The following is a 72,089-nucleotide window of genomic DNA, read 5'->3' as shown; positions in this document are numbered from 1 at the left end:
CTGCACCTTTCTCCCCTTTCCATTGTGTACTTTTGATTGAGGTATACTGTATGTAATGCACTTTGTCTTTGTTTTAATAATGTATGCATATTTGTGGTGATTCAGTGTTCCATATCTGTCTCTGAGTGTCTGTACTTTGTACTTTAGTGTCTGCTGCCAGCAAACCAAATCCCCCCTCAGGAGATCATTAAAGTATATTAATTAATTGTTAATTTATTGATCCCTGTTAAATGATTTGTAGAATGTTTGGAAGCACTACAGTGTAATGGAGATCTTGCTAACCAATGACACTGAATAGCAGAGTGGAATATGAAGGAATAGTAGCCACTTACTATTCCAGAATTAACACCAGCTGGTGCTTGGTCTCAAAGGCATCATAGAGCTGGAGGATGTTGGGATGACTCAGCTGGTTCATTGCCTGCACCTCGTTATTTGCCCTTTCCTGAGAGAACAACACAGGCAAATGTGTATGTGAACATAAAAATATGTACCTCACTCACTCACTCACTCACCTTTTCTTTAGCAGTTCGTGTGTTGATTATCTTAGCTGCGAGCTTTAGTCCAGAGGATTTTTCAGTGCATTTGTGCACCTTGCCAAAGCGTCCGCTGAGGGAAAAATATGTTTTTCTTAACTCATTAACACACAAACCCAATAGCTATTAGATAACATCTGGGAGATTACTAGTTCTACCACTATTCCAGACCAGTAGGCTACAGATGTCAGTTTACCTCCCCAGCACCTCTCTGGTGTGGATGACGAAGGTGTCAGATGGGGGGTTGGATCGCAACGACACACAGCGGTGAAGGAAAGGAGCTGGCTGGGGGGGAACGTCATCTGAGAGATAGATAGAGAGAGAGAGATTGGGAGGGCAACACTCATTAGCGCAATGTCAGTACACGTTTCTGTATAATAGCATACTAATCCCAAAATTCTCAAACACACTAAGGCTTTTTGTGCACGGAAGTCAACATTCACCTATGACCTTATGGCAAGTTTTGGTATGGGACTTGGGCCGGGTCCTTTCTGCTGTAGTAGGGACTACTATGATCTGTATTCCACTGGCTGCAACTGGACTAGCCCCTCCCAACACACTGCAGGTCTTCGCAACAGCCGGTCCACGGGCAGGGCAGACATACTGGGGCTTGGGCCTTGAGCTCTGGAGCCTGAACCAGAAAGAAGGCCAGCACAATCAGAGCAGAGCAGAGTAGCATTTATAATTTGTATGGTGGAAAGCAATGTGATTCAAATTGGTGGTGGATGTGTTGAGTTTTTCACATGTAGATATGATATCCAATCATTTATCATTTTTATTAGTATGTATGTTAGATGATGAGTAAGCGCCTTTACCTCTGCAAGGACTCTGGACAGCTGTGCACTTGTCTAAGGGAGGAGCTCTCCACGGTTGGCATAAGGACAGCCAACCCAGACGGCTTTTGTGGTGCGGGGGCGGGACTTGATGGAGCAGCTGCTTGGTTCTCCGTCACTGTGGTCCTCGTCTCAGTCTTTGGAGTGTCCGCCATTAATGGGACAACCGCTACAGCTGGAACCTCTCTCATCCCACCCCTTTCAGTTTCACTCTGTCTGTGGGAATCTGCTGCCATTGGTTGACCTCTGACCCCCTGCTGGTTCCCTCCAATCCACTGCTCTCCAACACATTCTCTTTGCTCTGCTCCCATACCAGCAGACACCTCTTAATTAAGTTATAGTTATAGTCTGAAGTTTACATACACTTAGGTTGGAGTCATTAAAACTCATTTTTCAACCACTCCACATTTTCTTGTTAACAAACTATAGTTTTGGCAAGTCGGTTAGGACATCTACTTTGTGCATGACACAAATATTTTTTCCAACATTTGTTTACAGACAGATTATTTCACTTATAATTCACTGTATCACAATTCCAGTGGGTCAAAAGTTTACATACACTAAGTTGACTGTGCCTTTAAACAGCTTGGAAAATTCCAGAAAATTATGTCATGGCTTTAGAAGCTTCTGATAGACAAATTTACATCATTTGAGTCAATTGGTGGTGTACCTGGGGATGAATTTCAAGGCCTACATTCAAACTCAGTGCCTCCTTGCTTGACATCATGGGAAAATCAAAAGAAGTCAGCCAAGAACTCAGAAAACAAATTGTAGACCTCCACAAGTCTGGTTCATCCTTGGGAGCAATTTCCAAACGCCTGAAGGTACCACGTTCATCTGTACAAACAAAATTACGCAAGTATAAACACCATGGGACCACGCGATCTGTCTCCTCGAGATGAACGTACTTTGGTGCGAAAAGTGCAAATCAATCCCAGAACAACAGCGAAGGACCTTGTGAAGATGCTGAAGGAAACGGTTACAAAGTATCTATATCCACAGTAAAATGAGTCCTATATCGACATAAGCTGAAAGGCTGCTCAGCAAGGAAGAAGCCACTGCTCCAAAACCACCATAAAAAAGCCAGACTACGGTTTGCAACTGCACATGGGGACAAAGATCATACTTTTTGGAGAAATGTTTTCTGGTCTGATGAAACAAAAATAGAACAATTTGGCCATAATGACCATCGTTATGGTTGGAGGAAAAAGCGGTATGCTTGCAAGCTGAAGAACACCCTCCCAACCGTGAAGCACAGGGGTGGCAGCATCATGTTGTGGGGGTGCTTTGCTGCAGGAGGGACTGGGGCACTTCAAAAAATAAATGGCATCATGAGGGAGGAAAATTATGTGGATATATTGAAGCAACATCTCAAGACATCAGTCAGGAAGTTAAAGCTTGGTCGCAAATGGGTCTTCCAAATAGACAATGACCCCAAGCATACTTCCAAAGTTGTTGCAAAATGGCTTAAGGACAACAAAGTCAAGGTATTGGAGTGGCCATCACAAAGCCCTGACCTCAATCCCATAGAAAATTTGTGGGCAGAACTGAAAAAGCTCTGTCAGGAGGAATGGGACAAAATTCACCCAACTTATTGTGGGAAGCTTGTGGAAGGCTACTCGAAATGTTTGACCCAAGTTAAACAATTTAATGGCAATGCTACCAAATATTAATTGAGTGTATGTAAACTTCCGACCCACTGGGAATGTGATGAAAGAAATAAAAGCTGAAATAAATCATTCTCTCTACTATTATTCTGACATTTCACATTCTTAAAATAAAGTGGTGATCCTAACTGACCTAAAACAGGGAATTTTTACTAGGATTAAATGTCAGGAATTGTGAAAAACTGAGTTTAAATGTATTTGGCTAAGGTGGCTTAAGGTAAACTTCCGACTTCAACTGTATGTCTATCCATTCATCTGGCAATGCTTTCTCTGTGTTCCTATCTATCATATAACTCATAAACACAAATCAAATCCATGAATGTTGGTCAGCTCAATCTAGCCAAATGTAGGTCTTGAGCTCACAGAGTATGACATGACTATAGTCATACCACTAAAATGGAAGTGAGTTACCTTTCTTTGCAGGAGCGATAGGAGTCTGTTGCTTTGTTTCCTGGTGTCTGTTCGTCTCAAACTGATTCTGGGTCTCAGCCTGAGCATGAGAGAAACAGAGGCAGCTTGAGCATCTCACAAGGTGTGCCACTGACCAATCATCAACTAAAAGGCTTGTTTTATGTTTTGCCAATTAGAGATATGGAGTAGACACATATCCATGCAATGTATACACAAAACCACTCACACAATGAAGAAACATATTATAAGAGTACCTTTTCAGTGCTTAATGAATCACTGACTGGCAGAGATGCTGTCCTAAGTGACGCCTCGATGGATGTCACCACTTGGTTCTTCGTCACTGTGGTCCTTGTTTGAGTCAAAATCTTTTGAGTGTGCGCCATTGATGGGAAAACTGCTACTGCCAGCCGTGTCAATGTTTTCTTTGCATCTGTCTCTATCAAATAACACACCAATTGAATCCACCCTGGATTATGGTCACCTACATTTGGTCTAGAGCTCATTGAGTATGAATTGTTACCTTTCTTTGCTGGGGTGGTAGGAGTGTGTTGTGTCTTATCCTGCTGTCTGTTTGTCTCCAACTGATCCGGGATCTCATCCTGACCATGAGAGAACATAGCACCAGACAGACTAAAACGGTTGCTTTATGTTTTGTCATTTAGATATACATGTTTACCATGTTGACATGTATCAACATGGAAAAAGACAATGCAGTGTATACACAACCATTCACACAATGAGGAAACAGACTCAAAGTACCTTAGAAGTGACTAGTGAGGTCCTGGCTGGCAGATATACTGTCCTAGGTGATGGCTCAATGGGTGGGGCTGGGGAAGCTTCCTGGCAGGGGTGGGGGTTCCTTTGCTCCAGACCTCATTTACAAGACAAAACAGAATTATCCTCAAAGGAAATTGGACACAATTCCTACAAGCCTTTGTCATCTTCACAGTAGCATGGACGTTGTTGTAACATCAACATTGTGTGAGCAAAATCATTGTAATTCATGTCCACTTCACAGTTATTCATCTCCTTTGAAATGCAGTTTGAAACTTTAATGCAGATACACAGTATTGGTTGAGACATTGAAACACTAAACCATGGGTCAATCCTGTAGTGAGCTCAGTCAAACTTAGCTTGTCAAAAACAATACAATCCTTCCGTGTGTCATTTCAGACCGATTGAACGTTACCTTTGGCCAGGGCATCTAAGGTCCTCTGCATCTCACCGATCTTCCTCTCAAAGTTCTCTAGCAGCCTGGACTGGGCCACAAGCTGCCTTTCTGTTGCCTCTGGCTGGCCGCTGTGCAGACTGCAGGTGGAGCAGACGGAGCAGGAACCTATTTGTCTGGAGAGGAGCTCATCCAACTTGTGAGTCAAGTTATCTACTTTGGCCTCTAGGACAGGTAGGTTTGTGGGGAGTGGGACAGGTGGTGTACACCGCACAGAACCCATGATGAACAGTGGTCCTCAATAGGCCTCCGCAAAACACAAGCCTCTAGACTAGAAGACATAGGCAGAGTTATCCTCAAGAAATGAAAAGGCTGGTTACAGATTATAAAAAAGTCAGGACAGTTGGTTACAGATCCCTCCAAAAATATAAAGGTTGGCACTCTTCAGGCCTCCTCTCAGAGCTCTTAAATTGTACCTACCTCTTAGATCAATGAAAGCGGTAGAAGGCAGAGTAGGAAGAATCTCGGATCAAGAAAGACCAGTATTGGTGAGAGTCAGACAGTAGGGGTTGGTCCTGTCCAGAGAGCAGAATGCCGCAGTGAGCTGGTTTGCTCCGTTATCTCTTCCAGTGACAGCCTCATTGTCCAGAAATAGGCAAGTGAGGGGCAAGGGCGCTGAGGGTTGGGAAACAGTAGCAGATAATGAAGGTATGCATGTCAGGCCAGACAGACGTCAAGAGGACATACGCAGTTCCTCTGATGAAGGAGAGCATGTGCACACAATATTTTTTTTATTTGGGCATAGAAGGCAGTGATTCAAATGTCTGGGTCTTGGCTAATCAAGTTACAACCAATCCTTTCCAGGCTTGGACCAGACTCCTAATTTGCATATTTATTGGTGTGTTAATAGTCTCACTAAACTATCAGATACGGTTCCCTCATAATACTATTCTCAATGAGCTGACTACTGAAATGACACAGTTTGGCCTCCATCCAACCAGTGTCTCAACCTCTGGTCCCCAAGATGGTTAGTCTACACCAGTGGTTCCCAAACTTTTTATAGTCCTGTACCCCTTCAAACATTCAACCTCCAGCTGCTAGCACCATTGTAAGCCTGCCACACACACACTATACAATACATTTATTAAACATAAGAATGAGTGTGAGTTTTTGTCACAACCCGGCTCGTGGGAAGTGAGAGAGCTCTTATCGGACCAGGGCACAAATAATAATATAATAATAATCAATAATTTTTCTCTTTATTTAGGCATCTTACATATAAAACCTTATTTGTTCATCAAAAATTGTGGGTGTGCTTGAAAGGATGCACATAAATCATTTTCCACACACAGTCTGTCCACTCTCACATAGGTACGTGGTTGCAAAGGGCATCAGTGTCTTAACAGCGCGATTTTCCAAGGCAAGAAACTCTGAGCTCAGCCCTATCCAGAAATGATTCAATTCAATTTTCACAGAACCGCTTGTTGCAATTTCGATGAGGCTCTCTTGTTCAGATATCAGTAAGTGGACTGGAGGCAGGGCATGAAAGGGATAACGAATCCAGTTGTTTGTGTTGTCCGATTTGGGAAAGTACCTGCGTAATTGAGCACCCAGCTCACTCAGGTGCTTCGCTATATCACATTGACTTTGTCTGTAAGCTTAAGTTAATTTGCACACAAAAAATCATATAATGATGGAAAGACCTGCGTGTTGTCCTTGTTAATACAGACAGAAAAGAGCTCCAACTTCTTAATCACAGCATCAATTTTGGCACGTACATTGAATATAGTTGCGGAGAGTCCCTGTAATCCAAGATTCAGATCATTCAGGCAAGTAAAAACATCACCCAGACAGGCCAGTCGTGTGAGAAACTCGTCATCATGCAAGCGGTCAGACAAGTGAAAATTATGGTCAGTAAAGAAAACTCTAAGCTCGTCTCTCAATTTAAAAAAACGTGTCAATACTTTGCCCCTTGATAACCAGTGCACTTCTGTATGTTGTAAAAGTGTTACATGGTCGCTGCCCATATCATTGCATAATGCAGAAAATACACGAGAGTTCAGGGGTCTTGCTATAACAAAGTTAACCATTTTCACTGGTGTCCAACACGTCTTTCAAGCTGTCAGGCATTCCCTTGGCAGCAAGAGCCTCTCGGTGGATGCTGCAGTGTACCCAAGTGGCGTCGGATGCAACTGCTTCCACACACGTTACCACTCCACTATGTCTCCCTGTCATGGCTTTTGTGCCATCAGTACAGATACCAACAGATCTTGACCACCAAAGCCCATTTGATGTCACAAAGCTGTCCTGTACTTTAAAAATGTCCTCTCAGGTTGTCCTGGTTTCCAGAAGAGGAAGTCTTCCTTAACCCTTGTGTTGTCTTAAGGGTAAAAAATGATCTGCCACTATGTTTAACAGCAGAAAGAAAACACTAAATTATATTTTTTCAACTTGAAATTTGATTACTTTTCCTAGAGTGACCCCAACATTAGAAAAAGTGAAACATCGCCTTTGTTCATATTTCCATGAAAGCTGTGCACCACCATGGTACAAAGATTGTTTTAGGGTCATTTTTGACCCGGCAGTTATAAAATAATTTACACGCCACAAAAACCACAAAGACACACAAGCACAATGAGAAATTTAGATTATGAGTGCTACTGATTGAACTCAGACAAAACTAAAACTTTATTGTGCATGTGCAGCATCTCCCCTCCATGACCCCACACATGACTCAAGTTCACATACAAAATAAACAACATTTCAGTCAAAATGAACAACATTTCTGACAAAATAAATATTTCTTGAACGCATCGTTTACTAATGGGGAATGCAGTCAGAGGCTATAAATGTGCTACAGATGACAGTCCCCCAGTTCTCTCTTTGCTGAAGCCATGAGTGCACGTTTCAGTGCCCAACGGGTTGTAGATCTGATTTTTTTGTCCAGGAGGAACAAGAGAACAATGATTTAGAAGAGGAGGAGGTATCTGAAGAAGAAGATGGGGAAGAATACAACCCAGGGCACGATGCATCATCTTCAGATGAAGAAGAAATCCCCCAAGCTGAGAGACATTTTTGTCAAAGAACAGCAAAATAAAATGGTCCTTGTCACCACATGACAACCAGGGCAGGATGGCAGCACAAAATGTCTTAAGGATGACCCCAGGGCCCACAAGACATGCAGTTGCCCATGCCCAGGACATCGCCTCAACATTCTACATTTTCATCACACCAGCCATCAAAAAAATCATCCTGGAGATGACAGATTTGGAGGGTTTCTGTAAATATGGAGACAACTGGAAAAGGATGGATGAGATTGACCTGCGTGCCTACATAGGGCTGCTAATCTTAGCGGATGTGTATAGGTCCCGAGGCAAAGCTACATGTAGTCTCTGGGATGCAGAGAGTGGAAGGGCGATTTTCTGTGCCACGATTCCACTGAAAGTCTTTCACACTTTCTCAAGAATGCTACGATTTGATAACTGTGAGACAAGACCTGCAAGACGTGKGAGAGATAAACTGGCGGCCATAAGAGAGGTCTGGGAGAAGTGGGTGGAGCGTCTACCATACCTCTACAACCCTGAAGTAACAGTGGATGAGCAACTAGTTCCATTTAGAGGTACATTTTTATATCTGTAGTGTAAGTGATTTTCACTGTTAATTGTATTATGTATTGCTGTAATATTATTGATTTATGTGATTGTTTTCGGTGACACTGATACTAATTACTGATAGTAATCTCTTTTGTCAAAAGGTCGCTGTCCTTTCCAGCAGTATATGCCCAGCAAGCCAGCAAAGTATGGCATCAAGATATGGGTGGCCTGTGACGCGCAATCCAGGTACACTTGGAAGATGCAAGTCTACACAGGGTAGCCGACCAGTGGAGGCCCAAAGAACCAGGGGATGCAGGTTGTGCTTGATGTGACAGATGGACTGAGGGGGCACAATGTCACATGTGACAATTTCTTCACCTCTTATGAACTCAGCCAGCAGCTCCTGAAGATACAACTCTCCTTCCGTGGCCTCCAACTCCAACTTGCTCTTAAATACAAGTAAAACTAAATGCATGCTCTTCAACCGATCACTGCCTGCACCTGCCCGCCCGTCCAGCATCACTACTCTGGACGGTTCTGACTTAGAATAYGTGGACAACTACAAATACCTAGGTGTCTGGTTAGACTGTAAACTCTCCTTCCAGACTCACATCAAACATCTCCAATCCAAAGTTAAATCTAGAATTGGCTTCCTATTTCGCAACAAAGCATCCTTCACTCATGCTGCCAAACATACCCTCGTAAAAATGACCATCCTACCGATCCTCGACTTCGGCAATGTAATTTACAAAATAGCCTCCAATACCCTACTCAATAAATTGGATGCAGTCTATCACAGTGCCATCCGTTTTGTCACCAAAGCCCCATATACTACCCACCACTGCGACCTGTACGCTCTCGTTGGATGGCCCTCACTTCATACTCGTCGCCAAACCCACTGGCTCCAGGTCATCTACAAGACCCTGCTAGGTAAAGTCCCTCCTTATCTCAGCTCGCTGGTCACCATAGCAGCACCCACCTGTAGCATGCGCTCCAGCAGGTATATCTCTCTGGTCACACCCAAAGCCAATTCCTCCTTCGGCCGCCTCTCCTTCCAGTTCTCTGCTGCCAATGACTGGAACGAACTACAAAAATCTCTGAAACTGGAAACACTTATCTCCCTCACTAGCTTTAAGCACCAGCTGTCAGAGCAGCTCACAGATTACTGCACCTGTACATAGCCCAAACTACCACTTCCCCTACTGTATTTATTTAGCTCCTTTGCACCCCATTATTTACATTTCTACTTTGCACATTCTTCCACTGCAAATCTACCATTCCAGTGTTTTACTTGCTACATTGTATTTACCTCGCCACCATGGCCTTTTTTTTTGCCTTTACCTCCCTTATCTCACCTCATTTGCTCACATTGTATACAGATTTCTTTTTCTACTGTATTATTGACTGTATGTTTGTTTTATTCCATGTGTAACTGTGTTGTTGTGTGTCGAACTGCTTTGCTTTATCTTGGCCAGGTCGCAATTGTAAATGAGAACTTGTTCTCAACTTGCCTACCTGGTTAAATAAAGGTGAAATTAAAAAAAGAGAAAGATCACCATGGTTGGCACAGTTAGAAAGAACAAGCCTGACCTCCCCCCTTCACTCCTCGCAACAATGCTTCGTGAGAGATCTTTTCATCAAAGTTAGCCTTCACCCCCACCACTCTAGTTTCTTACCTCCCAAAGAGGAACAAGAATGTGGTCTTCCTTAGCACACTGCACAAAACGGCTGAAATCAGTGATCGTGAGGACAGGAAGCCAGCCATCATCCTGGACTACAACAAAGGAGGCGTGGACAACCTGGACAAGGTGATTGGAACTTACAGCTGCAGGAGGATGACTGCCCGCTGGCCACTGGTCATCTTCCATAACATCATTGATGTGTCCTCATACAATGCCTTCGTGATATGAAACAAGACCAACACTACCTGGATGCCTGATAAGCGGAACAAGAGGGTGTCCCTGGAGCAGCTGTGCACGGTCCTGGTAACCCCACACATTCAAAAAAGGGAGCGCCTCCCTCGCACAGCAGCCTCTGCAGCGTTTGTGAAAGCTGTTCAGGGGGCTAAATCTTGTCCTGGTCCACCTGAGGCTGCAGCCAATTCTGCCCCCCAAAGGACTGTGAAACAAATACTATATGCTGCAGAAATACATCTGCTAAGTCCATGCACATGTAACAGATGTGAAATGGCTAGCTAGTTAGCGGTGGTGCGCGCTAATAGCCTTTCAATCGGTGACGTCACTTGCTCTGAGACCTTGAAGTAGTGGTTCCCCTTGCCCTGCAAGGGCCGCGGCTTTTGTGGAGCGATGGGTAACAATGCTTTGTGGGTGACTGTTGTTGATGTGCGCAGAGGGTCCCTGGATTGCGCCCGGTTCGGGGCGAGGGGACGGACTAAAGTTAAACTGTTACATTGATGCTGTTGACCCGGATCACTGGTTGCTGCGGGAAAGGAGGTCGAAAGGGGGGTGAGTATAACGGATGTGAAATGGCTAGCTAGTTAGCAGTGGTGCGCGCTAATAGCCTTTCAATCGGTGACGTCACTTGCTCTGAGACCTTGAAGTGGTGGTTCCCCTTGCTCTGCAAGGGCCGCGGTTTTGTGGAGCGATGGGTAACGATGCTTCGTGGGTGACTGTTGTTGATGTGTGCAGAGGGTCCCTGGTTCGCGCCCGGGGCGAGGGGACGGACTAAAGTTATACTGTTACACACACACACACTTCCATACCTGTCTCTTATACACATCTAGATGTGTATAAGAGACAGCACTTCCATACTGTCCTACATGTGCTAATTAGAGATGATTGATTTATGTTCTTCACGTTTTTGTTTTGTATCTATTATCTTATTCTTATTGTTTATACTGCTTGTGGGTGGGGCAATGGTAAAAAAAAATGGAAGACTAGTATTTTGTAGTTGAATTCCTCATTGTACAGTATATAAGAATATATCACTGTTGGCAAAAAAGTTCAACACTGTTGTTTCCCTTCAATAAAATGTTTTCAAAACGACTTTGTAGCACGTCTGCTACTTTCTTAGGCTATACAAGTGCTATCTTTTTTTACACCTATGCAGTACCTTTAGGAATAATAATAATCCTCTACTTTAGTAAAGAAAACAATGACAGGTGTGTTGTAATAAAAACGAGTGGTGTCCACTGATTAAACCCAGATAAATCACAAAGTTAGATTTGGGGTTAAAAATTCAATTAAGCTGTTATATTTTAGGGGTTTAGTGAAGGCAGGTCATTTTTGACCCATAGGACAAGGGGAGTATACAGAATGTTTAGACTATACAAGGGTTAATTGACCCCCCCCATAAACATAACGGACATATACCAGGAGCTGTGCCAGGTCGGCCACGTCCGTTGACTCATCCAGCTGTAATGCTTATAATTCACTGGCTTGTATGTGAAGCAGTAATTGTTTCAAAACTTCTTCTGCCATGTCACTGAAGCGTCATGAAAGTGTTTGATGAAGGCAGTCTGTATAGTTTTTTGGGGCCTTTCCCCCCCCAGCCATATCCGCAGCAGCAGGAAGAATTAAGTCCGCCACAATAGTATGGGGCTTGCCTGTCCCAGCCACTCGGTAACTCACCCTGTAAGACACTTCTAGCCCCTTCATATTAATGGTATCTGTTGTTTATGACATGTCTGCAGTTTTGCCACAACACAATTCCACAGACATCTCATTTTGTAAGAATGCAACTGGCATACTGACTGCAGGAATGGCCACCAGATCCGCTGCCAATTGAATTTCTCTACCATAAGTCGCTGTCATTTTAGAGAAGTTGGCTGTACGTCCAACCGGCCTCAACCGCAGATCACGTCTATGGCGTCATGTGGGCGAGTGGTTTGCTGATGTCATCCTTGGGGACAGTGCCCCATGGTGGAGGTGGGGTTATGGTATGGGCAAGCATAAGCTACAGACACAATTGCATTAGTGATGGCAAAGTCAACACACAAAAATACCGTGACAAGATCCCGAGGCCCATTTCTTTTAATGCACTGTATATCTGTGACCAGATGCATATCTGTATTCCCAGTCATGTGAAATCTATAAATTAGGGCCTAGTGAATACATTTCATTTGACTGATTTGCTCATGAACTGTAACTCAGTAAAAGAAAAAAGACTATTTTTTTTTTTGCTTTTTAGAATCTGGTTCAGTATGCAGATATCACTTCAAAAGATAGTAAGGCTGTCAATTCTGGTGTATGAACTAAATCTTTACTATATTAAAAGTAAAAACTTTATTATACATAATTGAAATCGGACAGTAAATCAGAACAAACAAAAAGTACAGGCCAAGTACAATTAAGATGGGAATGAGAAGTTAGAACGTTTTATAGGATTAGAAGTAGTTACTTAGCTATACAATAACACATAGGTTTGTGAATTGTCCCATAATAGCATTACACTTTGGCTAGTAGAAAGGGGTCAGAAGCTAATTTTCCAACGAACCTGTTCTTGACGATACATTACTTCCAAATTGAGCACAAAAGTATCTTATGTTCAGTTGCAGGTGGTTCTTCAAAAGCAAGCGAATATTCAGAAAGATTACAGCGCATGTATTTTACATCGTTCTACACGAGGCATTACTCGCGCAGAACGACGTGGGCACGTCGCATAGAAATGTGTAGTTCCATCAGAGGTTGGGAAATGCGTGTCTGGCAGCTAAAATGGCAAAGACACTCCCCACTAAGGGCAAAACGCAGGATTTCACCAGCTCTTGGGAATATTATTTTTTCTTAAGAACCACCTGCAAATGTGTCAAATGTACTTTTCTGAATCAAGGACGATGAAAGTATAGACCCTTTCTACCAGTCAAGGTATAATACTACAGTGGACGAATTCACAACCGCAGTTAATGTACAGCTACAAACTAATAAAAAAGGCAGACATACATACACACACACACGAAACCTTTCCCTCAGCCATCACATGCGGAAACGGTCAGAAAAGTTGGGGGACTGGGGCACAGTTAGTGTGACGTCGCTCTTCTTCAGCTCCAGCAGTTTGTAGCGTCTGATGGGCTGGGCTTTGTGGACCTGAGGGACAGAGGGGACATTAAGACGCAGTTCAAACACCCACACACCCATTCACACCAAGGTTCAAGCAGGGCTTCTGTTCCAACAATTCAAACATTAACACCTAATTCAACTATATCAAAAGGCCCAAAAAAATCTGTTGTATCAGGTGTGTTGGTACTGGAGCACACACATCTTAAGTAGGGTAAACATTTAGTAACAGACAAATGTTTCATGAAGAAGTTCAGGTAGTCACTCCTAGATTATACCCTAGTTTGTACCCAAGGAATAATACCCAGGAGTGTGTGTGCTGGAACAAAAGCCAGCACCCCATGTAGAGAAAATGGTTCATTTCAATAGCTCTGGTTTATAATGGTCTATGGACACCAAGTGCTACCACACTGCAACAATTTTTTCTTTCTGTTTGGATTCACATTAGCCATTTTACTGTAAGTTTGACTCGTAACCGGAAGATTGCAAGATCAAATCCCCGAGCTGACAAGGTAAAAATCTGTCGTCCTGCCCCTGAACAAGGCAGTTAACCCACTCTTCCTAGGCCGTCAAAGAAAATAAGAATTTGTTCTTCACTGACTTGCCTAGTTAAATAAATGTAAAATAAAAGTTATTATAAGTGCGTAAACAAAATTTMTTTTTTTTGGGGGGGGGGCTGGTCTAAGGTTTGCATGGTTACCTGCTCTTGGCGTAGCCTGGCCATTTTCTCCTTCTCGCACTCCTCCAACTCCATCCGCTGCGCCTCCTCCACGTGAGCCCTCAGCGCCTCCTTTTCGCTCACCGCCCGCTCAAACTCCAGCCGCTCCTTGGCGCGGCGCTCTGTGGATAGCTGGAAGACCTCTGGAACTACGGAATTATTAATGTCTTCTAAAAGAGTGCCAAGGAAAAGGGGTTGGAAGAGAAAGAGGGTGGGGGTGAAAAGGGTTTGGGTGGGGAGGTGTTCTCAAAGGTGGGAGGAAAATTGGAAAGTAAAAGGTGGGAAGCAAAAAGAAAAGGGTTAGGGGTGCAGAAGCCAAGCTCAGTGTTTCCCAAACAAAGCCCATGTAAAGGAGTAGGCAAGCCCATGTAAAGGAGTAGGAGACTTAAGAAAAACAAGACAGTCATTCGTAGTGGGGGAAGAAATATGCTCCAGTTCGACTGATACATCCTTCCCCTGGAGATGGGTAATGATCCAACAGAACTGCTCAGGGTGACATGTTGGAAATCCTTAAATAAAAATGGTGGAAACATTTCAGGGGTTGAATAAAGAAGTCTAACAGGTTCAGGACCAGGGTTGTCCATGGCCACCATAGTGCAGAAAGCAGAGGTGAGCGAGGCAGTTGTGGTCATACGTACCCAGGACTGAGCGGTTCTCTTTCTTGGGCATGAACGGCTCTTTGTGAATTGCCGTGTTTGGGCGAGCTTTGAAGGTGGCTGCCTCCGCCTGGTGCTTCTGTTCCTCCTTCATCTGAGAACAAAACGGAGGAAATACCGTATGGGTGGCAGGGAATAGGATTTTGTACCATTTGTTGTAAACATGCATGAAGACTGACATACTCTGGCACCAGAATCAAACAATTAGTTATTCCTTGTACTGTATATGGTCAAAGTATGAAAGCAACAGGGCATGAATTCATTAAAGGTTTGTCTTACCATCTGCTCCCAGCGGTCATTCTTGGCGGCTCCCCGCTCGTCGAGGAGCAGCTTGAAGGGCTCAGGCTTGGTGGGCTCAGCCACCTTCTTCTCTGGCAGGACCACCGCATGGAAGTCTGGCAGTGGCTGGGCCTTGAACGTTGGCGCCTGAGGGGTTAAGAACATTAAATAAGTAACAGACAACCATTTAGGCTATATTGTCAGACCAACACCTAGTTAGGACAACATTTCCTAGCTCTACAACTTGCAGCAAAAGGCTATCATTCTTAATCCCAAACAAATGTTGATTCTTAAGTCTTACAAAGTGTCCAAAAATAAAAACCTTTCTCTCCGCCATCTAATGACAGGCAACTGCATCTGTAATGCCATTAGTGGCATCATTCATCAGGTCTACCCATATTGATAGAATGTAAGGCAAATGATACACGAGGAGAAATCTGAACAATTTTAAGGCAGTTAGTGGGGCTACCTCTTCGTGCCTCAGCTCCTCCAGCCTCTTCTCTTTCAGCACCCGCCTCTCGCGCTCCCGTTCTTCAAAGGAGAAGGGGCACACCTCCACCTGGGTCTTGTCCTGGAGCTTTGGCAGAAAGGGCAGGCCAAAGTGGGGCACAGCATGGGCCTTGAGCGGGGCTGGGGGTTTCACCTCCTCCACTTTTCTGTCCATGCACATCCTCTTCAGGGCCCATGCAGGGGACTCTGGAACAGTGGGACACTGCACCTTCTTTTCCGGGACACCCTGTGAACCAAAAGGTGTGGGTAGACCATTAATAACGGAGCCTTCACATCTTATATACAGTCAGTGTTATACCAGTGCTAGAATGCCTTGAATAGATAGTATGGAGGTAAAAAAAACTAAAAGCCTCATACTACTAGCCTGGGTGCCCATCTTCTTCGGTTCTCCTTTGCTTAAGGAGCAGACAAGAAACAAACTGTACAACCAATTCAGTGTAAAAATTGATGACAATCCAGTAAAAACATGTTGGTCGTGTAGCACTCACCACCACCTCCTCCAGGATCCTGACCGGCAGCGGGCGGGAGCGGAAGGTGTGCTGCTCCTCAGGCTCATCTGGCTTCTTGCTGGCTTGCCGCTCCGCAAGTCTCCTGTCCATATGCATATGGAATACCTCTGGGTGCGTGGACTCCTTCACAGTGGGCTTTTTGGGGTTCAGTGCCCCCTCCAGGATCTTTCTGTTCAGCTCCAGGGCCTTGAACTTAAACCTGGAATATACAGGACAGGGGTGGATTAATTTATTAAATGACAAAGTGTTCTGAACATTGCAAATAGCAATAGAATAAGTAGACACAATTCCCTCGTCGAACAATCATATTGGTTCTACACAATGTATTACTATCTGCAAGTTCTGTCCTTCTGAACAGGCCTCCGGCTGAAGGTTGTTGGACTATGGATGAGCTGGAGCAACAGTAAACGTTTTGGCTTTGTTCAAGTCTCATTGGGAGTACACACGGGTAAAAGTAACCCAACAGTCTAATAACTACTATGCAGAGGGTAGAAGGATAGAGTGTGAAGAAGCCATAAGTGTGGATTCACTGTTGGAGTTTCTGGAGCTCCTCGGCCTCCAGCTCAGCGCTGCTCTTGACCGCCGTGGGACGGCTCCTCTGTCGGGTCATCAGTTGAGGGGTGTGAGGGTGGGTGATCTTAAGCTGCTCACTCTTCACAGGCGATGGGCCTGAAAGAGATGACATCATATTGTAATTTGCTGCCACCCCCCTCGTCACACATCTCATGAATCCCAGCCATGCATACAGTGAGCACATCCCAGGGTATGCTATGTGACTGCCACTCAGCTGTAATGTACAACAATGACAAAGCTAACATACGCACCCCTCTCCTGGCTCTGTCGACTACGAAGGTGGTAGCGGGTCGGAGTCCGTTTCTGGAACAGCTCGATCTGTTGGGCCATGGGCATGAAGGGGACAGGGTCCRCCACCTTCCTCTTGCTGCCAGTTGATAGGTTGAAGGGCTTGGGAACAGTGGCACCCTTCGGCGCCTTGGTCTGAGATGGAAATAATTCAGGAGATGAATTAAAAGAAACAAGTAATCAAAAATATGTCTGGTGAATTGGCAACCTAGGTAAGTGGAAAATCATATATTTGTTTGTGTGAACCATCCTTTTAACAGCCATAGCAGCGATGTGGCCAAACAGAAAGCTAGCTACTTACGGGGGAGGACGGGTGCTTGCGGAGCTGAGCAGTGAAGTCCACCTCCATGTGGGTTGATGCAGTGCCTGCCTTGACGCGTCCATCTGTGCTGAAGTTGAACTCTTTGGGTACGGTGGTGGCAAGAGCCAGCTTCTTAGGGAGCTGACCTGAGTGACAAGATGAAATCCCTCTTAAGTCAGGAAGACTTGCAACGCTTCACTCGTAGAAAGGAAGGGGTACTTACTGCCTGCCAAGGCAGCCTTGTAGCTGGCCTCGTTCTTCTTCCGCTTGTCAGCCACCTCCGTCTGAAGAGTCTTGATGTGCACCATCTCCTGATGCTCAGAGCTCTTATTCCTGGGTGAACACACAATCTAGGGATATTAACCTTCAAAGGCAGTGTTCTACAATCCTGGTCCTAGAGAAGCACTGGTTGTGGAGGCTTTTGTCCTAGCCATGTGCAAACACTTGGTTAGTTGCATAAGGTATTACTGCTATGGCTATAAGACTGTTGGACGTGCCCAGGGAAATGTAAACACTCAAATTCCTTAACGTAGCCATGGACGAAAGGACTGACAGGCTTGTCGGCAACAATATCAGGTCATGGTGCCTCCTTGACTAATTGCTGAATCCATTAGTGATAGAATGCCTTACTGTGTGGTGCTCGCGGCTGCTGCAGCGGGCCGGGCCTGGTTGGCTGCTCTGGGGTTGAGTCGCACGCTAGTACGGACACTACCACTGCGTCTAGGGGGTAGTGATAAGCTCCTGGGAAACAGACAAACCAAGACAGTCTGGTTACTTTTCTCCACAAGACAATTGGTCAAGGTTAATTATTAAACATCAGTCCTTACACTAAAAGCGTATGCCATGCAAAGGTGACAAAACTATATCTGCATGTGAAAAAGTAATACAGTGGGGCAAAAAAGTATTTAGTCAGCCACCAATTGTGCAAGTTCTCCCACTTAAAAAGACGAGAGAGGCCTGTATTTTCATCATAGGTACACTTCAACTATGACAGTCAAAATGAGAGAAAAAAATATCCAGAAAATCACATTGTAGGATTTTTAATGAATTTATTTGCAAATTATGGTGGAAAATAAGTATTTGGTCAATAACAAAAGTTTCTCAATACTTTGTTATATACCCTTTTTTGGCAATGACAGAGGTCAAACGTTTTCTGTAAGTCTTCACAAGGTTCACACACTGTTGCTGGTATTTTGGCCCATTCCTCCATGCAGATCTCCTCTAGAGCAGTGATGTTTTGGGGCTGTGCTGGGCAACACGGACTTTCAACTCCCTCCAAAGATTTTCTATGGGGTTGAGATCTGGAGACTGGCTAGGCCACTCCAGGACCTTGAAATGCTTCTTACGAAGCCACTCCTTCGTTACCCGGGCAGTGTGTTTGGGATCATTGTCATGCTGAAAGACCCAGCTACATTTCATCTTCAATGCCCTTGCTGATGGAAGGGGTTTTCACTCAAAATCTCACGATACATGGCCATTCATTCTTTCCTTTACACGGATCAGCGTCCTGGTCCCTTTGCAGAAAAAACAGCCCCAAAGCATGATGTTTCCACCTCCATGCTTCACAGTAGGTATGGTGTTCTTTGGATGCAACTCAGCATTCTTTGTCCTCCAAACATGACAAGTTGAGTTTTTACCAAAAAGTTCTATTTTGGTTTCATCTGACATTCTCCCAATCTTCTTCTGGATCATCCAAATGCTCTCTAGCAACTTCAGACGGACCTGGACATGTAATGGCTTAAGCAGGGGGACACGTCTTGCACTGCAGGATTTGAGTCCCTGGCGGCGTAGTGTGTTACTGATGGTAGGCTTTGTTACTTTGGTCCCAGCTCTCTGCAGGTCATTCACTAGGTCCCCCGTGTGTTCTGGGATTTTTGCTCACTGTTCTTGTGATCATTTTGACCCCACGGGGTGAGATCTTGCGTGGAGCCCCAGATCGAGGGAGATTATCAGTGGTCTTGTATGTCTTCCATTTCCTAATAATTGCTCCCACAGTTGATTTCTTCAAACCAAGCTGCTTACCTTGCAGATTCAGTCTTCTCAGCCTGGTGCAGGTCTACATTTTGTTTCTGGGTCCTTTGACAGTTCTTTGGTCTTGGCCATAGTGGAGTTGGAGTGTGACTGTTTGAGGTTGTGGACAGGTGTCTTTTATACTGATAACAAGTTCAAAAGGTGGCATTAATACAGGTAACGAGTGGAGGACAGAGGAGCTCTTAAAGAAAAGTTACAGGTCTGTGAGAGCCAGAAATCTTGCTTGTTTGTAGGTGACCAAATACTTATTTTCCACCATAATTTGCAAATAAATTCATAAAAAATTCTACAATGTGATTTTCTGGATTTTTCTCTCCTCATTTTGTCTGTCATAGTTGAAGTGTACCTATGATGAAAATTACAGGCCTCGCTCATCTTTTTAAGTGGGAGAACTTGCACAATTGGTGGCTGACTAAATACTTTTTTGCCCCACTGTGCATTGGCACAGTCACTAATGACCAACAGCCAATGTTTGTTTATAATTCCAATCCCAAAAATGAAGAGTTTTGACCATGCCGAAATAGCCCCCTCTAAACATTTTCACCATGGTGGGAAGGGGGAAGACCCTCCAGTTGTTTACCTTCTACGTGGGCGAAAGGTTCTTACAGCAGTTGGGTTTGAGCTGTAAACAGTTAGACTGATGACTACCATGATTACATCCAGGGCTGGATTTAATAATCCTAGGCACAAAGCTGCTCATAACAATAGACAGGTGGCAGAGGGCAGGATAGTGGAAATGTTTACAGACCTCCTCAGCTTCTTAACAGGTGGTGCAGCTTCAGGGGCTGTGTGCTGTCCTTCATTGCTGGCTGCATCTTTGCGTTTTGACACCCTTCAGTGAAGAAACAGGATTGCCACTTGGAAGCATACAGTTGGTTCATCTAATGCTGACTAGTTAGGTCAAAGACAACTGGAACTTCATTTACTCCTGGACTGGTCTACAGCTAAACAGGCAGAAGCTTGTTTTGGAACAGAGACAATACTTTAGAGCAAAAGTTTTTATCCTTGTGATCTTTCCTTTTAACTTTTGCAATAAACAAAATATTCTGAACACCCATGAATGTAGCAGGACGAAAGCTGCACTAAATGATCTATCGGTTTGTGAAAACTCAATTTGACCAATGTAGAGCCTCACAGAACTCTCAAACAAGATGTTAGCTAAGTGTTCTAGAAACAAAATACCTGCGTGGTCGGGCAGGCGGTCCCTTTGGTGGGGCAGCTACCGGTGCTGGCCTATTTCCCCAGGATGTGACAATGTTGGAGGACGTGCTCAGGGCATCTGCTGTGGTGGGTACTGAGGATGTGCTTGGGGCTTCTATTGTGGAAACAGTAATAATTAGCACATTACACAATGGTCAGTCAAACTTGTGAATGTATCTGGCCTAGATAAATCACACAACTGTCTAAAGTACCAACCCGAGTCGGAGTTCTCTTTCACCCTGGGAGATACAATCGCCCTGGGCAAGTGTGCTTTGGGGGTCGCACCAAATGGTATGTTTCTGTTTGGGGTGGCAAGATGGCCAAACAGTCTCTCATCCTGGCCAGCACATTGGTCTGCAGAGCATCAAATGATTCAGAAATACATTGTGGGAATTCAAGAACTCTGCAAGTTTGCCACTTCAAAAGCATGTAGTCAGGCCCCCATTGGAGCATGCTGACAAACATTGAAATGCATGCATTCATCCTGGGAAGCACCATTCTTACTAGCCTGGAGACCTGAAGTTGAATTGCATTCAGTCAGCTAAAGTTACCTCTCAAGACCTCTACAAGCCAGTATATTGGATAAAATGGTTTTAACTTAATTGACCCAAGTCCTTGCAGTTGGTCCTTCTGCAGGTAGGATTGTGAGACCATATTTCCACCGGAAAGTGTAATTACATAAACTTTAGGGCATTAAGACTTCTATCACCTGAAGCATGTGCAGGAGCTCTACACCCATGAATGAGTCTCCTACATGCATTTTAATATTGTGCACATGCTTCAAGTGCGTTCAGATTTCTGGCCCTTTGAAAAGTTGATGTAATTATATTTTCCTGTGGATGGATATTGTCTCATTCCTACCTGCAAAAGGACCAAACACACAGAAAACCGGTAAAGTTAAAATATAATTTTATTCAACATTGACTTGAAGTCGTTAGAAGAAACTTTCCTGATCCAAACGATCATTTATGCCCTCACATTTGTTATTTCATTGAATTCTACTTGAGGCTCACGTAGAATTAAATGACATCAAAATATTGTTCACAAGCACGTGAACATAGGTTGCTAACTATCTTACCAAACCAAATATCTGCGTTGTCCTCCGTTTCCAATGCTTGGAAATCAATGACATGTGACGGTGCATCGAATTCGTAGTGACTAGCCGATTCGCTCTGCGCCATCTCAGCATCCATCACCGCACCTATTGTCTCTGCCTAAACAAGCAGATTATGCATGATGTGAGTTGTTCAAATGGGTCTAGCAGAGTTAGTTAGCTAAGGTTATTCATTCACAAACACATTTAACTGCGTAGCGACAAAATATACGTTATTACAGCAAACACGCGAGAGCTAACGTTATATAAAATCCAAATGAATACCAGAAATTGTGTACTGAAGTTAACTATGCAAAATAATGTTAGCTAGCATTAGTCGACCAGGTAACGTTAGCTAGCTAGTAAGTTTACTGTTGATCAAAATTATCTGGGTAAATTAGATACAAAAGAGATGTCCATTAAAATACAAAATATTATAACGTACCTCTTAAACACAACCAACACGTAATAGAAATCGAGTGAGCCGTCAGCTGAACTGCAGTGTTGCGAGCGCAAAATAACAAATGAGTTTTGGCGTAACCGTTTAAAGTTTCTCGCCATTTGAACCAGCCAATCAACAGCCTCGTCCAGATCAATCGGTTTTCCATTGGCTCCCGATTGTCTACGTCACGGTATACTCAGGTTATATTTCCGGTCACGTGAGGAGTTTCTGTAACTTTTTATTTTATCTTTGTTTAACTAGGCAAGTCAGTTAAGAACAAATTGTTATTTTCAATGACGGCCCAGTGGGTTAACTGCCTTGTTCAGGGGTAGAAGGACAGATTTTTACCTTGTCAGCTCGGGGATTCGATGTTGCAAACTTTCGGTTACTAGTCCAACGCTCTAACCACTAGGCTACCTGCCACCCCAAACTTCAAAACAATCAATCTCTAGCCGTATTGTTTAGTTTTTTTCTCTGCCCACATTCTATTCTTTTAGTTATATTTTGCTCATTTAGTAGACGCTCTTATCCAGAGAGTGACCAGGGTTGGGGAATAACCTCTACATCTGATAAAAAAAATACTGTAATCTGTAATGTTAGCACAAATATTGTAATCAAATGACAGATACTTTTGAAAAAGTAGATGATTACTTATTGAATTACTTTAAAATTCAGAAAGGATGTTTGTAAAAAAGAAGAAAAACATTATGACACCTTTCTGTTTTGTCAATGACATTCAATTCAGCATTTAAAATAGGCTCAAGTAAATATCTTCCAACTGAGCATGTCTGACCACATGTCAGAGACCACTATGATGACACACCAAAGGCATTTGATGGATCCTTTTTGTCTTTTTCTAATTCCTCATGGGGAATGTAATCCAAAAGTAACTGAATATAATAGGATTATGTTACTGAGTTTGGATAAACCAAAAATTACATTACTGTTACATTACATTACTGTACTGTTTTGAACAGGTAACTAACTATAAGGGATTACACTTAGAAAGTAACCTACCCAAACCTGAGAGTGATTTACAGTCAACTAATGTAGGCATGACAACCACATATCACAGTCATTGCCCTAAAAAAGCAGCTATCAGCAAAAATGTACAGTAACTATAGAAAGTTTTCACATTTTGTGTTACAGCCTGAATTTAAAATTGATTAAATTTCAATTTTTTTTGTCACTTGCCTACACACAATAACCCATAACATCAAAGTGGAATTAGGTTTTTAGATTTTTTTAAACAAATTAATTAAAGATTCACTATGTAGAAATCTCTGCCATTTCCTGAATGCTAAAATTCAAATAGTTTGCCTAATTTCAGTTTATGTGACAAAACAAGCAAGTATAGTGTAGAGAATCACTGTCTAAACCGCTGTGAAATATCTTTTCATTACCAAAAATATTGTATTTTCAAACTGTTTGAAGCTAGTGTACAAAACCCGTAAGTAAAAACCGGCAAGCATAGAAATTGCGCGCATAGAACAAATCTACCATTCCTTAGACTTGCTTTCAATGAGAATGACATTTCTATAAATCACATTTCTATGTGAATTTTGTCAGGTCTCCCAAAAAGTTACATATTGGAGGTTTAAAAATGAGTATTCAACCCCTTTGTTATGGCAAGCCTAATTAAGTTCCGGAGTAAAAATGTGATTAACAAGTCACATAATAAGTTGCATGGACCGAGCACACCCCCATTCTCATCGACGGGGCTGCAGGGGAGCAGGTTGAGAGCTTCAAGTTCCTTGGTTGCCACATCACCAACAAACTAACATGGTCCAAGCACACCAAGACAGTCGTGAAGCGGGCACGACAAAACCTATTCCCCCGCAGGAGACTGAAAAGATTTGGCATGGGTCCTCAGATCCTCAAAAGGTTATACTGCTGCACCATCAAGAGCATCCTGGCTGATTGCATCACTGCCTGGTATACTTGTTACTTTTATCTCATTCTTATCTATATTTTGTGAAACAGCACTTTTGGTTGGGGGCTTGTAAGGAAGCATTTCACTATAAGGTATTCGGCGCATGTGACTAATAATATTTGATTTGACTAACTGTGTGCAATAATAGTGTTCAACATGGTTTTTGAATGACTACCTCATCTTTGTACCCCACACATACAATGATCTGTAAGGTCCCTCAGTCGAGCAGTGAATTTCGAACACAGATTCAACCACAAAGACCAGGGAGGTTTTCCAATGCCTCGCAAAGGGCACCTATTGGTAGATGGGTCAAATGAAAAAAATCTAACATTGAATATTCCTTTAAGCATGGTGAAGTTAATAATTACACTTTGGATGGTGTATCAATTCACACAGTCATTACAAAGATACAGGCGTCCTTACTAACTCAGTTGCCGGGGAGGAAGGAAACCGCTCAGGGATTTCACCATGAGGCCAATGGTGACTTTGAAACAGTTACAGAGTTTAAAGGCTGTGATATAAGAAAACTGAGGATGGATCAACAACATTGTAGTTACTCAACAATACTAACCTAATTAACAGAGGGAAAAGAAGGAAGCCTGTACAGAATACAAATATTCCAAAACATGCACTAAACTAATACTGCAAAAGAATGCGGCAAAGCAATTCACTTTTTGTCCTGAACACAAAGTGGAATGTTTGGGGCAAATCCAATAAAACTCATTACTGAGTACCTCTCCATATTTTCAAGCATTGTGGTGGCTACATCATGTCATGGTTATGCTTGTAATCGTTCAGGACTGGGGAGTTTTTCAGGATAAAAAATAAACGGAATGGAGCTAAGCAAAGGCAAAATCCTAGAGGAAGATGCACCTTTCAGCAGGACAATAACATAAAACAAGGCCAAATCTACACTGGAGTTGCTTACCAAGAAGACAGTAAATGTTCCTGAGTGGCTGAGTTACAGTTTTGACTTAAATCTACTTGAAAATCTATGTAAAGACCTGAAAATGGTTGTCTAACAATTATCAACAACCAATTTGACAGAGCTTGAAGAATTTAAAAAAGAATAATAGGCAAGTGTTTCCCAATCAAGGTGTGGAAAGCTCTTAGAGACTGACCCCAGAAAGACTCACGGCTGTAATCGCTGCCAAAGTATTGACTCAGGGGTGTGAATACTTATGTAATTATGATATTAATATTTCTGTATTTCATTTTCAAGAAATTAGCAACAATTTCTAAAAACATGTTTTCATTTTGTCATTATTCAATCCACGATTCAATCAACTGCAGATAATAAATGTGCATTTGCACAGTAGCATGCCCTGTATGCCTAATATTCATGAAGTGAATAACCAGCTCTGCTACGGCGAGTAAAATGGTCAGTGAGGTGTTCTCTCATTTGTGTCTGGAAGTAGGTAGCTAGCTAGCGAGCTAGTCAACTTTAGCCAGTTAGCGTGAAAATATGTCCTGTTGAAAAACAACTGATAGTCCCACTAAGCCCAAACCAGATGGGATGGCGTATTGCTGCAGAATGCTGTGGTAGCCATGCTGGTTAAGTGTGCCTTGACTTCTAAATAAATCATAGACAGTGTCACCAGCAAAACACCCCCACACCACCACACCCCCATCCATGCTTCTGCTTTTAATCTATATATATTATCCAGTTTATTTTGTAACTTAATTAGTTCCATCTTCTCCTCCCCCGAGAGGCCGGCTGGGGACCTCTGAGAAAGGGAAGTTATCTTAATGATCACCTTTTCCTCCTCAGCTCTTCTGGTCTTAGCAAGATTACTACCATATTTTTTTAAGTATTTGGACACCTCAAATTTATAGAGCTCCCAGTTCTTGCAATAAGATTTTTCTTCACAAGCCCTTTCCCAAAAGTGTGAGAGCAGATCTTTAACCTCAAATTTAACTATATCATTATTTAATAATGAGCTATTTAGCTTCCAGTAGGATGCTCTGCCAAGGTTAGTATCAGGGGTAAATATTTTGATATCAATGTAAATGGCCCTATGATCTGTGAGGGGAGTAGTACAAATATTTGTAGTAACACACTCACTATCAATACATTTGGATATAAGTCAAAAATCTATTCTCGATTGTCTGGAACCTGTTTTGCTACTCCAAGTGAATGATCTGTCGGCCGGAAACCTCTCTCTCCATATATCAGTAGGATCAAACTTTTCCATAAAAAATATTAAACCCAAATTCTGGGGGTAAGTCTGTTTTTGCCTCTTCGTGCGGTGACGTCGATAGACCTGTCTTGGAGTTAGTAGGGTTCCAAGTAGCTCTAGGTAGCTAGTAGGCCTAGCAGGTTAGCAGAATGGGACTTCAGCCGGCGTCGCGCCTGAGGGGCCTGATGGAATCCTCGGCAGATTATGTCGGTATTCCAGTCGTAGAGGATCGATGGGGTTCCGTGCCCCGTATCGGCAGTAGAAAGGGTCTGGATATTGTAGCCCAGGAGTGAGCCGGGAGATGAGCCGGGAGTCTAGCATGGGCTAGCCCCAGGCTAGTTGGTGCTAGCTCCGGGACGGAAACGTTAGCCAGGAGTAGTCAACCCGGGTTGTGGTTAGCTAGCTGTGATGATCCAGATGAAAAGGTTCAGAGTTTGTGGTAGGAATTCGGGGATATTGAGAGAAAAATAGGTCTGGTATGCTCTGGTTTGAAGCGCGTTGTACGAACTGGCGAGAGCTTTCCGAGCTAAAGGTTAGCTGATGACCGCTAGCAGTGGTTAGCTGATTGATAGCTGGTAGCTAGTTAGCTAGCTAGCTTCAGTTGAGGTATTCCAGTTCGGAGGTAAATTGAAATACTTTAGTAAAAAAACAACAACAAAAAAACAGATCCACACCACATTGGGTGAGGCGGGTTTCAGGAGAGTATTTTGAAGTTGAGGTTTAGGAAAAATATTAAAAAGAACGCGAAGAAAAAGATATATACACATGGGACAAGACAAAGACGTCTGACTGCTACGCCATCTTGGATAACAATCCCATGACACTGATGCTTTATCTCAAATTCGCCATATTGGATAACAATCCCATGACACTGAAGCTTTATCTCAACTTCTCAATCATAGCGTGCGATGGTGATGTGCTCATGGGGTAACATTCATCCACTTAAGGAATATTTTTCCTAGGAAGGATTCAGCGTAGTCCAAATGTAGTCGTGTTCATGGTTTTCCTGGCCATTTCCATGGATGTAATGGCACGGTGGGGGGTGACTTCCTGTTACTCTGACAATCTGTACACAGGCTGACCTCATTTTCCACGTACTTGTCCATCTTTGGCCACCTCGCTTGGCCTTTCATTCTCGACGTACCTGGATGCGACCAGTGCAACAACTACAGTAGCATACCCCACCCTTATGGTGGGATAACTACTCTTGAACCCCATAGTACGTACACACCCATCTCGAACACTCAAGGCCAAGCGGCGAGYGTAGTAAGGCGTTATCTAAAGCTCTGTCACTGTAGGCCATCCTTTCAGGATAAATTCATGCACTTGTGATAGCGTTACATCCTTTAAAGTCCATTGCCTGATTTGTTCTGTGTTCACCGGTGCATCATCCAACACATCGATCATCAAGACTTGCTAATTTTCTCCTTCCTGAGCGATGATTTCTGGAACGGGCAGTCTACTTGAGCATCAGCGTTCCCATGGTATGTACCTGGCTTGTAGATTATTCTGTACTTGTAGGCCCTGAGCCACAAAGCCCAACGATGAACTCTTGGAAATACCATTTGTGGTACTGGCTTTTGTTCATGGAACATAGAGCTCAGAGGCTTATGGTCGGTCACAATAGTGAATGTTGTGCTCCATTCTCCATCTGGTGTGATAGAACCGCCCCCACACCATACGATGAGGCGTCACACGATAAGATGAGGTCTGTCTGCTGAGTTGTGCCCCAGTACTTCTGCTGATTTCAGACGTAGCAAAAGCTTCTTCCTGTATTTCTGACCATTTCCAGGCCACACCCTTCCTTAACAGTTGATGCAGTGGAGCTGAGAGGTTAGGGAGGAAGCGATAGGATTTCAGCTCTGTAATGCGTGTCAAATCCAATCAAATGTTATTTGTCACATGCGCTGAATACAACAGGTAGACCTTACAGTGAAATGCTTACTTACAAGCACTTAACCAACAATGCAGTTTTAAGAAAAATAAGTCTTAAGTAAAAAATAAAAATAACAAATAGTTAAAGAGCAGCAGTAAAATAACAGTAGCAGGGCTATATACAGACGGTACCGGTACAGAGTCAATGTGCGGGGGCACAGGTTAGTCGAGGTAATTGAGGTAATATGTACATGTAGGTAGAGTTAAAGTGACTATGCACAGATAATAACCAGAGAGTGTGGGGTGGAGGGGGGGACGACGACAATGTAAATAGTCTGGGTAGCCATTTGATTAGCTGTTCAGGAGTTTTATTGCTTGGGAGTAGAAGCTGTTAAAAAGCCTTTTGGGCCTAGACTTGGCGCTCCGGTACCGCTTGCCGTGAGGTTGCAGAGAGAACAGTCTATGACTAGGTGGCTGGAGTCTTTTGACAATTTTTAGGGCCTTCCTCTGACACCGCCTGGTATAGAGGTCCTGGATGGCAGGAAACTTGGCCCCAGTGATGTACTGGGCCATCGGAGTCCGAGCAGTTGCCATACCAGGCGGTGATGCAACCAGTCAGGATGCTCTCGATGGTGCAGTTGTAGAACTTTTTGAGGATCTTAGGACTCTTGCCAAATCTTTTCTTTCTCCTGAGAGGGACTATGCTTTGTCGTGCCCTCTTCACGACTGTCTTGATGTGTTTGCACCATGAAAGTTTGTTGGTGATGTGGACACCAAGGAACTTGAAGCTCTCAACCTGCTCCACTACAACCCCGTCAATGAGAATGGGGGCGTACTCGCTCCTCCTTTTCCTGTAGTTCACAATCATCTCCTTTGTCTTGATCATATTGAGGGAGAGGTTGTTATCCTGGCACCACACGGCCAGGTCTCCGACCTTCTCCCTATAGGCTGTCTCATCGTTGTCTGCGATCAGGCCTACCACTGTTGTGTCGTCGGCAAACGCAATGATGGTGTTGGAGTCGTGCTTGGCCATGCAGTCATGAGTGAACAGGGAGTGCAGGAGGGGACTGAGCACGTACCCCTGAGGGGCCCCCGTGTTGAGGATCAGTGTGGCAGATGTGTTGTTACCTACCCTTACCACCTGGGGGCGGCCCATCAGGAAGTCTAGTATCCAGTTGCAGAGGGAGGAGTTTAATCCCAGGGTCCTTAGCTTAGTGATGAGCTTTGAGGGCCCTATGGTGTTGAACGCTGAGCTGTAGTCAATGAATAGCATTCTCACGTAGGTGTTCATTTTGTCTAGGTGGGAAAGGATGGTGTGGAGTGCAATAGATATAGCATTATCTGTGGATCTGTTGGGGCGTTATGGAAATTGGAGTGCGTCTAGGGTTTCTGGGATAATGATGTTGATGTGAGTCATGACCAGCCTTTCAAAGCACTTCCTGGCTACAGATGTGAGTGCTATGGGTCGGTAGTCATTTAGACAGGTTACCTTAGTGTTCTTGGGCATGGGACTATGGTGGTCTGCTTGAAACATGTTGGTATTGCAGACTCAGTCAGGAACAGGTTGAAAATGTCAGTGAAGACACCTGCCTGTTGGTCAGCGCATGCTCGGAGTACACGTCCTGGTAATCTGTCTGGCCCTGCGGCCTTGTGAATGTTGACCTGTTTAAAGGCCTTACTCACATCGGCTAAGGAGAGTGTGATCACACAATCATCCGGAGCATCTGATGCTCTCATGCATGTTTCAGTGTTGCTTGCCTCGAAGCGAGCATAGAAGTAATTTAACTCGTTTTAGTAGGCTCATGTCACTGGGCAGCTCGCGGCTGTGCTTCCCTTTGTGGTCTGTAATAGTTTGCAAGCCCTGCCATATCCAATGAGCGTCAGAAGACAGATGATTTTTACGCACTAAGCTCTTGTTGATCTTGTGTGGCCTACTACTTGGCGGCTGAGCCGTTGTTGCTCCTAGACGTTTCCACGTCACATTAACAGCACTTACAGTTGACCAGGGCAGCTCTAGCAGGGCAGAAATTTGATGAACTGACTTGGTGGAAATAGCCGAATCCACTCATTTGAAGGGGTGTCCACATGCTTTTGTAGCGTATATTAGTATCTTAGGATGCTTCTTGGATCGATGACTTCGGACACGTAAGTACCTTTTTAGTATTTAATTGTAACTTAAAAATAACATTACAGGAATGCACCTGGCGTAAGCTACCTGAGGCTTCACTTGAGCACAGTTATATGGCAGACATTTTAAGGGCTAGAGATAGCGGAAAGCAAACTCCATATTGAGGTGATACTGCGATCTATTTATAAACATAATACTTAAAATATATATACCAGGTTACTACAAGTTGGATCGTCCTTAATCTATGCTTCGCGTTCTTAGGAAACTATGCAGTATTTAGTTTTTTTATGTATTATTTCTTACACTGTTACCCCAGGAAATCTTAAGTCTTATTACATACAGCCGGGAGGAACAATTGGATATAAGAGCAACGTCAACTTACCAACATTATGACCAGGAATACGACTTTCCCGAAGCAGATCCTCTGTTTGGTCCACCACCGAGGTCAATGGATCGGATCCCAGCAGGCGACCCAAAACAACGGTGCCGTAGAAGGGGCAGACAGAGCGGTCTTCTGGTCAGGCTCCGTAGACAGGCACATCGCCCACAACTCCCGAGAATACTACTTGCCAATGTCTAGTCTCTTGACAACAAGGAAGACGAAATCCGAGCATGGGTTGCCTTCCAGAGAGACATCAGAGATTGTAACATTCTCTGTTTCACGGAAACATGGCTCACTCGGGATACGTTATCAGAGTCGGTCTGGTTTCTTCACTGATCGCGCCGACGGAAACAAACATCTCTCTGGTAAGAAGGAGGGTGGGGGTGTATACCTTATGATTAACGAGTCGTGGTGTGATCATAACAACAGGAACTGTCCTTTTGTTCACCTGACCTATAATTCCTTACAATCAAATGCCGACCACATTATCTACCAAGAGAATTCTCTTTGATTATAATCACAGTTTTGTATATCCCCCCCAAGCAGACACCTCGACGTCCCTGAAAGAACTTCATTGGACTCTATGTAAACTGGAAACGACATATCCTGAGGCTGCATTTATTGTAGCTGGGGATTTTAACAAGGCTAATCTGAAAAGGCTCCCTAAATTTTATCAGCATATCGAATGCGTGACTCAGGCTGGAAGAATTCTGGACCATTGTTACTCTAACTTCCGCGACGCATACAAAGCCCTCCCTCACCCTCCTTTCGGCAAATCTGACCACGACCACTTTTTTTGCTCCCAGCCTATCGACAGAAACTAAAACAGGAAACGCCCGTGCTCAGGTCTGTTCAATGCTGGTCCGACCAATCTGATTCCACGCGTCAAGATTGCTTCGATCACGTGGACTGGGATATGTTCCGGATAGCGTCGAACAACAACATTGATGTATACGCTGATTCGGTGAGCGAGTTTATTAGCAAGTGCATCGATGATGTTGTACCCACCGCGACCATTAAAACCTTCCCCAACCAGAAGCCGTGGATTGATGGCAGCATTCGCGCAAAACTGAAAGCGCGAATCACTGCTTTTAATCAGGGAAAGGTGACCGGAAACATGACCGAATACAAAGAGTGTAGCTATTCCCTCCGCAACGCAATCAAACAAGCTAAGCGTCAGTATAGAGACAAAGTAGAGTCGCAATTCAACGGCTCAGACACGAGAGGTGTGTGGCAGGGTCTACAGTCAATCACGGACTACAAAAAGAAAACCAGCCTCGTCGCGGACCCCGATGTCTTGCTCCCAGACAAACTAAACAACTTCTTTGCTCGCTTTGAGGACAATACAGTGCCACCGACACAGCCCGCTACCAAAACCTGCGGGCTCTCCTTCACGGCAGCCAACTTGAGTAAAACATTTAAACGTGTTAACCCTCGCAAGGCTGCCGGTCCAGACGGCATCCCTAGCCGCGTCCTCAGAGCATGCGCAGACCAGCTGGCTGTTGTGTTTACGGACATATTCAATCAATTCTTATCCCAGTCTGCTGTTCCCACATGCTTCAAGAGGGCCATTGTTCCTGTTCCCAAGAAAGTGAAGGTAACTGAGCTAAACGACTATCGCCCCGTAGCACTCACTTCCGTCATCATGAAGTGCTTTGAGAGACTAGTCAAGGATCATATCACCTCCACCCTACCTGACACCCTAGACCCACTCCAATTTGCGTACCGCCCCAATAGGTCCACAGACGGCGGAATCGCAATCACACTGCACACTGCCCTAACACATCTGGACAAGAGGAATACCTATGTAAGAATGCTGTTCATTGATTACAGCTCAGCATTTAACATCATAGTACCCTCCAAACTCGTCATTAAGCTCGAGACCCTGGGTCTCGACCCCGCCCTGTGCAACTGGGTCCTGGACTTTCTGACAGGACGCCCCCAGGTGGTGAGGGTAGGAAACAACATCTCCACCCCGCACAAGGGTGCGTTCTCAGCCCTCTCCTGTACTCCCTGTTCACCCATGACTGCGTGGCCATGCACGCCTCCAACTCAATCATCAAGTTTGCAGACGACACTACAGTGGTAGGCTTGATTAACAACAACGACGAGACGGCCTACAGGGAGGAGGTGAGGGCCCTCGGAGTATGGTGTCAGGATATAACCTCACACTCAACATCAACAAAACAAAGGAGATGATCGTGGACTTCAGGAAACAGCAGAGGGATCACCCCCCTATCAACATCAACGGGACAGTAGTGGAGTAGGTGGAAAGTTTTAAGTTCCTCGGCGTACACATAATGAACAAACTGAAATGGTCCACCCACACAGACAGCGGGGTGAAGAAGGCGCAACAGCGCCTCTTCAAACTCAGGAGGCTGAAGAAATTTGGCTTGTCACCAAAAACACTCACAAACTTTTACAGATGCACAATCGAGAGCATCCTGTTGGGCTGTATCACCGCCTGGTACGGCAACTGCTCCGCCCACAACCGTAAGGCTCTCCAGAGGGTAGTGATGTCTGCACAACGCATCACCGGGGGCAAACTACCTGCCCTCCAGGACACCTACACCGCCAAAAAGATCATCAAGGACAACAACCACCCAAGCCACTGCCTGTTCACCTCGCTATCATCCAGAAGGCGAGGTCAGTACAGGTGCATCAAAGCTGGGACCGAGAGACAGCTATCTCAAGGCCATCAGACAGCAATCACTAACATTGAGTGGCTGCTGCCAACATACCGACTCAAATCTCTAGCCACTTTAATAATTACAAATTGGATGTAATAAATGTATCACTAGTCACTTTAAACAATGCCACTTTATATAATGTTTACATACCCTATATTACTCATCTCATATGTATATACTGTACTCTATACCATCTACTGCATCTTGCCTATGCTGTTTGGCCATCGCTCATCCGTATATTTATCTGTACTGTGGCAGACCAGAGGATTGGGTCAAAACATTAACACAGATCAGACACGGACAGAGTAGGATTAGCTCAGTTTCAAATGTGTTTATTAAAAATAATAGTTCAAAAAGAGAAGGTCTCCCCCATGAGACCCTCTCCGGGATACCGTCTTCTGGGCTCTGGGTCTTGCTGTATCCTGTGGGGATCAAAAACTGAACTCACTCCTGTTACCTCTGTAACCGTCCCCAACTATACAGGAGTCCTTTCTGCCCCCAGTCTCCTCCTGTGTGCTGCCCTTCTGGCAGCTTTATGAGACTTGTGCAGCTGGTGAGCAATCAGCCCTTGATTACTCACCAACTCCCAATTAGTCCTGGCACATCCAGCAGATGGAGCCATCGCCTCGTGATGTATACTCCGTCTGTCACCAGGCCTCGACGAGTCTCCCCCTGGTGGCTGACCTGCTGTACGCCACAGTACATATTCTTATTCATTCCTTTACACTTGTGTGTATAAAGTAGTTGTGAAATTGTTAGATATTACTGCATGGTCGGAACCTTTCGCTACACTCGCATTAACATCTGCTAACCATGTGTGTGACCAATAAAATTTGATTTGATGTGGTAAAGATATGGCAAAATTGTACAGCAAAAATAGTTTTATATGATATTATTTGGAAAACTTTCAACTCTGTTTAAATGTGTTGAACAGAAAAATAACAGAAAAGACAACCATGAACATGGTTCCCTGGGTGCAGCTTGTTTTTATTGAGACAAATATCCAGCTACGATACAATATCTCATAAAAAAGGGGAAAAACTGTGAATATAGCAGTCTTGGCACATTGTTTTTACATAAAAAAGCTAAAAATCTACACCCCCACCCCCTAGGCACAACACACAGATTTTATTTTACAATACATTTGTACAGCTCACAAATAAATTATTTGTTTTAGAAAATRATATATGTCCCCACTCTGTAATTGACAAGTTAGAGCTTACTTGGGATTACAACTACAGTTATTTATATTTTATGTTATTTACAGGAAGTGTTCATTCAACACTACAGAAAAGTCACTAGGCTAGTGACTTGTGGTGTGTACACGAGAACACACAAGAGAGAGAGAGAGAGGGACACAATTGCATGCATGCACGGACACACACAGCTTGAAACAAGTAGGGAAATTATTATACATTGTATTGATCAAAGACAAGGATAAAAATCAATAAATTCCTAAATGTTTTGCCTCAGATGACTGAAAGACTACAGTAGCTATACTTCTGAAAATCAGAGGACACACTACAAATCCCCATTTGTAGTCACAAAGCAGTCACCCTCTAAAATACAAGTGGAGTGTATGTAACATTTGCTAGTAAAAGTATATATATATATTCACATTTACTGATATCATTGTCCTACTTATTAATGTTGGAACTTAGTCTTCGGTGTATAGATGATAGAAAATACCGTAATAAAAAGGTTTTATTGCTCAATATTTCATTTGAAAAGGTTACCCTGTGAACACCCCATTGTATTATTATAAACTCAGCAAAAAAAGAAAACGTCCCTTTTTCAGGACCCTGTCTTTCAAAGATCATTCGTAAAAATCCAAATAACTTCACAGATCTTCATTATAAAGGGTTTAAACACTGTTTCCCATGCTTGTTCAATGAACCATAAACAATTAATGAACATGCACCTGTGGAACGGTCATTAAGACACTAACATCTTACAGACGGTAGGCAATTAAGGGCACAGTTATGAAAAATTAGGACACTAAAGAGGCCTTTCTACTAACTCTGAAAAACACCAAAAGAAAGATGCCCAGGGTCCCTGCTCATCTGCGTGAACGTGGTTAGGCATGCTGCAAGGAGGACCGCAGATGTGGCCAGGGCAATAAATGTCTGTACTATGAGCCGCCTAAGACAGCGCTGCAGGGAGACAGGACGGACAGCTGGTCGTCCTCGCAGTGGCAGACCACGTGTAACAACACCTGCACAGGATCTGTACAGTCGAACATCACACCTACGGGACAAGTACAGGATAGCAACAACTGTCTGAGTTACACCAGGAACGCACAATCCCTCCATCAGTGCTCAGACTGTCCGCAATAGGCTGAGAGAGGCTGGACTGAGGGCTTGTAGGTCCTCACCAGACATCACCGGCAACAACGTCTGGACCAGACAGAACTGGCAAAAAGTGCTCTTCACTGATGTGTCGCGGTTTTGTCTCACCAGGGGTGATGGTCGGATTTGCGTTTATTGTCGAAGGAATGAGCATTACATCGAGGCCTATACTCTGCAGCGGGATCGATTTGGAGGTGGAAGGTCCGTCATGACCTGGGGCGGTGTGTCACAGCATCATCGGACTGAGCTTGTTGTCATTGCAGGCAATCTCAACGCTGTGCGTTACAGGGAAGAACTCCTCCCTCATGTGGTACCCTCCCTGCAGGCTCATCCTGACATGACAATGCCACCAGCCATGCTGCTCGTTCTGTGCGTGATTTCCTGCAAGACAGGAGTGTCAGTGTTCTGCCATGGCCAGCGAAGAGCCCGGATCTCAATCCCATTGAGCACGTCTGGGACCTGTTGGATCGGAGGGTGAGGGCTAGGGCCATTCCCCCCCAGAAATGTCTGGGAACTTGCAGGTGCATTGGTGGAAGAGTGGGGTAACATCTCACAGAGAAGAAAAAAAAAAACTGGCAAATCTGGTGCAGTCCATGAGGAGGAGATGCACTCCAGTACTTAATGCAGCTGGTGGCCACACCAGATACTGACTGTTACTTTTGATACCCCCTTTGTTCAGGGACACATTATTCCATTTCTGTTAGTCACATATCTGTGGAACTTGTTCAGTTTATGTCTCAGTTGTTGAATCTTGTTATGTTCATACAAATATTTACACATTAAGTTTGCTGAAAATAAATGCAGTTGACAGTGAGAAGACATTTCTTTTTTTGCTGAGTTATTTAAATGCATATTCCAAAAGTAACATTGAGGATAAACAACAGCTACAATTTGTTAAACAGATCAAAGGGCAGATACAGAAATGTTATATAGTTCAATAATACACTTGATAGGCCTGGTTAGTTGACATGATCTAATTATGCAATATAATTTGAAAGTTTCCATTTTATTGTTGAATATAAATCAATTGTGTTGAGAGAATAAAAAATAAAAGTTTTTTAATAAAATGTGATCTAGTTCAACAATTTGGACAAGACCATGCATGGTAAACTGTTGGGCAAAAAAAGCTGGTAACTCCACTACACCACTGTTGCTAGTATAGTTTGACATTTCATTTCATACCAAATGTGCAGTATTATTATGCCAATGGACTGTGGTTGAGGAAATGTAAGGTTATTTTCAGGGAATGGTGTGCTGAAACTACTAAGTCCCACTTAGTCACAGTAAGGTTTTGTGCAAAGATCAAGACTATTGTAAAACTTAAATTAAGTTAATTCATTAAATAAAGAGATTAAAAATACATTATTGCTGTTGGTATTCCATTACAAGCATTAGGTCCTACCAGAGTCATATATGAAGATACAATATAACACTTCACTTAATAAAGAAAATATTTGAGGGATATATAATCACAAACATCCATGAATAGAGTTGGCTTCATAATTAATTAATTTCTAATGGTGTAAATAGAATGCTTTAGCAAAGATAGTTCATATTGCTCCTCAGTAACAGAAGAGCCAAGACACAAATAAGTAAAATATTGACATTCAATATCTCGGCTAGGTCAGGGATATGGTGCCTTGTTATAACCTTTTGTCAATAAGATTGGTCGGGGGGTTTTGTTTTTATTGTCAGAGTTTGCTGGAGTAAATTGTGGATGAACAGTTGGAATTGAGAATGTGTCTGCATAGTTTGTGGTGATATTAAGTATTGGATAAGTGGAATGGAAAGCATTGTTTAATTCAGTGTTTCACTTTGTTATCTTAATAGCAACCTAGTCAGCCCTTTTAAGCTGCAGGTAGAGACCAAAAGAGGATGAAGAGCTATTTTCCCTTTCAGGCTGATGAGGATTTAAACCAACAAGATAATGAAGATGTCTCATAAATGCCCTTTTATGATAGCTGGCTCTGGTCTACTTATTCCCCTCTCCCCCGTTTGCACCACCCAATCAGACATGAAAAAATTTGCCTGTGAGATGTCTCAATACTATAGAGATGTAAAATGGAGATGGCCTCAATGGTGCTGCCCATGCTGTCAGACGCCATAATGAAACATACAACGTTGCTATCTCTATACATCTCTATTGTGAATTCGCAGTTTCATCCCTCCCCTCCTGGAACCCCATGCATACTGCAGTCATCAGTTTACCACAGAGAGCAGGAGAGGTGGGACTCTGAAGGCCTATAGGAGTGGCACTCGTCCCTACACTAGAAAAGCCCAGGCATATGTTGCCCCCCAGTCTATCAGTAGTATTGAAGGAGGTTGGGAGTGTTGTCGTTGAGCTTAGAGTTGAGAGTCGGCTCCCCCAAGGCTGTTCATCTCATCAGGAGCGTACTTTTCTCCTGACTGTCCAGCCTCATGGCGGAAGCCGGCGGAGATCTCATCAAACGACCGTCCCTTGGTTTCAGGCACCTTGAAATAAGTGAAGATGAAGAAGCCCAGCAGTAGCACAGTGAAGATGATGAAGACGTAGGGGCCACACAGTTGCTACAGAGAAGACAGAAAAGTAACATTATTTTCACATTTTTCCATTCATAAATTGAATTTCAACTTCAAATTGAAAATGGAAGTCATCAGGGCTATTATAAAACTACAGGTATATAATATATACTGTACTATCAATGTACATTGAGTATACCAAACATTAGGAACCCCTTCCTAATATTGAGTTGCACCCCCCCCTTTGCCCTCAGAACAGCCTCAATTCGACAGGACATGGACTCTAAAATGTGTTGAAAGCCTTCCACAGGGATGCTGGCTCATGTTGACTCCAATGTTTCCCACAGTTGTGTCAAGTTGACTGGATGTCTTTTAGGTGGTGGACCATTCTTGACACACACAGGAAACACAGAAAAATCCAGAAGCGTTGCAGTTCTTGACACAGACAGATGTGACTGGCACCTACTACCATACCCTGTTCAAAGGCACTTACATTTTTTGTCTTGCCCATTCACCCTCTGAATGGCACACATACACAATCAATGTCACAACTGTCTCAAGGCTTAAAAATCCTTATTTAACCTGTCTCCTCCCCTTCATCTGCACTGATTGAAGTGGATTTAACCAGTAACAAGTAATCAATAAAGGATCATAGCTTTTACCTGGATTCACCTGGTCAGTCTATGTCATGGAAAAGCAGGTGTTCTTAATCTTTTGTATACTCTGTGTATATTTAAGAAAAAAGGCCAGAGGGGGTGTGGTATATTTAAGCAATAAGGCACGAGGGGGTGTGGTATATGGCCAATATACCACGGCTAAGAGCTGTTCTTAGGCACGAGGCTATGTCATATTCCACAAACACCGAGGTGCCTTATTGCTATTATAAACTGGTTACCAACATAAAAAGAATAGGAAACAACTATTTTTGTGTCATAATTGTGGTATATTGTTGGATATAGACACGGCTGAAATGCTGTTTCAGCCAATCAGCACCCAAACTACACGGTTTGTAATAATTGATATGCATATGTAATAGAGCCATCAAGGCAATAACACAGAAATCTGTGAGTTTTCTTCCTTCTTACCTCAACGTATTGGAAGGTCATGCCCACTATGAAGTTAGCCGACCAGTTGGAGAATCCAGCAACGGCAAAGGCAGAGGGCCGAGGACCTTGGCTGAAGAGCTCAGCCACGATGAACCAGGGGATGGGGCCCGGGCCGATCTCAAAGAAGGCCACAAAGCTAAAGATGGCTACGATGCTGACGTAAGACATCCATGGCAGCTGGTCCTGAGGAAAAACACGGGGGAACATCAGTGGAGGAGGCTGCCTGAGGTAGTCGTCTACATAAAATATGATATACGCAAATCCAGTGATTTTTTTAAATGTTTTTTTATTGCGCCATTATACATACCAGTAGTGCCATAGCGATTGTCATCAGGACAGCTGAGAATGCCATCCCCAGCAACCCAGTGAGGTGAAGGGATCTTCGCCCAGCACGCTCCACGACGAATAGCTAAATAAAGAGAGAGGAAGAGAAGAAGAATGGTGGTGTTAGTGGGAGTTGGGAAGTGGATTCATTTCCAAGACACATTTCTGTTGTTACAGTCAGATGGACAATACATTTATCTCATAATCTATTATAATGGAAACAATAATGAATTTGATAAATTCCATTCCCACCCAAAAATCTTAATACTCATTGTTGAGATGCTCATATGATCACTGGGACTGGGCTCCTGTTTATGGATGTTGTACAGTGTTTATCAGACTTACAGACACAACAGTGAAGGCTGTATTGACCACGCCAGCACCAATCGTAGCGTAGACTGGCTGAGAGACTCCCGCCTTCTCAAATATCCTGGTGGAGTAGTAGAAAACCTGCACAAAAATGTTATAATTGAGTGGACCATATAGTTTGAAGTGCGTGTGTGTGTGTGTGTTTGTGCATGAGTTAGCATGTCTGTATTTGCTAGTCAGTGTGTGTCTCCCAGAGTGTCCCACACTCACAGCGTTGATGCCAGACAACTGCTGGGAGAGCTGGAGCATGACGGCGATGAAGATGGGCTGGCGGTAGAGTGGCGAGCGGAACAGCTCCAGGATGGTCACCTTCTTCTCCCTCATCATCTGCCTGGCCTCCTCCTTCATCTCCTGCATGTCGGCGCCCACCTCCTCAGTGCCTCGCAGCTTCTCCAGCACTGCAGGGAAATACACAACTCAGCTCCATTCCCTCCTGGAGAGCTACTCGAGGTGAAGCCCTTTGTTCCAGTCTTAATCTAACACACCAAATTCTATTAATAAGCTTCTGGTCAGGACCTTGATAAGTTCAATGGTGTGTTAGAGCAGGGCTGGAACARAAGCCAGCACACCCAAGAGCTCTCCTGCTTTTCGTGGGAATAGGGGTGTAGGACAGGGATACTCAACTGTTACCCTACGAGGTCTGGAGCCTGCTGGTTTTCTGTTCTACCTGATAATTAATTACACACACCTGGTGTCCCAGGTCTAAATCAGTCCCTGAATAAAGGGGAACAATGAAAAAATGCAGTGGAACTGGCTTTGAGGTCCAGAGTGGAGTTTGAGGGGTGTAGCAGTAGCTGGTCAAAGGCTTACCTTCTCTGGCCTTGAGCTCCTCGTTGCGGTTGATTAGGAGGAAGCGGGGGCTCTCGGGGCAGAAGGGTAACAGGATACACTGCAGCATGGCTGGGATGAATGTGAAGCCCAGCAGAAAGGGCCACAGAGTGGAGTTCCCCATTATCGACTCGATCCCAAACACCTGTAAGAAACAATATTTAACTACACTGTAATTATGCTGTCAATGAAAGATAAACTACCATGGAAATACACTGTGGTAAGGTTGTGAGTTTACTTGAGTACTGTATGTTGGTGGAAAGCCCATATTTGTCCAGATGATTGTGCTGTATCACTAGCTTTAAAAAATAAAGTCACCCGACGGACAGTGCCTACCTGTGCCATGAGGATGCCAAGGACGATGCCCAGCTGGTGCAGAGTGCCCAGTGCCCCGCGGAGCGAGGTGGGCGCAATCTCCCCCACGTACATAGGCACGAAGCCAGTGGACAGGCCGGAGTAGAGCCCCACAATGAAGCGCCCGATAATCAGCATCTCCCACGACGCCGCCAGCTTGGAGAAGCCCATGAACCCGGCGGCGATGAACGCCAGCACGTTGGCAATGAGCATTGAGTTTCTCCTGCAAATCATTCACAGAGGTCTTCACTTCCTAAAGCAACAAAAATGCTATACTGTTGTTGGACAGCACAACAAACCGAAATGACCAATGACCCCGAAATGACCCATGATTACCACCAGTGGCGACGCGTCATTCAGGGCAGGTGGGAACCCCACCTGTTTGCCTGTTTAGCATGTTATTATTTTGCCATTAATACATGTCACATATCAGTTTGCAAACAATGTAAAACAATTATAATAATTGAGTTAATAAAGCYGCATACAAACATGGTCTCTTTTTTGCAGGCGTTTCAGCCTAGCTCAGTGCTTTCTGTGGTGGTGAGACAGACAGTTCTCTAGTTGCGCCGTGATTGGCTCAGTGTTCTGTCACTCATGGGGACACTACATCACCGCAAAATCTATGGGTGGAGCTAGACAATTCAAGCCCCCTGGGTGCTGCCATAGACTTACATTAGAAGTGCCAATCCAAGAAGGCTCAAGATCATTGGCCACAGTTAAAATGACATCAAATCACATTATATATACAGTAGCCTTGATTGGACTGATCATGTCAACATCATACTTTAAAAATCTTAGCTGGCATTCATCATCATGAATCAAGTCGACAATCTACTGGCAAATCGTTTTCAAWCCTTGTCATATGAAGAGAAATTATAGATAAAGCGTATCGGTGCTCATCGGCCATAAACATTACACAACAAGTTGGAAATCGCAAATTCACCAATAAGTGCTAAGGCGCCACTGCAGCCCGGGGTTCGATCCCAGGCAGTATTACAGCCGGCAGTGACCGTTGGCCCAGTGTCATCCGGGTTAGGAGAGGGTTTTGCAGGCCGGGATGTCTTTGTCTCATCGTGCTCTAGCGACTCCTTGTGGCGAGCCGAGCTACTGCAAGCTGACCTCCATCAGGTCAAATGTTTCCTCCGACACATTTGTGTGGCTGGCTTCCGGGTTAAGCGAGCAGTGTGTCAAGAAGCAGTGCTGCTTGGCTCTTGACCTTCGCCAAGTCGGTAGGGGAGTTGCAGCGATGAAACAAGATTGTAACTACCAATTGGATATCACGAATAAAGGAGTAACGCCATGGGACAGAAAAGTTTGAAAACATTTGCCATGCTGTCAATCCAGCATCAGTTCTGCTGCATTCAAATCAACTGGAAACTCAGAACTGGGAAATCTCAGACTTCAGTTCAAGACAACTGGGAACCAGCTCCGACTGGGAAAATACCTAAAATAACGGTTAACCAACTCGGAATTCCAAGTCGGGATTTTGGACCTCTTTCTAGATAGAGCCCACAAGAAGGACTGCCGTGCCACCGTCCTGTTCAAGTGAGCACAGCACAACAAAGTGAGTCCAAAAATGTATTGTATGCTGCTGCATGAATGATGTAATATGCCAGGGACATATGTATACTGTAGCCAAGAAAGGAATACTAAGTGTATGTAACAGTATAACTTTAGTACGTCCCCTCGCCCCGACTTCGGGCGCGAACCAGGGACCCTCTGCACACAACAACGGTCGCCCACGAAGCATCGTTACCCATCGCTCCACAAAGGCCACGGCCCTTGCAGAGCAAGGTGCAACACTACTTCTAGGTTTTAGAGCAAGTGACGTAACTGATTGAAACGCTAGTAGCGCGTACCCGCTAACTAGCTAGCCATTTCACATCCGTTACACTCACCCCCCTTTCAACCTCCTCCTTTTCCGCAGCAACCAGTGATCCGGGTCACGGCACCAATGTAACAGTATAACTTTATGCCATCCCCTCGCCCCGACTTCGGGCGCGAACCAGGGACCCTCTGCACACATCAACAACGGTCGCCCACGAAGCATCGTTACCCGTCGCTCCACAAAGGCCACGGCCCTTGCAGAGCAAGGTGCAACACTACTTCTAGGTTTCAGAGCAAGTGACGTAACTGATTGAAACGCTAGTAGCGCGTACCCGCTAACTAGCTAGCCATTTCACATCCGTTACATGTATGTTGTGTAGTAAGCTGTTAGCCCATGTGCCTCACCGTAAAAATGTGGTCAATTTCCTCCCTCATAACAGCCTACTGTTCTGACGTGATGGTGCACATGTAGCCTATAGCCTGTTTTAGAGAAATGTCATCGTCGAATATTGTAAGAGCTTTCATTGTCTGCTTAAACGCCTCATTTATCCTACGGTTCTGACTTGTACAGGGACAATACTGTAAGAACGGCCCATGTTCTGGAATCTGTCGCTGTACATTTCAAAATACTGAACAAATAGTTATATTGACTACGTCCGTCCTAGTTCGCTCATTAATGTCTTAATCGAAAATACGGATTGCCTCTTATCTGCTCGTCATCGCCTTATGCCATAGTTTGTACATCTCAATTGTCAGTAGAAACCACATTTGTTTAAGCAAGTCAGACATGTCAGCTATGTTTTTTTAAAGGCAGTAAACGAGGCTGAATTAACTGTTTTGCTGCCAGGCAAGGCTCCGCTGATAGCCAGGTGTAGCAGTGGTAAGGTGTTGGGACTGCCGTTGAGACTCTGCTGTTGGGACAGCTTTATGGCCCTAAAAGTTTGTGGGCAACGTTTGTCACAATTATTGTGCAATTCATGTATTGTTTAGTGTTGTGTTGTGTAGTGGGCTTTGCTGGCATGCATCACATTTTTTGTTGTTGAGTTTGCCCCACCAAGATTTACATGCTAAAATCACCACTGATTACCACACCCTTTTAATGTGAATACCAGCCTAAAATACATTAACACTGCAGTTTTACCTGCCCAGGCGGTTGACAAAGAGGCCCACGGAGAAGGAGCCAAAAATGCCCCCGACAGAGAATATGGCCACGGAGATGGACCACAGGGTGGTCAGGGATGTGGTAGGGATGGGCTCAGAGTACCTGCTGTTCCACGTGTCATTCAGGAAGCCTTCGATGATCTACGGTACAATACAACATAACACATGAAGAATATACATAAACTATAGTCATCATTGAAGGTTGATGGAGACGTTAAATAATATAATTATCATACACACATCACAATTCACTTCATAGTAAATTACCAACCATACAGTGAAATTATAGATATTTCCCAGAACTAAAATCTTGCATAATTGAGTCAGATGCTTGTTTAAATTCTAGGGAAAGATACTAGAACGAGGAGCAGAAGTAGGGTGGTAGCTCCACCCCCCTCTTTGCAAGTTACGGACAAGTATGTGCCAAATGTCCCCACCCCTTCCGAAATTGGAACAATGCGAACATTGCGAAATCATGATTTATCCAAATGATCGTGACAAAACATTGGAGCATGTTTCAACAAAAAAAGTTAATGTGATGACGTTGAATCAACGTGGAAAACTGATTTGGATTTGAGAAAGTCATCATCAAGGTAAGTGATTTTCATCTTTTTTTCCACCCAACTTTGAACCTAAATCCAATGACATGGTAATATTTTTCGTTAAGTGGGTTAAAATGTTCCTAGAAGTCACACGGAAGGACATGTCAAAATGCTGAATGAGATTTATAGAAGGGCACTTCATTTAATATAACAGGCTTTTAAAATGCTATATTTGTGCACAATGTCAACTTTAAAAAAATCAGAGGGATGCAAAAGACACTCGTTTCATCAGACAACTCAGTTACTCCTCTAGCCTCCCCTTAAACCCTGTGAATTTGACAACAATCTTTGTTATCTCTGCCAGGTGTAATGGACACACCACAATTGATTTGATCACAATGGTAAACCTTTCCCAAACTTCCCAGTTGGAGGCTTCCTGGAATAAGATGGAAATCTGTGAATCCTCCAACTGGGATTTCAGGAAAACCTGGGCATTTTGGGAAAGTTACTGGAATTCGCTATAATAGATGGTGACTTTCCACCCTAGACCGTGGAGGAAATTACACGCCTTGCATAACAAAGTATCAAAGAGGCTTGGATCCTAGTAGCTACCTGACTGGCCTACACACCTTCAGACTGATGCAATCTTTAATCTCCGCAACCATTTACAGTGCTTATGTGCTCAGGTGTCCTGAAGAGGCTCCAGGATTCACCGTTCGCCTTACACCGTTCCCAAATCACACACGTGACGTACGTACGCCCGCACACACACACACAAATGTAAGTGCATGCACTCACACATTCTTATTTACAGAGCAGGCATCAGTGAAACCTCAAGTAACTTTAAGAAGCTGCTGGAGTGAAGTACATACAGTACCAGAGTCTCTCCAGTATATCTGCCAGACTCACTTAGCCAAGTGTTAAATTCAGTAGAAGGACTGCATCGTACCAGCGAGTCTCACCACGTCAGTCAAAGATCCTACATGTATGTGATGTATCATCTTTGATTGACCTGGCAGGGCTCCTGCTGGAGAGATGAGATGCAATCTGTCGGAACATGCATTACGGCACCTTTGGGTAGGAGATCTATGAGCGCCATGCATCTCTGAGGAACATCTTAACCTGCTGAGCTAGTCAGGGGTGTCAAGAAAGAATACGGTTTTCGCATTCAATGGATTTGAACAGGCTTCTAAGGGTCACAAACATTTTAAAAAATTAACTTAACTTAACTCTATACAGGGCCTCTTCTCACTCACCTTTTGGGGAGCATTGATGACCCCTGTGTTGTAGCCAAACTGCAGCGAGCCAATCACAGCTGTTCCCACTGCCATCATCAGCTGGAGCGTCAACCCCTGTGGGCACAGAGGAAAAACAAACATCTCTTCAGTTTAACAAAGAATAGCTAAAAGTGCTCTATCCTCTTCAGAACACATGCATTAAAGCATTAGCCTACAAGTAATTGTTGTTTTTTACTATCTTTGAGAGGATATATTTAGCCTAATCTGATTTTTATTTAAGAAGTCTCAGACTTGGAGAGGACAGGTGAATTGGGACTAAGACTAAATGTGGAATAAATGTGGACAAGAAATTGAGACCTGACTTGGACTCTGTGTTAACAAGTGATAGTGACTCTACGGTAACACTTGGCTGACACAGGTGGTCCGTTCAGTGTAATCCCCTTAGGGACTGAGGAACATCAGTAATGTTCTGTTACAGTAATATGCTAAAGTTGTCCTTGTTTTAGTTGTTTACGCTTGAAATGCGGTGCACATTTCTTTTTCATGGGTGGCTCTAATGTGAGGCCTGTTATGACTTATTTTGGAGAAGGATATTTCTGTAGTGAGAGTAGTGTGTTCTGGAGGGAACAGTTGATGAAATGTTCTAGCTATGTCTGATGTTGGAACACATCTGAAGTCGGTAAACTGTTCACATAGAGTATCCGCTTTATTAAAAGTATGAATTGATCAGGACACCTGTCATATCCTTGAGCTTCACAGGTGCACCACCATTGTGACACTATGGTAGCACTGGCCGAGACTGGTGGTCCATTCAGTATAATCCACTTAAGGAATGAGGAACATCAGAATCAGGGCACGCAAACAGGACAGCTTGCTTACACAGGCCACACTGCGCCAAGCCACACGCAAACACTTAAACTTACGTAACAAACACACTTAAGTGCGTAGGCTCTTAGTGAGTGACACCCCCTCCAAGATGTGAAATAGTTGCAGTCACACTAATGTCTATAGAAGTTTCCCTCTTACTCACATCAACATGAAACTCTCAGTCTAAGCATTTCGCCTTATGTAATTCACAAAATATACAAACCATCTCATACACTCTGCTTTAGGTATCAGGATCCAGTTGAGACTTCGGTCCCACAGACAAATTTAACCATCCAGTTCAACCCTAACGCAACAGCAATACACACTGAGTGTACAAAGCATTAGGAACAACTGCTTTTTCCATGACATAGACTGACCAAGTGAATACAGGTGAAAACTATGATCCCTTATTGATGTCACTTGTTAAACTCATTCAGTGTAGATGAAGGGGAGTAGACAGGTTAAAGAAGGATTTTTAAGCCTTGCCAGGCTCACCAGTTTGAATGTCAAGAACTGCAACGCTGCTGGTTTTTTCACACTCAACAGTTTCCTGTGTGTATCAAGAATGGTCCACCACCCAAAGGACATCCAGCCAACATGGCAACTGTGGGAAGCGTTGTAGTCAACATGGCCCAGCACCCATGTGGAATGCTTTCGACACCTTGTAGAGTCCATGCCCAGACGAATTGAGGGTGTTCTGATGGCAAAAGGGTGTGCAACTCAGTATTAGGAAGGTGTTCCTAATGTTTTTTACACTCTGACAATATACACTAAGTTTTACATCACAAACATCCTTTGTGTCAGGTCGTCTTAGTGACACCATCTCCAAGATCTAGCCACACATGTTGGGATCACATCAACAGGAAGCTATTCAACCCCATGTGAAATAGTTGCAGTCACAATGACATCCATAGAAGTTTCACCCTTACTCAAATCGACAGGAATCTCTCAGCTATTTCACCTTCTAGAATCTGCATCGAGAATCTATTATGTCAAAAGAGAGACGCACTAAGAGTAGCTTTACTCCTACAAATCTTCTTAGTGAAATTCTTTTTGGACCTTATGCCGCATGCACTACACCAATAAATACCTCTAAAACTGGGTATCAACAAAAACATATGTCCTGTCAATGCTTAAAACAGCAAAACAATCTCTATCTTATCTGTTCAGGTCATTATGGCCAAACAGTTCTATTTTTGTTGGCCAAAAAGTCCAATCTTTGTCCCCATGTGGGGACAAACCGTAGTCTGGCTTTTTTAAATGGCGGGTTTGTAGCAGTGGCTTCTTCCTTGCTGAGCGGCCTTTCAGGTTATGTCGATATAGGACTCGTTTTACTGTGGATATAGATACTTTTGTACCCGTTTCCTCCAGCATCTTCACAAGGTCCTTTGCTGTTGTTCTCGGATTGATTTGCACTTTTCGCACCAAAGTACGTTCATCTCTAGGAGACAGAACGCGTCTCCTTCCTGAGCGGTATGACGGCTGAGCGGTATGACGGCTGCGTGGTCCCATGGTGTTTATACTTGCGTTATTTTGTTTGTACCGATGAACGTGGTACCTTCAGGCGTTTGGAAATCGCTCTCAAGGATGAACCAGACTTGTGGAGGTCTACAATTTATTTTATTTTCTTGGCTGATTTCTTTGGATTTTCCAATGATGTCAAGCAAAGAGACACTGAGTTTGAAGGTAGGCCTTGAATTACATCCACAGGTACACCTCCAATTGACTCAAATGATGTCAATTAGCTTCTAAAGCCATGACATCATTTTCTGGAATTTTCCAAGCTGTTTAAAAGGCACAGTCAACTTAGTGTATGTAAACTTCTGACCCACTGGAATTGTGATACAGTGAATTATAAGTGAAATAATCTGTCTGTAAACAATTGTTGAAAAAATTACTTGTGTCATGCACAAAGTAGATGTCCTAACCGACTTGCCAAAACTATAGTTTGTTAACAAGAAATTTGTGGAGTGGTTGAAAAACGAGTTTTATTGACTCCAACCTAAGTGTATGTAAACTTCCGACTTCAACTGTAGATGTTTTGACACTTGGTCAAACTCAAATAAAGTAAAGAATTGTAAGCATTTCGTTTTATGTAATTCACAAAATAAACAATCCATCATACTCTGCTTTAAGTATAAGGATCCAGTCTATACTGATATGCAAGTTTGAGACTTTGGTCCCACAAACAAATTGAACCATCCCGTTGAACCCTAACCCAACAACACTAGATATTGTCAAAGGTATACATTAAAAACATCCTTTGTGTCGAGTCGTTTCATGGCATGTGCCCAAGTGCAGCCCAGGCTATTCCATATACACTGCAAAAAAAGTTAACATTAGTAGACTATCCATAAGTCATGTAGACAAACCAAACTGTACATGCTAACACGACTATCTTTGCCCATCAGCATACTTTGGCTACTCGGCTAATTTGACCAGTTTCTGGGTATCTCTTCGTCATTACCTTTCCTTCGCCTTCCATAGTGATTGATCAGCGAAGTATCGATGGTTGTCGGGATACCTCGCAGAAGACAGGACACAATTATGCAGAAGAGTCTTCTAGGATCCTTTTATCTCCAGTGAGGAAACTAAAATCCACAGTGCTTACTACACCGTCGTTAGCCTTTGCAAATACTGATAGTTTAAAAAAACATTTAAAATCCACAATTCATTATAACAATTTCATTATGCGGTCTTTACTTATCTATTTTATGATACGCAAGTATACCTACCGTTCGTTATAGGCTCCCATTGATACGTTCTTACTGGACATAAGCCGGTTGATATTATTCAATCAGCTTTCAATATTATTGACTGTCGGCAGCTTCGGAGCGAGCGATTCCGAGGAGTGGGAGAGAGCCTGTTTGTAAAATATGATTGTAATTGGCTGTGGATAGCTCGGCAGATGACGTAGATCATTGCGTCCTACTGTAGAAGAAAGTTCTGATGGACAGAGCCATTTTCCCACTTCAGTCCATATTTATGTTGCATGTGCTACTTTGAAAAAGTAATGCTAGTATCTAAGGCAAGAGTACTTGTTAATAGATTAGCAATTCAATTATCCATTAGTAACTGTACCTTATTGCTGTAATATTATGTATTGTTAGGCTACTTTAAAAAGGTAAAGCCTTCAATGTGTGCAGAAGGTATTTTAAATTAAAGGAGGCATATCCATGAGGTGAAATAAAGGCTTGATAAAGCCTACCTTCATCAAATGTCTTTATTGAAATTGTTATGAAGTTCTACAGCTGCACCATCGAGAGCATCCTGACTGGTTGCACCACTGCCTGGCATGGCAACTGCTCGGCCTCCGACCGCATGGCACTACAGAGGGTAGTGCGTACAGCGCAGTACATCACTGGGGCCAAGCTTCCTGCCATCCAGGACCTCTATACCGGGTGGTGTCAGAGGAAGGCCCTAAAATTGTCATAGACTCCAGCCACCCTAGTCATGGACTGTTCTCTCTGCTACCGCATGGCAAGCGGTACTGGAGCGCCAAGTCTAGGTCCAAGAGACTTCTTAACAGCTTCTACTCCCAAGCGATGGAGCTTTTAATTAATATACAAGCTCCCAGAATAATTATTCTTGATTTTTCTAAATGTCAGATTGTTCTGATAAGATGTCACTAGGGTGTTTGTGTGTTTACCAACCACTATACCACTGATCAGAACATTCCCTCCATTGTTTTGGGCCAGCATAATACAGGTTGACTGACTAAAATAAATAAACAAATCCTTGAACGAGCAGCTTGGCATGAACGTTGATGCAGGAGTAAACAGCACACGACTGACAGGAACGACTCCTGGGTCAAGTCATTGATATTAATTAAAAGCTCCATCGCTTGGGAGTAGAAGCTGTTAAGAAGTCTCTTGGACCTAGACTTGGCGCTCCAGTACCGCTTGCCATGCGGTAGCAGAGACTGGCAGCAATGACTTGAGCAGTGCCGTTTCTAGACATAAGCGACAACCATCTGCTAGGGGACCCCAAAACAAAAATAAATAAATGAAAAAGCAGCAGTTATTCTCATGTCAGTCACTTAATTAGGCCATGTCAGCTAACATTTTATAGATTGCTAGTTGAGTCTAGCCAGCTATCTAAACCTTGTAGTGGCAGAATTACTGACCGAGTACTCAAGGCATGTGCCCAGGGGCCCTGACCTCCAGTGGGCCCCAATTGATTTTGTTTGTCACTCACTCAGATATCATATGAATATTGCATAACTCATGGCAAAATGTGTGGAATGGCAGGACATATGCTTTAAAACTGCACATTTTCCTCTCCACCTCTTGGACAAAGTGTAGAACTGCAAGAAATTATAATTTTGAAAAAACGGCTAAATTTCCATAGGAGTCGTTCCTGTCAGTCGTAAGCTGTTTACTCCTCCATCGTGGTAATGCTAAGCTGCTCTGTCCTGGATGTGTTTATTTATTTATTACATTTTCTATTCAACCTTTACTTTGTAAGATGGGTGCCACAGCCCTCAGGTGCCAGATCTGTGATGGCATGATATCAAAATATTTTCAGAACACACAGAACACAAATCTACCTCTGCCAAATTAGCCACACCACTAATACAAGATTGGCATTGTAAATAGTTTGAGAAGTGCACCTGTTGAACATCAGGAGGAGCAATTGTCCCTCACATGTTTCATATAGACTCTTAAAACCTGTTTGCGTAGGCTATGGCATCATGTTACTGTCAGTGGCTTGGTAATGTCCACTTTTAAAACAAATAATGAACATTATGGAAATAACTATGTGAATAGGGAGCCTGAGGTGACTGTAAATTATCAGTCTTGAAAACACCTGAAAATTAAAATTACACTATTTTGTAGCTTTGGCAACTATGTGTGTGTGTGTTCTATACCTGTTTGCTCTTCTCCCTGTAGGCTTTACAGACGCTCCACACATCTTGGCTGCAACCCTTCTAATTTAGTGTACCCTGCGCACACAATCCATGTGGAATTCTGGGTCTCTGGCAGCGCTTGGAATTGCCGATCTGTGGTCAAGAACGTTGAGTTCATCTCAGCCTATGCTGCCCCTCAGTCCCTTGAATTTTTGGCCCTGTCGGAGACATGGATCACCCCAGAGAACACCGCTAATCCAGCTGCTCTTTCTTCATCTGATTACGTTTTCTCTCATAATACAAGTGCATCTGGTCGCCGCAGTGGTGGCACAGGGCTACTCATTTCTCCTAAGTGAAGATGTTTTATTTTCTCCTTCTCTCACCTGTCCATCTCATTTGAATTTAATGCTGTCACTGTCACTTGTCCACTAAAGCATAACATTGTTGTCTTCTATCACCCAATAGGTGCCCTTGAGTTCCTCAATGAGCTCGACACCTTGAAAAGCAAATTTCCTGACAATGGCACATCACTCTTTGTACTTGGCGACTTCAACCTCTAGACGTCTGCCTTCGATGAATTATCTTTCCACTCCTTGCCTCTTGACCTCACCCTTTCCCAATCCCCTCCAACTCACAAGGCAAGCAATACGCTCACAAGGCAAGAAATACTAGAGGCTGTTCACCAAGTATTCTCACTGCAACCCCCCTGATCCCTATTTTGTTTCCTTTTCTGTCTTCCTTTCCACCAACCCTAGCCACTCAGCCCCTACCCAGATGGCCATGAGCCGTCGCAATCTCTCCCACCACTCCATCGCCTTCTATCCTATCATCTCTCCCTTCTGCTAAATCCTTCTCCCTCCTGTTTCATCAACTCATCCCTGACCACTGGTTGCGTCCCCTCTGACTTCAAAATGGCCCGAGTTGCTCCCTTCCTCAAGAAACCAACACTTGACTCATCTGATGTCAAAAACTATAGACCTGTATCCCTTCTTTATGTTCTTTCCAAAACACTTGAGCATGCTGTTGTAGTGAAAATATATAGAGAGTGAACAAATGTGAACGATGAAGGCCAGTGGCGAAAATACACCTAGTGAATTGCTGGCGCTGAGTATTGGTAGAATGACACCATCTGTGGGCTATCACAGGGGTCAAACACCTTATCTGTGGCAAGCTCAATGAAGAGACATTCCCACAGAAGTTCTAGGGTCACTGAAGCCAGGAGGGGTGAAGACTGATGCAACTTGAATCGACTAAATTAATTAAAACAATTAGATTGTCATGTTTGGATTGTTTCAAGAGTTCATAAAGAGCTATGCATTTTGACATGTTTCATTGTATGGTAAGTGCTATGGATTTATTGTTACAGAGTAACTGTGTTATTCTGTCGGATGGCGGCTAGTTCAAAGAGGAGCGACACAGGGATGTGCCTGTATAATTTAGATAAGAGTTGTGATGACTAGATCCAAGAATGTGTGTGTTGATTTCATGTCTTTGTTTTAATGTTTTGGGCCATGCAAAGTGATGTTAATTAGACTGGCGATACTGGGATTTGGCGCTCTTGGAATAATAAAAACTGGGTTTAAACATTGATTATGGAGTCCTAGGAAAACCGATCTCCTGATGTACATTTGTATGCCATAGTGGTGAATTTTCTATGCTGCTAAGACTTAGGACATTTTGTATTATTTTTATCGTGAAGATTTCTGATATGTACCATTTGTTAAATGTATTCTTATTGCATAACTGTAATAAATCAGATTATTTTTTAAATGGATACGAACCGTAGTCCTCACATTTGAGGAATATTACTTATTATTATTTGGTGAAGTGTCTAACAGTAAATGTTATTAGCAATATACATAGCATATATGCTCAGTCTCTAACTGTGCTTCTCTGAGCTAAGGTTAACTAAATCATTTAATGCTAGGACATTGAGAAGGACATTGCAAGATATTAGCTCTTTGTTCCTGAGCCTCTTAATAATTGCATAACGTTTAACCTAGGCACGTGCATCTTATAGTATTCCGGGTGGTGACGCAGGGCTCTCAACCTTTGTCTATACCAACTGGATACGATAATGGGCCTATAGCCTTCAAACAATAATAGATAGTACATCTTATTAGGTTCATAGACCCTCTACACTAATTCTCAGACAAAGTGAATATTCACTATTGCACACTGTCTCTGATCAACTCTCTTATCTCTCTCAGAACGATCTTCTTGACCCTAACCAGTCAGGCTTCAAGACGGGTCACTCAACCGAGACTGCTCTTCTCTGTGTCACAGAGGCTCTCCGCACTGTCGAAGCTGAATCTCTCTCCTCTGTTCTTATCCTCTTAGATCTAGCCGCCGCCTTCGACACCATGAAACATCAGATCCTCCTCGCCACGCTCTCAGGGCTGGGCGTCTCAGGCTCTGCACACTTTGATTGCATCCTACCTGGCAGACTGCTCCTACCATGTGATGTGGAGAGGATACTCTCACTATTGGTCTCCCCCAGGGCTCAGTTCTATGCCCTCTTCTCTTCCCTCCATACACAAAGTCACTCGGCTTTGTCATATCCTCACATGGTCTCTCCTATCATTGCTATGTGGATGACACTCAACTACTTTTCTCCTTCCCTCCTGACACACAGGAGGCGACTCGCATCTCTGCATGCCTGGCAGAAATCTCAGCTTGGATGTCGGCCTACCACCTCAAGCGCAACAAGACGGAGCTGCTCTTCCTCCCAGGGAAGACCTGCCTGCTCGAAGACCTCTCCATCCCGGTTGACAACTCTACAGTGTCGCCCTCCCAGAGTGCAAAGAACCTTGTCGTGACCCTGGACAACACCCTGTCGTTCTCTGCAAACATCAAAGCAGTGACTTGCTCCTGCAGGTTAATGCTCTACAACATCCGTAGAGTACGACCCTCTCTCACACAGGTCCTAATCCAGGCAGTTGTCATCTCCCGTCTGGACTACTGCAACATGCTGGCTGGGTTCCCCGCTTGTGCCATCAAACCCCTGCAACTTACCCAGAACGCTATAGCCAGTCTGGTTTTCAACCTTCCCAAGTTCTCCCATGCCACCCAGATCCTCCGCACACTCCACTGGCTTCCAGTCGAAGCTCGCATCCACTGCAAGACCATGGTGCTTGCCTACGGAGCAGCAAGAGGAACTGTCCCTCCCGACCGCTATGCTCAAACCATACACCCCAACCCGAGCACTCCGTTCTGCCACCTCAGGTCTCTTGGCCCTCCCACCCCTTCGGGAGGCCAGCTCCCGCTCAGCCCAGTCCAAGCTCTTCTCTGTCCTGGCACCCCAATGGTGGAACCTGAAGCTAGGACAGCAGAGTCCTTGCCCATCTTCCAAAAGCACCTGAAACCCTACCTCTTCAAAGAATATCTGAAATAATACCCCTCCCCCCCCTAAAAAAACAAACAAAAAAAACTTAACCAACACTTGCACCCCCCCCCCCCTCTTTGCTGATAGCTACTTTGAGGAAAAGTTGACTTACTTACTGTGATATGTGGTTGTCCCACCTAGCCACCTTAAGATGAATGCACTAACTGTAAGCTGATCTGGATAAGAGTGTCTGCTAAGTGACTCAAATTTAAAATGTAACAATGGTCATTGCTTGTATTAAAAAGGAGAACAGGCCAATTCCATAAATGGGTACAAGACACACACCGCAATAATACTGGATTGGAGGGATGGGACATTTAGCATATCTGGTTTACAGGTCAAAGCCACCAGACGAACAATAACTATAGTACAAAAATATCAATAGGTTTGGTTTTACTACTAATACAAAAATGGGACTGAAGTACACTACTTTTCCACAGATAGGGTAAATGTGTTGTTGAGATCATTGGCTGCATTGACGCCAACCTTTGTTCCTGACAGTAGGGAGGTGTACGGTCATCTGAATGCCAAAATCAAAAAAATATATTTCCTGAGGTGCAGGAAAGACCTACGTGCAAAGACTACTGCTCCAAGAACAAATGAATGCAAAACTTGGGTCCAAATTACTTAATCAATACTCTTTGAAAGTGAACATAAACAATAATGTTAAAAGAATGGGTGGAGGTTTGGTGGGATCAGTATTGTTTAATATATCAAAAGAGAATTCTTGAATACAAGCCATTGCGAACACCTTGTGTCAAAAGCCATGCAACATGATCAAAAACATCCAGGTTTGGAAAAATAAATTAATAAWAAAAAAACAGTACAGATGATAGTTTAATACAGTATATAATGAAAGAAATAATCAGGGCAGAATAGACAGGTAATGAATGAGTCATTTAGCAGAAACAGGAATCCCATTCTTCCACCTACCAGACTGGTTGTTATTGAATGGGTTTCTGCTTTGGTTGTGCTGTAACCAGTGAAGATATAGATAGCCCTTGCATGCAAGACACGGGGTCCTCCTCTGTCATGATAATAGGCCTAATGGATTCACAAGGGTCACCTTAGTTAGCCAACCATTGAATGACTGACTGACTGACTGACTGATGGACCACCAATGATAAACACAACACATTGTGAACATAGCAACAGTTCAGAATAAGAAAAGACAATAAAACAGACCACATCCACAACAGTATGGCCTAGTAGTCAGAGAAAGGAAATGACTGCCTTATTGCTTGTTTACATGTTAGTTGGTGAACTACTACTGCACCTGCGTACATAATAAGCTAAGCAATGTCTAGTTTAGTCATTTTGTCCTGTAAACAAATTCCCCAAAATAACATTTGATTTATTACTGCAGCTATATTTTTTCTGTGATAAATATTTTGTGTATTGGGTCATTACACCCACTACGGGGCCACAATGCTAGAATGGAAACAGTAGGGTGGAGAGCACAATGTGCGTTTGCAATCCAATACCTGCATGGCGTCATCTACCACTGACTTCCACCACACAGAGGCTACAGTTATAGAGAGAGCCCATTACGTTTTTACCAAGTTGTGTGCTAGCCAAACGAACAGCTTTTTCATGATGAGACAAAAGTTCTAAAAAGCTTTATTTGGAATGAACGAGCCTGTCTCTTTCACCGGGATAGCAGAACAAGCTAGGGCAGCCAACTGATGTTCACAAGGAATAACAAGGTCTGCACTTTCATAATAATGACATTGATCATTTGTTAATATATTATGTCTGTCCCTCCCTCTCACCTGTCCTGGCAGTGTCGCATTGTTTCTCTCGTGTAAGTACAGGTGAGAGTGCTTATCTGGACAGTTCCTAGTGCTGACTGTAATCCCCCTGGGTACAGTTGCTATTTTAAGGAAATACTTTACAATGGTTTGATACCAGCACTTCTGACACTGGGATGATGCTGTGGTAGGATGTAACATACAGGTCTTAGGACCAGATTTACTAAGCATTTGCACTTGTGCAAAGTTGCCACCTATCATTTTCAGAAGGGAATAATTTCTTAAAGCTAATCAATAATATTGTTCATTTAAACTCAATCCTAACTTTTATTTTACCTTTGTGTTTAATTTTATTCCCTCTGAAAAAAACATAACTGCAAACTTTGCACCAGTGCAATTTTTTGTTGTTGAACATCTTGCATGTGAGACCAATGCGAGTTTGAAACACACACCTTTGTCTAGCAGTTGTTGTTGGTGAGGTCTGAGGGCTGTGGCTGGGTGTGAACTGGTCCATGGCCACCTCGACTTCCCTTGAGAGAGGATGAGCTCGGGTAAAATCATGACACCTAATCCAGGCAGTCATGTGACCTCCATAATGCTGCTGGCTCATGGGAATATTCTCTGCCTCCAGGATGACTCAACTTCACATGACGGGAACCTGATCCCCTCCCCACCTGCCTGCTCTGACACCCACCTGCTCCCGCTGCCTAATCCAGCATCCTGCCTCCATCCTCCAAACCCAGCCCAGCACAGGAGACAGACATCCAAACTGGCCAATCCAGAGTACAGAGAAAAGACACATGGTATAAGTGCTTTGAGAGACACTATGCACAATTAATAAATCATGGAAGTAGGCCTAGTAAACACACACAAGGCCATGGGTAGAACAGTCAAGGAAGATGTATAGGTGGCATGGCAGAGATCAAATATTGAGGAAGGCTGGCGCAAGGACATTTTCCCTCAAAACAACTACTGGTATTCACTCTTAAACCAGTGCCTAGCAAGCATATTGTACAGTAGTGGCAATTTTAACTTCTTACTGTGTAGCCTTGCCTGCCATCCTTTGACATTCTCTCTGTCCTGGACCTACTGTAAAGTTGAATGGGATGGGATCTGCCAGTTCACTGAGTTCAAACAGGAAGATCAAGACCTGATCCGGAGGTGGATGGTGGCAAAAGACTGACCAGTGTACCCAAAACAAGTACCCCCACATTCACTTTCTCTCCTGCTCTTGTCCCTGTCATCAAGGGTACCATTTTGTAATAGAGGTTGACACTGTTGAAAGGCTCGTTGCACAGCATGAAAGCGGGGTGTCAAATGGAACTCATCACTCCCACAAAGATGGTGACATGACATCAGCACAGTGCATGCAGCTTCAAGCCACAATTATGTGGCAAGAGTACTCTCTGTTTGCTCCGTTGGCGAAATACTGTAGGGCCATTATTCCCTTTGCACAATTAGGACAACTTTGCCTCTTTGTTTCCTGCCACTGGCACACATAGGAGAACAGGCTGTCACCCTGAATTTGACCAGTCATTCAGTGCAATGATGAGTCATAGCTAGGGACAAGCTGGTAAATGTGCTGACCAATCTATGTAATGAATTGGAGAATCTGCTTCATCAGCATGGGAATTTTAATGACTGACACCAGCAACTGGAATTCTACATGTGACAGAGACAGTAAAATAACTTGTTCGAGCCTTGAAGGATCTCTCGAAAGTTATCGAACATTTTCTGGGAGATGAAATCCCATCCAGGAGAGTGAAAGTTCAGAACAATCCTTAATGTTCTTCAAATGGTTCCTAGATGAAAAGATCGAAAACGTTGGTCAAGCCCCTATAAAACAACAGGAAGTTGCTCTAAAGGGGATGTGAAAAGAAAGGTGGTGAGTTTTGCATATCAGCAAATGGGACGTTTGCATATCTCTTTGAAGTCATTGTGTTTGAGGGCTGTAGATGAAAATAGATGTTTAACAAAGCATTGTCGGAACACAGCAAGTGATACTTTGCTTTCAATGTGAGAAAATGTTTGGCCTTTAAGAGTTTGAACACAGGCCCCTTATACAGCACCCCAGCAACCTTCCATAGACTTATGCAGAGCTATTAGGGAAACCTGGTAGCAGGTTCCTCTTGGCAGTACTGTATGCTGCTGCCATCTTGTGGAGAATAGCACCCATAACTTTGAGCACAGGAAAGCAGGACCAAATACTGGCCCAACAGAACACCATAGAATAGAACAGAAAGCCATTGTAGAGAATATGTCTTGCACATACATACAATATTGCCACATACACTGGCAATTTAATACAGAAAATAAGAATATATTAACATTGAGCTATTCAAACAATATTGGAAAGCTACAACAACCCATTATGGTGAAATAACAATTAATTTGACTGTATAAATAGTCATGCACCTATATCTATAGCCAACCCTTACAAAAATACATTTGTTGATGCAAACTTCCCGCAAGTCTGTGGCAAATTTGCTGCAAACTAAAATGTGTGCCAAAAATGTTGCCAGAAGTTTGCAAATGTTTGCCACTAGTGGTGAATCTGCGGCAAACCTTTGGCAACAATAATATTTACTGCCACTAGTGGCAAACAGTTCACCTGAGTTTTTTTTGTGGCAGACAATTCTCTCAAGATTCCATTTTGAATCTGTGGCAGCAACATTTATTGCCACTAGTGGCAAACAGTTTACCAGAAGCTAATCCTTATTTTGGGTAGCTTCATACAGGTCAGGGACACAAAAGAACTGGCAGAGATTCCGTGAGCTGTTAAGGGGAAATGGCGGCGAGTACTGCGGACGAAATGGAGAAAAAGTCAGTGAAGCAACAGCTGTGCTGGAATGTGAACAATATGGGTGTCAGTTCTGATGTTATGGAGCAGGAGGATGATGGTCAAGGACCAGAATGGTCAGTAGTGGAAAGACATAGGAGGAAAAGATCATGATACAGAAAGCAGTGAAGTGTCTAGTAAAGAAAGCATAAAGAGGGCCAAGGTAGGAAGCAAGAGTAATAATGTGTTGGAGTAGAAAGTGGTGATGGTGTTTGATGAGACCACAGAGCCTCATTTACACCCTATCCAACTAATGCAGTCGAGAAAGAGGTAGAGGTTAGTCAAATTAGCTTGGCTCATTGGAAATGGTAGATTGTTAATATTTGTGAAAGCCAGACTCAGCAAGAGAAGATTCTGAAAATGGAAAAGCTTAATGGGAATAAGATTAAAAGCCATGTCCCTGGTGGGCCTCCCGAGTGGCGCAATGGTCTAAGGTGCTGTGCCACTAGAGATCCTGGTTCGAGTCCAGGCTCTGTCGCAGCCGGCCGCGACCGGGAGACCCATGGGGCGGAGCACAATTGGCCCAGCGTCGTCCAGGTTAGGGGAGGGTTTGGCCGGCCGGGATGTCTTTGGCCCATCACGCTCTAGCGACTCCTGTGGCGGGCCCGGGCGCATGCATGCTGACACGGTAGCCAGGTGTACGGTGTTTCCTCCGACACATTGGTGCGGCTGGCTTCCGGGTTAAGCGAGTTAGATAGGTATCTCCTGTGCCATAATTTATTTATATATATATATATATATTGCTCAAAAAAATTAAGGGAACACTTAAACAACACAATGTAACTCCAAGTCAATCACACTTCTGTGAAATCAAACTGTCCACTTAGGAAGCAACACTGATTGACAATAAATGTCACATGCTGTTGTGCAAATGAAATAGACAACAGGTGGAAATTATAGGCAATTAGCAAGACACCCCCAATAAAGGAGTGGTTCTGCAGGTGGTGACGACAGACCACTTCTCAGTTCCTATGCTTCCTGGCTGATGTTTTGGTCACTTTTGAATGCTGGCGGTGCTTTCACTCTAGTGGTAGCATGAGACGGAGTCTACAACCCACACAAGTGGCTCAGGTAGTGCAGCTCATCCAGGATGGCACATCAATGCGAGCTGTGGCAAGAAGGTTTGCTGTGTCTGTCAGCGTAGTGTCCAGAGCATGGAGGCGCTACTAGGAGACAGGCCAGTACATCAGGAGACGTGGAGGAGGCCGTAGGAGGCAACAACCCAGCAGCCGGACCGCTACCTCCGCCTTTGTGCAAGGAAATTACTGCCAGAGCCCTGCAAAATGACCTCAGCAGGCCACAAATGTGCATGTGTCTGCTTAAACGGTCAGAAACAGACTCCATGAGGTGGTATGAGGGCCCGACGTCCACAGGTGGGGTTGTGCTTAGAGCCCAACACGTGCAGGACGTTTGGCTTTGCCAGAGAACACCAAGATTGGCAAATTCGCCACTGGCGCCCTGTGCTCTTCACAGATGAAAGCAGGTTCACAGTGAGCACATGTGACAGACGTGACAGAGTCTGGAGACGCCGTGGAGAACGTTCTGCTGCTTGCAACATCCTCCAGCATGACGGTTTTCGGTGGTCAGTCATGGTGTGGGGTGGCATTTCTTTGGGGGGCCGCACAGCCCTCCATGTGCTCGCCAGAGGTAGCCTGACTGCCATTAGGTACCGAGATGAGATCCTCAGACCCCTTGTGAGACCATATGCTGGTGCGGTTGGCCCTGGGTTCCTCCTAATGCAAGACAATGCTAGACCTCATGTGGCTGGAGTGTGTCAGCAGTTCCTGCAAGAGGAAGGCATTGATGCTATGCACTGGCCCGCCCGTTCCCCAGACCTGAATCCAATTGAGCACATCATGTCTCGCTCCATCCAACGCCACACCACAGACTGTCCAGGAGTTGGCGGATGCTTTAGTCCAGGTCTGGGAGGAGATCCCTCAGGAGACCATCCGCCACCTCATCAGAAGCATGCCTAGGCATTGTAGGGAGGTCATACAGGCACGTGGAGGCCACACACACTACTGAGCCTCATTTTGACTTGTTTTAAGGACATTACATCAAAGTTGGATCAGCCTGTAGTGTGGTTTTCCACTTTAATTTTGAGTGTGACTCCAAATCCAGACCTCCATGGGTTGATAAATTTGATTTCCATTGATAATTTGTGTGATTTTGTTGTCAGCACATTCAACTATGTAAAGAAAAAAGTACTTAAGAATATTTCATTCAGATCTAGGATGTGTTATTTTAGTGTTCCCTTTATTTTTTTGAGCAGTGTATATATTTGCTACTGCTCGACTAAATCGACTAATTGGGGTCAACCATACTCCAGATACACAAGGTGACATCGCTTTAAGACTTCTGCCAGTGGTCCTCCCAACACCAGTCTACAAGATAGGCAGGAAGACATTCCGGCCTAGCTTCAATGAGACGAGAAAGATTGACGAGCTGCCTGTAAATTTAATAGTGGATAGGCATAGATTGATGGGGAAATTAGATGGCATTTTGTAAACCTTGAATGAAAGGAACAGCATTCCAAAATTGGTAAGGCATAACTGCACACTCCAAGACATTAGGAAGGTTTCCATCCAATTTGTGACAGATTTATGTGAATATTTTAGTCTGCATAAAACTGTGCATTCTCTCACCGGAGATGTTGAGTAAACATACTTTTAGCGGATAAAAGGCTGTGTGATGATGTAGTGCACATAAAAATAACTTTTGCCATTAAATACCGAATGCATTTCTTAAATGGGTTTTCATCGCGTTTTCATCTGTACTGATGATTTTGTCACAAACTGTTGCGTTATGTAGCAAATGTGCCCACTCTGGTCTTGTCACATGCACTTTAGCCAACAGCTCACATACAGTGGGGGTAGGCTATCCACATTGTGAGATTATGGAGAAAAACAATAGTATTTGTCAAACGGCAGCCAAGTGTTCCCCATCATGTCACCAGAATAAACCCTCAATGTTTATTGGAAAGGAGCATCCACCAACCTGTAAAGTTCAAAATGTATGTAATCTGTAGCCTAATGAACGGCATGCTTTCCCAAGTCGTAGAGGGAGTAGAATGCACAATAATGTTACTCAAATTGACTGGCCATCTCGGCGAGAAATATAATTTGACATTTGTTAGTTTAGATTTGTTTATTATCACATTTTTATTTGTAAAAGTAATATAAACCCAACACATTTTATAGGATCAGATATTTTTTTTATTGAACAATTACACATTATTGAATCTATTTTCTTTTTAACTAGTAAACCTACACATTCTGAACAATGATGGGTTTTAAGCAGTGTATTAGTTAGTTAACATGCTACCTAACTGATCAACAATTATAGGTACAAGCTAATAACAAGGTATATATGCTATCTTATTGAACAAGCAACTTAACTCAAATAATGATGTGTGCGCTAGGCATCTCCCCAGCTCTCTCCAGGTTGTTGTGCCGTTTGGCTGGCTAGCTGCTCAATGCTTTCCTCCAGATATTGCCACTGTTCTCGCTCACACCACCATCAGCTGTGTGTCTCCGCCAGTTCCAGAAAGTCCACTCCTTGCATACGTACTGTAAATATGATGGCAAGGAAATCCTAGATAGATTGGCAAGGAAATCCTCTTTATCTTCACTGTCCAACTGCATCGTCACGGAGCTGGAACCAGCAGAAGAGGATGGAGTGGCCTTAAAGCTGTATGCTGCTGTGGTGCCAAACTGCTGCAGAACTTCACTTGGTAGTTTATGCTGGTTACAGGTATCACAAGCCAGCTTCATTCCATACCACACCAGGAGTATGGAGTTGAGTGTGCAGTGACATTCAATTTAAAAAAAAAAWATATATATATTTTTTAATTTTACCCCCTTTTCTCCCCAATTTTCGTGGTATCCAATCGCTAGTAATTACCATCTTGTCTCATCGCTACAACTCCCGTACGGGCTCGGGAGAGACGAAGGTCGAAAGCCATGCGTCCTCCGAAGCACAACCCAACCAAGCCGCACTGCTTCTTAACACACTGCCTCCAACCCGAAAGCCAGCCGCACCAATGTGTCGGAGGAAACACCGTGCACCTGGCCCCCTTGGTTAGCGCGCACTGCGCCCGGCCCGCCACAGGAGTCGCTGGAGCGCGATGAAACAAGGATATCCCTACCGGCCAAACCCTCCCTAACCCGGAAGACGCTAGGCCAATTGTGCGTCGCCCCACGGACCTCCCGGTCGCGGCCGGCTGAGACAGAGCCTGGACGCGAACAGCCATTCAACCTCTGCATTTGAGTGTGGCAAGGAGAGGGCAGCGAGTGCAGCTTTGCACAGTTTTTCAAATGGATTTGACCCGGAAGAGTGTAGTTATTCACTTCACTCCAAAACTCGACTATTTTCTTAAACAAATGGATGTTTCTCCATTGGGAAACAATTGTATCAATTGTTTGGGGCTGGTACCCCAGTAGCTCAGCTACTTTAATAATTTCAGTGGTGCCTTTATTGTGCTTTAGCGTTTCCTTAACACTGAACAAGGCCATGTTTCACAAGGCTTTGCAAGTTTGTCTGGGAGCCTTGCTTGCAGCTCCTTGCTTAAAGCAACAATGCAGTTGATGCACTGTCTCCAAATGACCTTTTCGTCCTCTGGCGCAAGACTGAATTGGTACACCGTGCTCTCGAAAAAGGTACCCAAGGTATGGTGATGGACTGAGATGTCCGTCAATGGCATCCTCCAGGACATCAATTTTTGCCATAGGGTTGACTACTCTGCTGCAAATTGATGTTAAGAGGTGTACCAGATGGTCCAAAAGCTTGACAGGATCTGTTTGCTCTCCCTCAAATGACTTCACTGCAACTTGTATTTCAGACAGGATTGATTTCAAGAATGTCAGGTAGACATAGTTGATCTTGTCCACGTACCTGGCGTGGAGCACATCTGCCATGTAGCAATGCTCACTGGCCTTGGTCAACTCAAAGTGGAGCTTCAGTTCTTCCCACTGGCTCAATATACGAGTTACCGCAGGCTCAATCGATAGATAATGTGTGGCACAAACTTTGGTGATCTGCAGGGGATTCTGGCCACAATTAATGGTGGCATACAGTGCTTTGCATGCCTTGCGCCATTTTGGGGAAATCGAAAACCAGTTGTAGGTTTCCCTGATTAAGTACTCAACACTCCTAGGGATGGTTTCTTTGGATGCAGCGCTGACAGCCAATTGTGAAGAATGGCACACACAGCGGATGAGTACCAAACTGGGCAATGCACATTCTTCCTTTAACATCTTGTGCACCCCGTTGTGCATCCCAGTCATCACGGACGCATTATCAGTGCCAATACCCTGAATATTCTCTTTTAAGGTTACACGTCTCAAGAAACTCAACTACCACCTTTGCTATTGATCTGGAATCCCCCCCTACAATTCAACCAGCCCCAGAAATGTGTATACAACGGTTATTTTTTTAGCACTGAAATACCGAATCACCACACCCAGGTATTTCGAGACACTGACATCAGTGGACTTATCCAAAAGGAGACTGAACTTCTCATCCCCTACATCTGATGTTACCCTTTTGAGAAAATAAGGAGCCAGTACTCCCCTAATCATTTCTATGCACCTGGTGCGGTGCATTTTGAAGTTTGTTGCTAGTATAGTAGTGCCATAGTAGCTTCTGCACTTTTGCAGTTATCCACTTTCTTAACCAACTGTGGTAATGTAGACTGCAGTGCAGGGTTGTACGGTTAGATTTATTTATATGCTTTGCTGTAGCACAATGTTTTTTGATGTCATACATTTTTGCAAGCATATCTGATTTGCAGTACGCACAGTATGCCTGACAATCATCCCCAATTATTGGCTTCAGCCACCCTTTAAATTCAGGTATAGACTCCCACTCTTTTCTGTACTTCTGGCTGTACAATTTTGATTGAGACAAGTTGATTGATGTAAGTTCTGTTCAAGATCAAACATTTGTGACCAACTATATTCATTGGGTTTGTCTCGTCAAACGCTGCAGTCAGTCAACAATGATCTGCAATTTGCTGAAATTGCTGCTGGCCTGCTGCTGCCCTGTGCACCTGCTGCTGATGTCACTCACAATGCACTTTTGCAGCCAGGCCCGTGTGTTGTGACAGTGTGTGACAGGGAAAATTGTTTTTGTGTCATTTAGAGGGAAAATGCATCCATTTTAGCGTTTGAGTCACTTTTCAAAAGTTACTAAAAGTTCCAAAGAAATGTTTAAAAGTAACTMAATTTGTTGCTAGGTGCTGTTTGAAAAAAAAGTTGCCAGGGTAGTCTGAAAAGTTGGTAAATCAAGCAACAAAAGTGCTAAATTGGCATCACTGTGAGCTACTGGGTTATACTGTAGCATTCACAGAATTGACCGAAACGGTGGCGGCGTGTGTGTTTTTTACTAGGAATGATGTGCATTTTAACCATTATTTTCAGATCTGAACAGATGGTCTTGAGGTTGCATGGGTAAATCTACTTCTTCCTAAAATGTCATCCTATACGTGTTGGTGTGATTCTGACCTCCTAAGCAGAATCATTTATATGATTTAATCGAATTGCTGTGGTCACAATGTATTTGCTGATAGAGAATGTATTCTGCTTGGCGATATTAATACAAATGTGGAGTCATCACCCAAGAAAAGTACACTAGTAAATGCCCTGTATAACTTCAATCAGTTATTTGGACTAAAACAACTGATTGTTGAGCCAACCCAGGTGCGTATTGACAGTAAATTAACTTTGGATTTGATTATTGTATCAGATCAAGAGAACATCTGTCAGTCAGGAGTCTTAAATATTGGTTTAAGTGATCATTTGGTAACATACTGTACCCGTACAAAATCCAAAATGCTACTACAGCCAGGTAATAAATACATGAAGGTACAGTCTATGAAACAATACTCTAACATTTTGTAGAGGTCCTTGGAATTTTGGATTGGTCTCATGTACTAAACTGTGATGTTGATCAAGCTTGGTATCATTTTAAATATATGTTTGTCGGCACACAATTCTGGCTCCGATTAAACAAATTAGAATCTAACAGCGGTCAGGGAAATGGATCACTTCCGAGATTTTAGACCTCATAAGGAAAATGGATCGGTACCTGGCCAGATTCAGAAGGACAAATCTACAACAAGATTATGACGGTTATATTAACTGTAGAAACCAGGCAAGATACAAAATGGATAAGGCCAAATCCCAACATTATATAGATGCCATTAATGACAACTTACATCAGCCTCAAACTGTGGAACATTTTTATGGACATTGGCTCAAACTCCCCATAAAAAGGTAAAATCCTGTAGAATTGGCCTGGATAGTGATGATGTTTTATGTTTATGACCAAGCAAAGGTTGCAAATTATTTTAACACATTTTTTACCACTATAGCCTCATCTCTGGTTAAGTTACCCATCTGCTCTGGACACAGTGTCCAGTCCTTCATAAACAACTTTTACCATAGCAAAGGTATCACAAATTATTTGTTTGAGCTGTGCATGGTAACAGAGGACAACGTTTCTAATCTACTATGCTTAATGAGCACAAACAAAGCAACTGGGCTGGATAACTTTCCTGCAAGATTCATAAAGGATAGTGCTCGTGTCACTGCTAAAATGATAGCGCATATTGTAAACCTTTCTATTAGTTGGACCAGGTCTCCCTTGGAAAAGAGATGTTATGTCATTGAGAAAAACCGGTATAAATAAAGGTTAAAAAAAATAAGTGGTACATTTCCCAATGATCTCAAAACAGCCTGGGTGTTTACACTTCACAAGAAGAGTAGTAAAACAAATGTAGGAATCTACAGACCTGTGTCAATCCTCAGCACTTCACCCAAAGTTGTTGAGAGATTTGTTTTTAATAACCTTGAGGGATACATTCTTGAGCACAAACTTCTTTATGAACTACAATCTGGCTTTAGAACAGCTCACTCCACGGATACTTGCCTGATCTGTTTCGCCTGATCTGTTTCACCTGTGCTTGTCTCCACCCCCTCCAGGTGTCACCCATCTTCCCCACTTACAATTGAAGTCGGAAGTTTACATACACTTTGGGTGGAGTCATTAAAACTCGTTTTTAAACCACTCCACAAATATCTTGTTAACAAACTATAGTTTTGGCAAGTCGGTTAGATCATCTACTTTGTGCATGACACAAGTAATTTTTCCAACAATTGTTTACAGACAGATTATTTCACTTATCATTCGCTGTATCACAATAACAGTGGGTCAGAAGTTTACATGTGCCTTTAAACAGCTTGTAAAATTCCAGAAAATTATGTCATGGCTTTAGAAGCTTCTGATAGGCTAATTGACATCATTTGAGTCAACTGGAGGTGTACCTGTGGATATATTTCAAGGCCTATCTTCAAACTCAGTGCCTCTTTGCTTGACATCATGGGAAAATCAAAAGAAATCAGCCAAGACCTCAGAAAAAAAATTGTAGACCTCCACAAGTCTGGTTCATCCTTCGGAGAAATTTCCAAACGCCTGAAGGTACCACGTTCATCTGTACAAACAATAGTACGCCAAGTATAAACAACATGGGACCACGCAGCCGTCATACCGCTTGTCTCCTAGAGATGAACGTACTTTGGTGCAAAAAGTGCAAATCAATCCCAGAACAACAGCAAAGGACCTTGTGAAGATGCTGGAGGAAACAGGTACAAAAGTATCTATATCCACAGTAAAACGAGTCTTATATCGACATAACCTGAAAGGCCGCTCAGCAAGGAAGAAGCCACTGCTCCAAAACCACCATAAATAAGCACATGGGGACAAAGATCATACTTTTTGGAGAAAAAATATTTACAACCTCTGGGGTATAACATGTTGGGAAAAGAGGTATAAGAGAGTGACATACAGTGCATTCAGAAAGTATTCCACTTGACTTTTTCCACATTTTGTTACGGAACAGCCTTATTCTAAAATGGATTAAAGAAAAATGAATCCTCATCAATCTATCTATACCCAATAATGACAAAGCAAAAACAGATTTTTAGAAATGTTTTCAAATGTATTGAAATTATAAAAACAAAAATACCTTATTTACATAATGTGGGTTTTCCTATAAAAGTTGCGTCATACATTCAGGATATTAGATATATAAACTTCCGTAACACCATGGTTTTAATAACACAGCTTGTGGGATGCTGGGGAATTGTATGGCATGGAGGAGTGCATGGTGTCATAGTATTTACTGTCAGCCACAGTTGCCATTAATGATAGTTCGACCACCAGAGGGCATCTTTGAGAAGCTTGCTGGTGCTTGTTTACTTTTCCAAATGCAGGCCAGACATTTTGATTGCTATACCCTCTCCGGAAAAGCATATTCCAAGGTTTTTAATGAGCCTAGTTTTGCCAAACACCACAAAATATTTTACAGATGGTCTCTCTTTCAAAATACAATGTTTTCCTAGAATAACCACAGCTCCATGCCTAGTGATGACAATCAGCAAATACCGATTTTGGGAAAATATCCTTTCTATTTTATTCTGTTATTTTCCATCATATTCATATTGTAAAGGGCTGGGGAATATAAGCATGTGATGTTTCCTGCACCATATGCATATTAAGAGTAGAATAGCTGGGACTCGATGAGTAGCCTACCAATAGCCGCCAGTCTAATATATACATTTAATAAACACAATCACAAAGAAATCCATTCATATTTTGTTTAGAAAGGTCATAAAAAAACATGCTACTAAGACAATTTATTTCAAAATAACATAATAGCATTTTTGAAGATGCATTTACCTGTGCTATGATAGCTGAGCTTGATGAGGGAAAAAACTATTTATCCCATTTTAGAATAAGGTTGTAATGTAACAAAATGTGGAAAAAGTAAAGGGGTCTGAATACTTTCCGAATGCACTGTATAGCTCCTAACCCTATCTTCGCCAATGAGAACCAAGAGGAGCCTAGCTTCGTCCTTTATGACTGGGAAAGTCCTCAATTCTAGGCCGTAGGAAATCCTACATTCATCTTATTAGAACAGAACAGGATGGATCAACAGTGATTCATATTACTGGTTTTCACCCTAAAAAAAGTTTGTTGTGTCTTGCTGCATAACACATTGTCTACCCAGATGATGTGGATCATTGTCAGGTTATTAGACAAATAAGCTCCAGTAACACCATGGTTTGAATAGCACTTTAAACAGGTAGAGTGTGTTTGTTTTGGGTCCACACTGGTAAGTTAACTTATGTAAATGCCTAGTCACAGAGGATTTTCTCCTGAATAACTGGCCAGGGCATAGTACTTTCCATTCAGCTTCAGGCAACTTTGATGTACAGTAAGGCTTGATTACACCTGTAGTGACTACTTCTATCTGTCAAATCCATTGTTGCTTATCCATTGTTCATTAGATATATCAATGTAATTACACCCAACACAATGTTGAAAAACAGAATGTTTCCCAACACTAACACTAGCTTCCCAACGCTACCAGCAATTTAGCAGAGGAAAGTGAAAGCTGCAACAGGGACTCTAACTAGGGCTCATACATGGCAAAGTGAGCTCTAACAGCTGTTTTTTTGCGGGTCTTCTATTTCTCCACATTTATTAATGAACTATTGTATATATTTTGTGACAACCTGGTAGATTAACAATATTGGGTTGTTAACACTTTTTTTTGTTATATATAAATGTGGGACACAAAAAAAGCCAGTGTAGAACATCATTGCCAAAAATGCATTGCTGCTGAAATACTTTTTGTACATATTTGCATGAATTGAGTGTGAGATTGTGTTGCTTTTTTTCATGCATCAGGTAATTCATCCGCATTAAATGGTTGGATAGGAACATGGTTAGGGTTGTGTAAATGAACCTATGAGCCCCAGCACCAAATGAATAGAAGATGTAGGCATCAAACTGGGTGTTAGTTGATGTAAATGGCTATAAAATATACAAAATAAATTGTGTATGTGATGGCATTGTCAGTGTGCCTCCATACTTTGCACAAGTCCTCATATTCTAAAATCAAATGATTTCTCAAACAAGATGGGACCAACATGGTTGAGTACCTGCACCAGGCGCAGTGACCAGACCCTACCCATTTGCTTTGGCTCTTGGGGACTGCTCACAGGTGTTTATATTCATTAGTGGACCGGCATTAGAGCAAGGTACACTGCTTTGGGCACTGGATGTGTGCTTCAAGTCCTATTGTGTTTATCAACTTTCCCACTGTGCCCCAGCATGGGGATTCCTACAGATCATGTTATATCAGCTGCCAGGAACAGAATCCCCCGCAGTTGCGAGAATGTATTTTTTCCACTGAACAATAGTGGATAAGTATCTGCTCTTGTATGTAGTGTGAGAAGTGGCAGAAGGAAGCAAAGCCCTCCTGTGAATTAATAGATCAATGGATGGATGAGTCATGACTGTTTCATTCCAATGCTAATATGCTCATGAGGCACTATTTATAGCTCTGTTAGATTGATTTTTAGTTTKTTTTTTTAATGGATTTGTGCCTGCTTTTTGCCTACAGTACGGTATGTGGCTCGCTTGCCTTTAGTTCAACTACTGAAACACATCCTGGTACGCTTTCATTCAATCACAACAATTTATTTTAAATACAAATATTAAATTTTGGGGATTGTGAAAAGTGCTTTCTGAATGAAATACAGTTATTAAGTAATGAGTCATTAGTCCATGTCCTTAGTAGAGTGACCTTCAAATGTAATATTTTACAGACCATTATTATTGTATGGAAAAACAGCATGGTGTGTGTGTGTGTGCTGTCATCCAAGACAGCCAAAGTGTGTCAGTGAATGTGAATATCTATTGATGAGTTCTGGCACTGTCTGATAGACAGATCTGTGTTAAAACCACTTAAGACAGACAGTGTCACACACACACGCTTTGTTTTTCTCAAATTGCAATCTGCGTTTGCACATCAAGTTCAAGTGAGGCTTTAGTGATGTTTGGACTGTTTGGTTCATTAAATAATATCAATAAATTCTAATCAGTCCTATCTTATAAAATCTTATCTTGTGAAACAATACATATTTAGACAATAGGGCTTTGTTTCAATGTGCTATTTAAAAAAAGTATATATTCTTGTACATTCTCTGAAGTGATGCATGTTCTGAAATGCAGGCAATAGAAATGATTTGAAATTCAACATTGTATCTTAAGAAAGGGAGGGTGTGGGAAGGTAGAGAAGTCAAAAATATGAAATTAGGATGACAAATGAAAATCTCTTAAGGATTACATACTATAAATTACCCAGCTGCTGGGTCAATCCCCCAACCCAATGTGCTGAATTTATATCACAACCCTAATAAAAAAGCATGAGCTGGCGCACACCCAGAGAAAACTATTTATTGTAGAGGTGCTGACTAATGGTGAATAAACTGCAAGCTATAAAAACAAAGAAAGTCACACACTCCATATGTATAACCTCCCAGTAATTTATTGGGTAAAATAAATTGGGTTGTTTTAACCCAAAATAGTTTAATTTACCCAGCAGTTAGGTCAAGCGCTCAACCAAGGCTCTGGGTTAGAAGCACAACCCAAACCCAATGGGTTGAATTAACCCAATGCTGTGCTTGTCCAATATTGACCCAACGCTGGGTTGTCGAAATTACCCAAATGTAGTTATTTTTATCACAGCATTTTTTAGAGTAACAATAATTCATTTTGGAAAGAAAATATGAATTGCCATATTAAACATAACTGAATTTCTACATTTTAAGATGCCAAAATATAAATTGTTTACAGTATCCTAATTTAGTTTTCTGATTGTTTCAGTCCATACATTCAGCAAGCTTTGGATGAAGGACTTCCATAGGGCCGCCATCTCCAAAGTTCAC

At 43.2% G+C, this 72,089-nt stretch overlaps 3 protein-coding genes across 12 annotated transcripts in view; all 3 read right to left on the bottom strand.

Annotated features, from left to right (window-relative positions):
- mylk2 (myosin light chain kinase 2) overlaps positions 1-5,418 on the bottom strand; it is a 7,277-nt gene extending 1,859 nt beyond the window's left edge. The window contains exons 1-11 of one of the 3 annotated variants that reach the window (XM_024005070.3): positions 5,093-5,418; positions 4,634-4,943; positions 4,204-4,316; positions 3,965-4,043; positions 3,699-3,880; positions 3,445-3,523; positions 1,349-1,691; positions 977-1,164; positions 730-835; positions 513-606; positions 333-442 (exon numbers count right to left, since the gene is read on the bottom strand). In XM_024005070.3, coding sequence (XP_023860838.1) covers positions 333-442; positions 513-606; positions 730-835; positions 977-1,164; positions 1,349-1,691; positions 3,445-3,523; positions 3,699-3,880; positions 3,965-4,043; positions 4,204-4,316; positions 4,634-4,895 — 1,556 coding nt within the window. In that variant the 5' untranslated portion in view covers positions 4,896-4,943; positions 5,093-5,418. The remainder of the gene's footprint in view (positions 1-332; positions 443-512; positions 607-729; positions 836-976; positions 1,165-1,348; positions 1,692-3,444; positions 3,524-3,698; positions 3,881-3,964; positions 4,044-4,203; positions 4,317-4,633; positions 4,944-5,092) is intronic. The other 2 variants (XM_024005071.3, XM_024005072.3) reach the window with 2 other exon arrangements.
- Positions 5,419-12,434: 7,016 nt separating this feature from the next.
- LOC111976730 (targeting protein for Xklp2-B) lies at positions 12,435-21,910 on the bottom strand. Of its 6 annotated transcripts, none has more exons than XM_024005804.2 (17): positions 21,821-21,910; positions 21,361-21,496; positions 20,499-20,636; positions 20,265-20,397; positions 19,831-19,914; positions 19,663-19,704; positions 17,682-17,792; positions 17,275-17,384; positions 17,052-17,197; positions 16,714-16,885; positions 16,420-16,558; positions 15,869-16,088; positions 15,340-15,606; positions 14,871-15,017; positions 14,574-14,685; positions 13,918-14,105; positions 12,435-13,247 (listed from the first exon to the last, which is right to left on the bottom strand). In XM_024005804.2, exons 2-17 carry the CDS (start codon positions 21,473-21,475, stop codon positions 13,137-13,139), a joined length of 2,235 nt encoding a protein of 744 aa, XP_023861572.1. In that variant the 5' UTR covers positions 21,476-21,496; positions 21,821-21,910; the 3' UTR covers positions 12,435-13,136. The 6 variants fall into 6 exon arrangements, with proteins under 6 accessions (XP_023861572.1, XP_023861573.1, XP_023861575.1 ...); XM_024005805.2 differs by having other exon boundaries at positions 13,918-14,084; XM_024005807.2 differs by lacking the exon at positions 19,663-19,704.
- A 12,065-nt stretch (positions 21,911-33,975) lies between these two features.
- On the bottom strand, positions 33,976-67,191 carry LOC111977254 (solute carrier family 2, facilitated glucose transporter member 1). 3 transcript variants are annotated; one of them, XM_024006635.2, is made up of 11 exons: positions 49,204-49,368; positions 48,936-49,105; positions 45,620-45,715; positions 43,802-43,962; positions 40,816-41,056; positions 40,462-40,624; positions 39,862-40,049; positions 39,628-39,732; positions 39,266-39,367; positions 38,938-39,141; positions 33,976-37,900 (listed from the first exon to the last, which is right to left on the bottom strand). In XM_024006635.2, the coding sequence occupies exons 2-11, from the start codon at positions 48,951-48,953 to the stop codon at positions 37,697-37,699; spliced, it is 1,482 nt and encodes a 493-aa protein (XP_023862403.1). In that variant the 5' UTR covers positions 48,954-49,105; positions 49,204-49,368; the 3' UTR covers positions 33,976-37,696. The 3 variants fall into 3 exon arrangements, with proteins under 3 accessions (XP_023862403.1, XP_023862405.1, XP_023862404.1); XM_024006637.2 differs by lacking the exons at positions 48,936-49,105; positions 49,204-49,368 and adding an exon at positions 67,085-67,191; XM_024006636.2 differs by having other exon boundaries at positions 48,936-49,368.
- Positions 67,192-72,089: the final 4,898 nt, after the last annotated feature.

This window comes from Salvelinus sp. IW2-2015, linkage group LG17 (genome assembly GCF_002910315.2).
Source record: "Salvelinus sp. IW2-2015 linkage group LG17, ASM291031v2, whole genome shotgun sequence".
NCBI lineage: Eukaryota > Metazoa > Chordata > Actinopteri > Salmoniformes > Salmonidae > Salvelinus > Salvelinus sp. IW2-2015.
This window is presented reverse-complemented; position numbering and strand designations above follow the sequence as displayed.

Bases quoted from the DNA above. Each gene is read 5' to 3' on its own strand.
- LOC111977254 (XM_024006636.2), bottom strand. The intron at 39,142-39,265 runs GTATGTATAATG...GTTTTTCCTCAG, and splicing joins CAATCGCTATGGCACTACTG to GACCAGCTGCCATGGATGTC. The intron at 37,901-38,937 runs GTAAGAAGGAAG...TCTTCTCTGTAG, and splicing joins TGACCTTCCAATACGTTGAG to CAACTGTGTGGCCCCTACGT.